The sequence below is a fragment of the Pagrus pagrus genome (assembly GCF_965226575.1).
Source record: "Pagrus pagrus genome assembly, chromosome: 9".
Taxonomy (NCBI): Eukaryota; Metazoa; Chordata; class Actinopteri; order Spariformes; family Sparidae; genus Pagrus; species Pagrus pagrus.
In genome coordinates this window covers 2,286,277-2,358,365 of record NC_140193.1, presented here as the reverse complement: position 1 = coordinate 2,358,365, position 72,089 = coordinate 2,286,277, and the positions used below count along the sequence as shown (strand labels likewise).

Below are 72,089 nucleotides of genomic sequence, written 5' to 3'. Positions count from 1 at the left end.
TGTTATTGTCTATCACAGTGATGGAAATCGGTCTTTGACGGGGCTCACAGCTCATTGGTCAGTGTTTTTTTCCCCTTCCTTTACAAGGCTAAGTTGCTGGTTTAATGCTCATCCAATGGGATTCTGGCATTGAAGGCAGACAAAGCTTAAGGTCACTTGTGATTCACTGTAAACACAGATTATGCATATTTTGCAACTCTACTCGTAGGCCAAAATATATAAGCAGGAAACACTTGAGAAAGATCCATCCATCCATCCCTCAGACCCGGGTCGTGATGGCAGCAGGCTGAGGAAAGGTATTCCCAACATCCCTCTCCATGGCAACACCTTCCAGCTCTTTCTGGGGGGATCCCAGAACGGATGAGATCAGGATGCACAACAGCATCGGCACGTCTCCACGGCTTTAAAATGAAATATTGGCATCGCCCCCGAAATGAACATTTCTGCCAAAATGACGACACTATAACTCTGCCCACGCAACGCGAATCATCGACTAAGTACTCTTCTTATTTTGCTCAGTAAATGTGTGATTTTGAATGTCTGCATTTGCCAGTTGATGACCATGACATGAGTCAGCATTATGATGTATTTTGGGGCAAAGTCACCAAACTTTTTAAGTGTTTTTTTTAATCAGAATTGACTCGATGAAGTGATTTTATACAGTTTTTATGTCTGCGTGACCATTAAAACTGAAGCTCCTGTTGGCCCGAAGTAACTGCTAGGGGGCGTAACCAAGATGGCTGCCAAGTGGCGAGATAAAAGGGTTAGGCTAACGCAAACTGACATTTGAATGATCTGCCCGCCATCTTTGAATATGGATATTCTCCTGATACATCCATTGTAAGCTTCTGGCAATCTGGTTTGTAATTTTTCAGTTTCTCTTCCAAATAAGTGTGTTTACAACCTGTCTGATCATCTGAACACTTTCATTGTAATGTCACATGTTCCCTGATACTATCAACCTGCTGAGTTCACTGTTGTCACCAACAAGAAAAAGACACAACTCACTAAATTAAGACCCAAATTGGAATAAACTGAATCTTCTTTAATAGTTTTTCTCTCCTCTCTTGTCGTGGCCTCTTCACTCCCACACACATCTTGCTCCTAAGACATTCTCCCACACAATACAGCAACGGGCTGTCATCACTTACACATACATGCACACCTATACACACTGCGAACAAAAGCTCCACTGTAGTGCAGTGTACACCGCGGCACAGAGAAATATGACTCCTGCCCCCTTTTCACAAAGAGCTCAGCAGACGATGCAAAACAAAAGGACACAAGAGGGTGTGTGTGTGTGTGTGTGTGTGTGTGTGTGTGTGTGGTGTAGGTCTGCACCACACACACACACACTGGGTGGGGACGCTCGTGCATGTGCGTACACACAGATCGGATGTGTAGGAGAGGCGAGTCCTGTGCTTCTGCGGATGATCAGTTTTCAGCCCTGAGGATTCTGGGAGTCGTAGGAGATAGTGTTATGGGAAAGCACCCATTGAGGAGGATAATAGCAGAGTGTGCTAATGTTATGAGTATTTATTGTGAGACTTAAGTCAATTGTAGTCAGTGAATGTCATCTGAGCTGAGGGAGAAGTGTTGAGAGTAATGACGCTGGCTGCCTAATTGACATGTGTGTCTGTGTCTCAGCACGCACACACACACAGACACGCACACACACACACACACACACACACACACACACACACACACACACACAGACACACACACAAAGGCATATTCACAGATGGGGAAATTTAAATGTAAAGGCCCACCGGGGGGGGGGGTGCATCACGCTCACGCTCACGTGCACACACAACTGATCAGAAAGCGTTTCTTGTGCGTGACAGACAGACGTGCACACGCTCACAGACTGCACTCAGCAAAATAAAAATCTCATTATGCTCATGAACCTGAAGGTATGAGAGCAGTCTCTCATCTCAACCCATGGCCCAGAATATTAAAAGGCTTTCTGCCTCCCTCCAACTCCCCGGCTCCCCTCTCTCTCTCCCCCTCTCTCTCTCCCTCTCTCCCTCTCCCTCTCTCTCTCTCTCTCTCTCTGCATACATATGACTGCATCTCTCCATTTCCACACTCGCTCGCCTTTGGGATCAAACGCACTCATGGTACCCCAGGGGCCCGGGCTGGAAATGAATTGCAATTACAGCCTCTTTCTCTCACAGACTCGTCTTATTTTTTTCTTCTGTTTAGTTCTGAAGTTATACAGAAAGCTGAGGGAGGATAGTGACCAGATCTATCTATCTGTCTATCTATCTATAAGAAGTGCAGAGTCAACTTCCTACAACACTGACATGGCTGACTTTCATGTCAGGAGCTGGAGGGGATGGAGGTGGTGTCACAGCTGACAAGCAAGAGACGGCTGTTCAGGACGGTGTTTCAACATTTGTAAGCGTGAAACTACTGAATATTTTTGAATAAGAAAAAGCCTTTGGGACAATTTCCAGCCGTTATACTGGCTACAAAATCAGATATTTGCAGAGACATCAGGACATTTTCCAGCCATGTTGGTGGCAACTAAACTGGGCGTGTTTCATGAGAGGTCGGGCCGTTATAGCAGACATTTTTGACAGGACTTCAGGATATTTTCCAGCTGTGATAGTGGCAACTAAACTGGATATGTTTGACAGGATGCCAGGACATTGTTGGTGGCAAGAAAAAAAAGGACATTGGAACATTTCCAGCCTTGATAGTGTCAATAAAACAGTATATATTTGATAAGATGTTGATGATGTCAGGACATTTTCCAGCCGTGTTAGTGACAACAGTGCCAGATAAGCCATAATTGAACATAAAGACACGTAAAGGTGCAGCATTAAGAAATGTAAAGTAACGTACGTTGCCAACATTAATCCTGGTGGTCGGCTTGAATGTCTCACAGACTAACGAACATAAAAAGATACAAAGAGAGACGTTCAGACAGATGATACAAATGAAATATCAAAAACTATCAGAAAGGATCGATGTGACTTTAAAGAGGCACTCCGCAGACTTTCTCTGTGCTGTGATATATTGCTGTGCTGTATAAACGTGTGTATACTATTGCCTCCAGTCAGCAATCATTAGAAGGAATTACAAGGTGAGCACCAACACCAACATAAATCAGTGCCATTCCCGAGGAAAACATCATATAACCTGCATCACTTTGAAGCTACTTACCGTGATGTCAGCTGAGAGGCAGATTTATGTCGGCTTTTAATGGATAGATACTTTTTTTTATTTCAGCACACTGAAGGGTAAAGTGGGTTTACCATCCACTACGCTTCTCCTGCTGTCAGCGTGCGTTTCATCACGTCTGTTTGTGACCTTCAAGCCTCTCCCTGCACACCGCAACTCACAGAACTGCTCTCGTGTTCGTATGTGTTGCTGAATGAATGAATGAAGGGATGAAGGGATGAGACTTTGCAGTTGTGAGTATGATATCAAGGCTGAGACAGGTTGGAGGGGTTGTTGGACTCAAGTTCGGTTGTGTACCAAGAAAATGTGTGCGAGGAGAGAGTTTGAGGGGGAGGGGGGGGCATATTGATCCTAAATGACGACAGTCAGGCTCTCTGATCTCAGCCGGACCCCTGCAACCCCCGTGGAGCAATCTGCAACCGTGGCAATTCCCCATGGCAACCAGAGAGAGAGTGTGTGTGTGTGTGTGTGTGTGTGTGTGTGCGTGGGTGGTTGGGTGGGGGGGGCATGTCTGCAGAGTTATCATTATACTCCTCCTTCTCCACCTTCAGCTGCTGCTCTGTTCTCTGGCCTCTGTTCTCCCTCGTCTCTGTTTCGTGTCCTTGAGAGACCTGCTTGCTGTGCGCTCGAGTGTGTTCCCGTACCTTTGTCTCTGTGAGGACACGTTCGAATGTTAGCCAGCCGAGGACTTTAGCGGGAGGTGAGGACGTTTTCGGCCGGGGGGCTGGGGAACGCACCGCAGAACGTCCTCTCAAGGATTATAAATATAACCACACGAGTGCGTTCTCACAGTCCTTCTCTCTCTGGATTTAAAGCGAGACTCTGCAGCTTTCTCAAAGGCAAAATAAACATGTCTCCTTCTTAGAAATAAAAAAGTCATAACAAATAATGAGAGGAGTAAAACACAGCCCTGCTCTACTTAATGAACTCATGGGATTTCTGGCTTGGTGTAGCCACTAGCTTATGGTGGCTAACGTTAGCTAACATTAGATTTTGAGGCTCTCTCTGCCAGTGTCACTGTAACATTACGTTTTTAAGCTTTCACAGAAACAGTTTATTTTTAAGCCAAAAGAAAAGAAGACGTAACTAACCAACCAGAACTAACCAGCAGCTCGTTCAGTTCAGTTTGTGTTCCCCGTTCCTTCAGGTCTCAGTCCAGATGTCTTTAAGCTGTTAAAACATACAGTATGCATGAGTAATTAAAGCACAATGAAAGTTAACGTTTGGAAAAAAATCCACAATTATGATTTATTTAGACTTTGACACTAAAAGCACGTTTAAATATAATTTGCTTCATCAGGACTGTAAATGTGTTTTCAGATAATTTGACTGAGTCTGTTTTCACTTCGTTATCTACTGACCTGGTGTTCATATAACAAGTTCATCACTGTTTCTCACTGCATCCTGTTATACATCATGTTTAAACTGGACTACCTCGACACAGCCTAACACCTAAACTCAATCACCAGAATAAATGCAGTCAATGTACGTTTTCCACAAACACTGGACGTGTTTCTTTATGTTTATGTCCTGATATCCAGTGGTCTCGGTACATGCAGCCCCGTTCTGTGTTGATTACTCTCTCAGGTGTTTCTGATCAGGTGATTAAGCCCGGCCCAATATTAAAGTGAGATTGGAGGAGAAGGTACTGGACGTTCTGGGTCTGACGGCGCCTCCTTTTCTTCATTTCGGCCAGGCCTCCCTTCTTAATATCTGTAAATGATTATCCTTTCCTTTGTCTGTTGCAGATCAGAAGATAGATGCAGACAATAACTGTGTGTTTTGTTGAGGCTGTGACAGTTTCACACTTACAAATATTAAATGGCAGTCTTGAACAGTGATCGCTGGCTTGGCAGCCTTCTCTCTCTCCTCACTGTTAACACCGCCACCATCCCCTCCACCTCCACACATGAAAGCCAGCTCATAATGTGCTTTGACACATATTGTAGAAATGTCAATATGTGACATGTACAAAGTTGAACTTATCCGTTTGGTTTGCAGAATTGTGAACCGCTGACATTTTATTCCCTCGACTCAGCCGCACGAATCACAAGCTTTGCTTCTGTTTTTTGGACAAACCAAAGACTTTAAAACCTCTTTCAGCTTCAGGAAGTCGTGACACCGCTTTCCTCTTTCCAACGCCACACGACCACAACAGCTAAACACCAAACTTTTCCAGGAAAGTCAGACTCTTGTGAGACCTTCTGGTTTACTGAGTTTGACATTTGTCAGTTGAGCGTTTATTATAAGAGCCAGGACGCAGCAAACCTTCATCAGACAACTAGTGATGATAAATGGGTGAAATCACGGATACTACAATAACAGGCTCAAGGGTTTTTCCCTTCTTCTCGTGCACTGATTCACTCGACTGAACAGCCAATGAGAGTGAGGGAAACACCGCAAAAAACTCGGGCCACAGAAGCTCACTGACGGCCCAAAGTTGGCCAGTGAAATATTTTCAGCAGCGGATTGATACACATGTTAAACCACATGGTAATGGTAGGAACATGTTGCCCAGGGCAACGGCGTGGCTCATGAATGTATGTTTATGATGAGGAGGTTATGAGGATGAAGACATTTGATACTCAGGAAACACAGAACACATATAAGTCGATAAAATCATTGTTTGTTTTGGTCTCGTCATGGAATCAGCTGAGAGTAAAAACAAATATAGAGTATTATCATCCTTATCCTGAGCGGATTACACGATTCTGTGCTGATTACATCAAAGGTAAAGAAAAAAGACAAAGCCGGTCCTCGTAAGTATAGTGCAGGAGCGTGGATGTTTGCTTGTTTGTGTGCACTGTGGTATAAAATATGAGGAAATGGGTCTTTTATGTAGCCGGGCTCTTAACGGTCCCACAAGGAGCCCTGTTAAGGAAGCATGAAACAATTGAGGAGCATTAAAAGGATGTTCTCTGATCCACAACACTGCTTTAAAATGATCCCTCTTTTATTTCCACTAGTCTTAAGAGTTGTTTAGTTACTGTAATTAGACACAGAATCATTTTAATGACGGACGAACAGTGAGACTCGTATATTACAGGTCACGTGTGAGAAAAGCGATACGATGAATGGAAAAAGAAGAGGAACTGATGCTCCACATTCACAGAGAGGAAACGGGAAAGACATGTCGGAGGCAGTAAAAGAGTTCAGAGACTGGACGACCTTGTCTGATGCACGCTGAGGGACGGAGATAGTGGCCATGTAAATTAGGTTAGATTAGATTAGATTCAATAATTGATCTGAAAGTTAAAACAGAGAGTCGTCGGCGGACAGGTTGAAACACCTGATACACGACTTTTTCAAGGACACAAAGAAAAACACGGATGAGCCAGAAGACAAAAGGAAGTGTGTAAAGTTCAGGGTTATAGAAAAGACTGCTCATCACCAGGATGACAGGAAAGAGACGTTTCTGTTATGACGACCACACACACATACAGGAGACACACACCAGATATATTTGGTTTTTATATTTTTTCTGTATTTCACACTTTTTCTTCTTCATACGCGCACAATGCTGACCCCACAGATGCCCTCCTGCCCCGCCTCAGGAGCAGCGCCTCGCTTTGTCAGCGTCTTAAACACACAACTCTCCACTAAGAGACACAACAAGCTCAGCAAACTGGAAGCAGTGGGAACAAGTAGCTCGGTTTTCAAAATAAAAGAATTTCAAAATAAAAGAATACTCCAGCAAACACTCATGAAGCTCGCTGATTCAAACACGTACGAAGCGTCTCGCCAACATGTTGCTCTCAAACTATTTCTTGGTGAACAACAGCTAGGTGCATTGACTTTGCATATAATAAGTCTGACTGTCACAGTGATTTTTCTTTTTCCAGGTTTGGTACTATTTCTGTCTGTGACCAAAATTAGAGCTTGTTTACCACAGTTGGTGGCTCGGTCTTCCACGTGAATGTGGACTCAACGTTTCCCAACAGAACGTGGCACTGGAACAAGATGATCTCGGTATTTAGATCCAGGCTCACCCTCCAAACAGAGACCATTTCAGAAGTGTTTGGTGGATGGGTACGCTGTTGCTCCAAGTCAATTAAAAGAACAAGATATATTGTGTTAATAATGACAGGTGAGGCGTCTGGCTCTTGAAAGGCAGCGTCCCAAAATGTTAGACTCTTTCTGTAACCTGAATGAACCGTCACATGTGACAAATGAGCATTTCTGCAGACAGATAGCCTATGATCACTTGTTGGTGCTCGTCAGGAGAAAGAGGGGATGGCAGTGGTGTGACAGCTAGGCGGCGAGTTGGGAGACCACTGTTCGAGAGGGTATTTCGACATTTGTAAGCGTGAAACCACTGGATGTTTTTAACAATATGTCGGGGCGTATTTCAGTCGTGTTTTTGATGAGATGTCGAGATAATCTGCAGGTAAAAATCAGATCTTTTTTAATTTAACATCAGGACCTTTTCTGGACGTGTTTGTGGCGACGTGATCTTTCCCTGAACTCTAACTGAGTGGTTTGTGAGCCTAAACCTAACCGGACTATAAGCACAACGTACACTACCAGCATTTATTCTGGCGGCTGGGTTGCCCTCCATGAATTCTTGTCTCTAAACTCTCTGGGATGCTCCTTCCTGTCTCCACACAAAGAAAGTCGCAGGACGTGGAGGATGAGAGCGGTGGAGGGGCTTCCTCTCAATGATATCCCACACACTGGTTCCAATCCAGCGCTCCGGCCTTTTATTTTATTTTTTTCCTTGTCTCTCCTCTCTGCAGTTGCCGGTCTTTCATCTCGGGGAGTCTGTCTTTTAGTTCACCACAAGACACCAGCTCTCTCCTCCTTCTCTCCCTCTCCCACTGTTTTCTTCTTTTTGACCAACACCCAGACACTCAGACACATGCACACCACCCACCTGCCCCTCTCCCCGGGCCTGTCTGCTGCTGCAGGGCTGCAAACGCTCTTCCACAGCCTTTTATTTATTTTTTAAGAGTCATAGATAACCAGAGAGGAGAGACTTGAAGAATGAACAACATCTTAATTTAACATCTGAAATATAAAATAAGAGAAAAAAGACAACGTAATGCTGACATGTCGGCAGTTAACAGAGGATGGTTGGACTTTTAGCAGCAGCAGAGTGACAGAGGGAGTTTGATATATTTCATTTCACGGGAAACACAATGTCACAGCTAAGACTGGACTTTACTTCATTTTGTTTCAAGGGTCAAAACAGATAGAAAATATCTACAAATATCAGCAAATCAGTGTCTAATCTATAGAGAATCTCTGACTCTTTAGCTGCTAAATGCTCCACTGTGTTCACCAGCTAATCTCTGACTGTCTTTCTGTCCTTTACTGCTGAGCAGGTAGTTAACGGCAGTAGATTTTATTCTGACAAAAAAAAAAAAACAGTTGTTAAAAACATAATGAGCTGAGACCCACTAAAGATCTTCAAAGCTGAGGGAGCTGCAGATTCACAACCAGAGACGCCAAACACATTGTTTACACGTTGTCGTTTTATTAGAAAACCATAAAAATATCAAATATAACTGTCTTTTATCTACTTCAGGTAAAATTCAAGGTAAAAAATTGTACATTAAGGGATTAAATGAAGCCAAGCGACGCTTTTAATGACATCATTTTAATTTCTGGTATAAACAACGAGGTTACCTGCGTGTTTCTGCCTTTAAGTCTACCCGCTGGTCAACCAGCAGAGAAAACATTGTTCATTTAAATTCATTCGGTCAACAGCCCACACATTCCCCACACAGCTCCACACACACACACACATAAACGCCTGAATGCAATAAAACACACAGACGGTAACATAAGTCGGTGCCTTTTGAGAACGTCCAAGGTAGTTTTCTTCCTCCGTCTCCCTCCTCCCTCCTCCCCCAACCTCTCTCTCTCTTTCTTTGTCTCACTTTCTTTGTCTTTCTTCAAGTCTCCCTCTCACAACACAGTCACACTGTTGTGTTTCTCTGAGAGGCTGCTCCATGGCAAAGTTCAAAGCGAGATCAGGGCAGTAGGCGGTAGCAGAACACCCCTAAGCACTATAGCTCTCCACCGCCACCACGCTCCATTTACTGCACACACACACACACACACACACACACACACACTTTGAACTTGACCCATCACGTGGACACTGCATTTATTTTGTCGAGCATTCATAAGTGTCTTAATCTAAATGTTCGCATGTGTATTTATTTTCTCGAGTGTGTCTGAATACTTCAACACATGTGTGGTTACAACATTTAAGCGTGTGTGTCTGTGCGTGTGTGTGCACATGTGCATCTTATTCCCTGTGTATGCTTTCAGTCAAGTGCATCGCTATATATCTGCAAGTAGACGTGTGTGTGTGTGTGTGTGTGTGTGTGTGTGTGTGTGTGTGTGTGTGTGTGTCTGTCGGTGTGCATGAGAGAGTGTTTATGCGAGACGTAATGCATCAGCGCATTTGTGGGCTTAAATAAGAGCTTTTACTGTGTGAGCCTGATGACAAATCCATTGAAAACAGGTGGGCACACTCGGTACTCTTAACCTGCTGTAAATGTGTTTTCAGGCTTTGCGACAAAATCTTGTGTGCAGAGACCCCGAAGTCCAGATCTCCACCCGATCCATCAGTCCGGACTGGATCCACTCAGGGAAAGTCAGATATGAACAAAACAAGGTCGAGGCTCAGAGAGGGATTACTCTTTGGGACGTATCTGCTTAAAGACTTCCAAAAATGTGTAATGTAGCCGGCCACATACAAGTAAACACTGGTGTGTGGGGATCAGGGCTCGTGTAGACGTTTTGTTACGTGTCACACAGTTTCAGTCCTGTTTAAGTGAAAGTTCGGTCGTGAGGGAAAAGCAACAGATTCTGTTTGTTGTGTTACATTTTGTCATATTCAATGTTTTCTATTTGACAATATGGGTCGAACGGGCCAGTTGCTACAATAAAATGTTTGCATTTAGGGTTTCTGCAAACCACGGGTACGTCAGAGTCAGAGAGCGCTGTTCGAAGCGCCGTTTGTTAATCTTCTCAGCCTCTTCTAAAGTTTAAAAAATGACTTCAGGTGTGAAGGAGCAAAAAAACAACATCTCTCACATTAAATCCTGCTTTGTCAGCATGGAGTCACTGCAGGGCGCCGAGCTGTTCTGAGTCCAACATGTCATTTGCAAAGACACATTTCTTAAAAACAAGCAAACAAACAACATAACATTTCATTTACACAGCAGTGATGATAGTTTACCCATGAGTCTCTGTGCAAATGTGAGCAAGCTAACCTGACGTACGTTTCATCATGACATATCAATCAACATACTGGCCAGTTATCTGTGTTATTATCCAGAGTGTATGGTCATACTAGGAGCCACAGCGGATTGTTTTGTAACTCATCAAGCAACCGTCCTCCTCAGAAACCACCGGTGAGGTTTAACGCGGCTGACATTAGCTATATGCTACAACTGCTGTCCACTTGTTCATGCAGTCACATTTACGTATGTGTAAGCTGGTCCCTGCTCCAGCTCTCCAAGCACCTACTGGAACATTCATGAGGAAGCTGAACAAGCAAACATCTTACAAACAGGAAGTCGTGGGTCAAAGGTCGAAGGTCCATCTCATCCAGATTCACCCGGTCGAGTTTATTTCAGTTGGGGACGCGTTTGTTTTCTCTTCAGTTTGAGTTTACAGTAAAAGTTCTTCTTCACGTTCTCACAGTCAACAAGACATTTTGAATAAAGAGATGTGCATCCATGTAGCTCTTCCTCCGTCACTTCCTCCATCTTCTCTGCCTTTTCTTTACATCCCGACCCCCCAAACACACACACACACACATCACACACATGCAGAATAGGCGGCTGGTTTCTCTGGTGGGACGTCTAGAAATAGCTCACCCTGTGGGCGATCTGTTCCAGTTCAGTGACTGATGGTAACCAGGGACTTTTTTTTCCTTTGCTTTCAACTTCAAAACTGTAATTAACACAGGCAATGCATCTTCTAATTTGACCTCGGGGGCACAGGAGTACAATTAACCCTCCTCCGAGCACCAAAATCCAATTTTTGATTTTCATTAGCGTTTCTCAAAATGAAGTACAACTTTTATTATTATTTCATACACTTACTTGTGAAAGAGAAATGTTTTCTAAGTAGCTATTTATAAAGTTTCACAACTTCTTACACGTTTTTTTGTTTTAAACTGACCGATAACAAATCAATGGCAGCACGTCGGCCCACATCAGAGTCAGATGGACGAGCAGCGATGACCTGCGCTCCATGACAGGAGAGAGCAGCACAGTCATCCCACTTCTGCACAAACTCTCAGCCTTTGCTGGAAAACTAAATGCCTTTTGGCTCTTTTCTACAGTTTATCAAGGCTCTCGTTAGAAATCACTGACACCCTCAGTATCAGTGAGTCTCTTCAGCTGCATTCAGGTACATTCAGCCTCGTCTGATCTTTGCTCATGTAGCTCGACCTTTAACTTTAACAAGACAAAGTGTCAACAGTCACTCTAGCAGCTAAATGCTAACATCAGCATGCTAACACAACACTCTCCGTCCTCATTAAGCATATTAGCAAGCTCACATTCGCCTATTTTTATTATTACTAAACAGAATGTAGACCTACCGTGACGTCGCCCACATTATTTTTCAAATTTGGCAATATCGCCGTCGCCGTCTTGGGTTCTTGGAGCCTGAAGTCAGAGAAATTGGAGCTCGATCCCGACAGTTTACTTATTCTTTAGTTTTATTTTTATTTAATTTACAAAATGAGCATAACGCTGTAGTGAAGAAGTGAAACTGGCGGGTGCAGGTTCATCAGGACACTCTTTACTGAGGTAATAAATCAGGTGCGATGTTGGGTCATTTTCTCATAAGCTTATATTAAAGAGACTTCTTTTATGAAACCATGGCCATTAGAAAAAGGTGCAGTTTTAAAGGCACTTCTGCGTTGGCTTCACTTTTCAGACTGAAACTTGTAGTGAAATGTTCACGTCAGCTCGCTTCTAACTTCACACAGAGGTTTATTTTAGGTTTTCAGTTCAGTCCGTCCAGCGTGAAACCAGCAGTGAAGGTTGACTCATCAGTTGAGGAGCCTAAATCTTACAGCCCATCGGGTAAAATACCAAGTTTTTAGGCGAGATCCTTTTCAAACTGATGGGAATGTGAATTGCTTTTTTGGTTTTTAGTCTTTAAGTTTTTGACAAACTTGGGGGGATCATGAACGTCATTAGGACTCATCCTCTGGAGGTGATGAATATCTCAACAAAACGTTATTAAGATCCATCCAATGGCTGTTGAAATATAAGACAACACAGCCGTACGTGGAGTCACGCCACTTGTGTTGCTAATAAACCCAACGTTTCTTTGTCCTTTTGCCCTGCTACTGTAGGAGGAACCCGTCCTCTCCTCCCGGCCCGGTTCTGTCCCCCAGTGTACGGAAGTAACTCCTGGCTCTTGTTAGCGGGTCTGGAGCCACTTTGTTTCGCTCGGTTTGGGACACGGCAGGCTTTTCATGCTCCGGGGGGGCTGTGGCAGATCGTCTTGCAGCGGCTGAGAGCGGTCCCGGCTCACAAAGGGCGCCTTTGTCTGCAGAGACCCTTATCTGTCCACCAGCATCAACTTACTCCTACGGCACAGAGCCACTCGTATAAACCCCCACTTTACACTTCAACCGCACACACACATAAACACAGGTAATGCATACAGATGGCGCACATACTCAGACAGTAAAACTGGAGTACCAGGGCACCGACACACACACACATGCATGTGATAGGAATTCCTGTATGTTATTTGTAGGTGTGTGTTACATGTGTGTTTACTCCTCTGTGGGTGTGTCTCTGCACACACACACACTCACACACAAGGTGCATATTATTAATAGAGATGTATAAATAAGCCGCCGCAGCTACGCAGGAGAACCCATTAAAAGTGGGAAAGCATATGGTCATACTGTGCAAACAATAAATCGTCTCCGAGGTTCATCTGCCTGCACACATTTACATACACCCACACACCCTTACCTCCTCAGATGCATACATATCATCTCCGAGCAATTAACATCTATACTGATGGCTGTGCTCAGGCATTATTCGCCTCCTTATTGTTATTCCTTGGCTTTGTTTGTCGGCATTGCACCAACGCAGCCTGGAGAAAGTTGTCTATTAATTTACTGACAGTTTAAATACCAATCTGCTCTGTTTTCATGTGAACAAACGCCATTTCTGATTCTCCTTCTCGCTCATTGATACGGCACAATAGAGACTCGAGACTCCGCTCGGTTAATAAAAAGCTTTTAGCCCTGCAAGGTTTGGAGTCACTCGAGGGAAAAGACAAAATCCTCACTGGCAACGGAAAAGATGTGTTATCTGCCTGTTTTAAACAAGTAGAAGGCTCATTTCTTTTTTATTATTATCTCTACTGAAACTGAACAAACAAACCAAACAACACAACTTGTGTGCCTGCGTGTTAATAACCTGGTCACTGTAAAAGTTTAGAAAGTCAGCAAGCAGATCACATTTCTTCCCACGCCTGACCTTTATTTGTAACCATTGCGTAATTATTTATACAAGATGCCTCCTGACTTTTTTATTTATTGTGTTTGTGGAAGTCTAAAGTATTTAGTCTTAATGAGGCTACTTGGTGGATTCAGCTAAAGTCTGAATTAAAATGTAAGTACTTCAGGTCGCACTGTCACCCCGGAGAGACCCGCAGGTAGATTATCGTGCATATGTGCCAATAAGAAAACCCCAAAACTTAATAAATCCTTGCCTTGTTTTACCATAAACTGCCTTTTGTGAGTGCGTCAAGAAAGTAAAGTCCACGTGAAAATCATTGCTAACCGATGCTTCACTCTTTAAAGTCGTGGAAGAGGAACTGGCTGGTGAGCAGGGTAGCCGACACCTTACTTCAGTCAAATATCCAAGGAATTAAGTTCATATTAGACAAACCACACCTCAGGATGTTCAGTAGTCCTGTGCCAACTTTGCCAAATCCTAACCAAACCTTTCCTCTTCCCCTAACGTCAAACCTGCAGTTACCGAGTCTTTTTGTCCTCTTCCAGAGCAGCTGAAGCAGCTTGTGAACATTTGAAGTTAATGTTGTGAAACAGCAGTCACAGAGCAACATGATCACTGAGTCATGTTTCTGATGACCTGATGAATGTGAGTCCAGCGTTTTCTCTCTTCTCGCTCTGTTTTTGGTCTCCACCGACTCCTTTAGCTGCTAAATGCTCCTCTGTGTTCACCAAGTGTTTCTCCATGACCAACTTCTTTCCCCTCACACATTTAATTACTGTTAGTATAGAAACATCGATGAGTGCAGCTTTAAATACAGAAATACTCGGTTACATTCAGTCACAGCTCCTGAAACAGTCGGTGATTGAAGTGGTTTCATCAACGATTACACAGAATCTGTTTTTAAACTTCGCTCCACGTCTCAGCTCTCCGTCGGCCCGGCGGCTAAATGTCATTTTTATTTATCATTAACAGCTGTTGTTTGGGATGTATTCACTGGAGGTGCTAGAAAATTGGAAAAACAAAATCTGCTTTCAGTGAAACAATGAAGATTGTGACGATTTACACAATTGATTTTGAGCTGAGACAAAATAAAGCTGCGGCGTATCGATCCCTCAGCTGTCTGCTTCGCTTCTCTGGAGTTTGACAGAGTTGTTCTGAAGAGGGAATAAAGAACAACTGTTTACCTATTGATCCAGTTTAATTCACTTTATTTTCCATGTAATGAATTTGTATGTGTGTCTGTGGACGCTGAGAAATCACCTTTCATTCAGTTTTCAACACTTCTTCGTGGTGACGGTTGTTCGGGGTGAAGTGACACGGACAGTAACTTCACACCTAACTGCCGAGAACGTTCTGCGCCTGAAGACGAACCCAATCCTTTTTTTTTTTTGAAGCAAGAATTAACCATCGGTGTCTTAATTGTTTTGCCTCGGCATGAGTCACCGTGCTGCCGAACAAATGGAGGCTTCGTTCGACTATCTCCGCTCTGTCATCTTTGACGTTGGCAGACAAAGAAATCTGTTTATCCCCCGTCAAAATGTGTGCTCTCTGCAAAACCAATTAAATGCCCATTTACTCAATTGCTCTGACAGCGTACGCCCACAGATAATGCACACACACACACACACACACACACACACACACACACACAGATGTATGTATGTACGCACACACTGGACACATTTTGCTTAAATACTTCGCAGCAGATGACGGTCATTTCCTGTCTCCAGTCACGTTGGGAAGGAATTTAATAATTTCTGCTTTGGAGGGGAAACCCAGTCTATAGCAAAGCGTCTGCTGCGCCTCTTTCTGACAACCACACTTGGTAGGAATTTCTCTAAAATTGAAATTACACAGAGATGAAGTATTTTACGCTCAAAATAAAAAGTAATAATAATTTGAAAACCATGTATCCGGCTCCCAACTCTCCCCTCAGATTCCTGTTGTTCTTGTGTGCGCGGTCACAGGTTGAATCCACCCGACAGAAGTATTGGCACATTTTTTCCCAACAACCCTTTTGGCCTCAGTGTTAACCCCGATATATACTGTCTGTATCCTTACCTGGCTCTCCACAAGGCTCCCAGGGACAATAAGGAGAAGAATAATCCTTGTAATTAACTTTAAGCTGAGAGGAGCTCCAGTGAAGAGGTCTCTGTGTGTCTGCACTGCGGAAACACGAGGCCTCGTCCTGATGAGTGTGAGGACATCTAGTTTCTGTCTCTGCAGACGTGTTGACCTTTAAGTTCTCACGTTAACGAGACAGCTCTTCATTATTATCACTGGATTTCATCTGGAATTAACCTCCCAACATGTACAAGAAGAAGGCACTGACGGTACATTGTTTTAATTGTTGCACGCTGCAATATTTGTGCATGCCAACACACAGATGTATGGTTAAAGCAGCTATGGTTGGTATTTTTATAAGAACAATGTATGAAATGACGTTCTCACCCCCAACGCGTCCAATACAGCAGCCTGGTCAGCTGTTGAGGATTAGGTGGCTGGATGGGTCGGAGCCAAGGCTTTGCGTCCCGTTTGTGACCAACAGTTGAGAGGGTTTTTTTGAGTTAATGTGCGTAACGGATGTAACTTACATTACATAAACAACGTACTACATGACGTGCTAGTGATTTAAACCCAAAGTACGACCTTTTCCTCAACCTAACCAAACAATGTTAGTTACAGTCCTGTAAATGTTTTTCAGCAAGCTTTATTTTGAAAGTCTAACTGGTGTTGTCATAGTTTGAAGCTGCTGTGTTTGACGAGTTGGGATTGAGAACGTGTTAGAAATCAAACCCTCCGGAGAATTATCAGCTTTACAGCGTTTTATACTGAGTTTCAGCTCCTTGTTCATCTCTCCTGTCTCACCTGCACCGACAGCCCAACAGCAGACAGACACAGTAGGACACAGTGCTGGTCTCCAACGAATATCCAACAAGTCTTGGACCTGCACTCAGTTCTGAAGTTGTTCTGTGTGCTGACTGTGTGAATATGGGACTGTTAGCTAACACATTAGCATTAGTCCTGACGGTGATATACTCATGTTGTGTTCTGGACTTGTTCTGCTTCACCCAGATAACACAAACATGAATGAATGCAGGTTAAACACAGAGACGGTCACGGTCCTGTCCACACCGTCCTCTAATGTCTGTGTTTTGTGGGTGTTGTCACTCTGCTCTCCCTCCACACCTGCCCTGCATCTCCTTCGCTCGCCCAGCCCTGTTCCCGGTGTTTTTTCCACTCATTCCCCTCACCGCTGTTTCTTCATCATCATCATCCTGAAATAAATTCACCCATTGATCTTCCTGCCTGCCACCTACTGCATTTGGGTTCACCTTCTCTGCTCCAGCGTGACGGAGACACGTCACTATAAAAGCATCACCTGTGGCCTGGTGCGTCTGGCAAAAGCTCTTCTGCACATTTCTAGCAGTTTTTAGGAGCTGAAACAGTCTCATCTCTTCGGTCTAAGGTCTCACCACTTCACCATTAATTACATTTGTTTGCTGTGTTGCACATACAGCCCTGCTCCACAGAGGCACCAGGCTGTTTTGGCCAGAAAACATGTTTTTTGAAGCGGCGAGACTCTGTTTGATCAGAGCCAAAGAGCATGCTGCTAATAATACTGTCATATTATTTACTTGCAGCGGCTACAGTCAATATTTTTGCATCAGTATGTGTAAACAATGTGACAAAGTGAAAGGGGTTTGCTCCTGGAGATGAACCTCCAGAGAATTAGCAGCTGAATCTGCAGCAAACCCCTCGGCAGGATTTCCAGCTCATGAAGGAGTGAAGATACACGATGAATGTTAAACAGCCGGTTATTATTCATCAGGAGAAGATGGAAAACAAAACAGAGATAAGAGACGAGTGAATATCGAGATCCATCAGATGGTCAGAGAGTCGTTTAGATATGCAACTCTTTTAATTTCACTTACTGAGTCACATGCGGGACTTTTACATGTAAAGTCATGTATTTACCATGTTCATCCAGACTTTAGTATGTTCATGAGCTTGTGGAAACAACATGGACGCTACAAGGACATTTTAACGTTTTAGTTTTAACAACACGTTGATAGCAGAAGTGATTTTCAGAAACTTGTTGCTGCAGCAGTTTATTCCCTAAAACCACCAGATGATTGATTTACCTGCTTGTTAACAGAGTTAATGCTGATAAAAAACTTCTCTGACTAATCTAGATCCCTCTACATCAGCTGCAACTAACAATACCTGAATTTATTAAAAATGTCTTACCATAAACAAATGTTTATGTTGAACCGCCATGTTTCTACTTGATGTCAAAGTCGATAAATCACGTGCCCAAATTTTTTGCTGATATTCTGAGTTGTTGATCCGACCTGAGGGGACGTTCACGTCATTTTTCAGATTATTCCGACGTCACATTAATGCGCGATTACACCACTGTTGGCAGTTTGCTGAAGGTTTTTAAGCTAACGTTAGCTTCTATGCTAAGTCACCGTTGTATCCTCCAGAGCGAAGCTGAAGACAGCTCGTCAGCTCCGGAGCCAAACAGCTGAGATCACATTCAAATCAAATGATAATTAACGAGGTCTGCATGTCATCAGCAGCATGTCAGAGAGCAGAAATGTGGACTCACTGCGTCTCATCTCTCTGAGTCCTGTTTCATCCTCCTCTCTCTCTCTCTCTCTCTGCTGCGTCACTCTCCCTCTATCTCTCTCGCCCGCTGGCCGGGCTTCTGAGAGTTGACGGAGACAGACCGGGTCTTTGACTGGGGCGGTGATGCTATCATCGCTAGCTGCACAGGCCCGGCTTTGTTTTCTTCCTGCTGACTCTCTCTCTCCTCTGTTTTTTTGCGCTGCGATCGCCTGCCAGGTTTCCCGTTGCTCGTGGAATTTCTGAAACGTGGAATAATGAGAGGTGTAAATCAAGACCGAGAAAAATCAGCAGCTTTCATAAATTCTCAGGGGGGAGCCGAGGAATAAAAAGGAGATTTACAAAAGAGGGGGTTTTTTTAAAGAGTGCAGCTGAATGCATGCTTACCTCACGTGTTCGGCACTTGTAGTTAGTGAGAGGAAGTTATGAAGAAGTCAAGAGCATTTATATCAGGGCCACAGTGGGAAACCTCATGTGAACTTTTGCCCTCTATTTATGCTGTCACTTCTAACAAAACCAAACCACATCCTTCTCACCGGAGACTCTCTCTTCAGCTATTTCTGTTTGAATCCGCTCAGATTCAAATGTCATCGTCTCCACGGGCCAAACAAACTGCACTAAAGAGAGTAAACACTCCGAGTCCGAGTAAACTGCCCCCCCAACACGGCTGTGTGCACACATCCTAAGTGGAGAGAAAAAATCATTTAGGTATGCAACAATGAGAGATGGAGAAACAGATGAAAAGCAGCGATAGTTTCCTCTGAAGACTCCGTCTCAGTAGGTCGAGAAAGATAAAGAGATTATGTGCAAGAAAAAACTGAATAAAAATAAGGAAGCAGGAATTTGCACAGTCAAATCTTCATCTGCTGGGAGGAACCATTATGTTTACCATCATCACTCTTCTGTATATTAACGCAACCAGATGGTGTAAACAAGCTGCTTTTACTATAGAGGCATGCAAACTGCAAATCTGCAGAAAAAAAATGGTGTAGGTTATTTTATTTTTCTTTTTTTTTTATCCTCAAACATCAAATACTGTTGAAACAAAGATGGGATGTTTTAGTGTTAATACCAAATCAAGCCCACATCTTTTTACCTGCACATTTCACCAGAACCACTGCAGGTCAGGAGCTGTCTTCATTTGTTTATTGTCACGTGCATTTTAATTTGATTAAGGCCTCATGTTCAAACATACCTGGACAACATGCAGCACAATAAATGTAACGTAACAAAGAAGTCGTGCGTTTAAAACCTGTTTCTGAAGCCACAAAGAAAAATATCCACTTTTACAATGTTTCAGAAATGTTATGTTGTGTTGTGCATTTTTACATCTGTTGGGTTCTCTGTCATATCATCATCATCGTCATCATATCATCACCATCATGACATCATCAGGGTCATTTTATCACGTTCTAAGCCACCCCCCATGATGAACCAACCAGAACCGACCCTGACATGTGAAACTGGTGGCGTGGCCCTTTAACGAGATGCAGTGAGAGTGCTCCACACATAAATCCTCTCCAGCTGCATACATTACTATCAAACAGAGATTTGAGCCTATAAGTAGCTGCTGTAACGTGAGTCATGAGTCCTGTAATGTAAAGATCCTCCTCTCTCGCTCTCTCTCCCTCCGTCCCGGTGTCTCTCTGCCACCTCCTCTTTGATGCATATTATCTGTATGTATGAGTGTACACAACCGGGTCACGTCCCACCTCCCAGAGAGCCCGCTCGGATCCGCATTTAAACTGGGTTACACTTCGGCTAATATCTGGGAATACTGTCACGATGAGGAACGATGGCACTTATTAGACCCCACATGCATCTATTAAAAGAAGAGAAGAGAAAGAGAAGCAGGAACACTTTGTTCTGGGATTTGCATGTCTGTGTTTTCGCCAGCTTGTTACAGTCAGCGTGTATATGTTGAGAAATTAGTCCAGGAATGTTCTCATTCTCCTGCGCGAGCATTAACATAATGCAGATGTTAATGCTGGACTGCATCACGGCTCACAGAATGATCGATATCCTCTCCGCTGGAACAAGATCTGAATGGGGAATTAAAAAAATCTCAGTGTTTAATGCCAAGATCAGCAAAAGATATCAGAGTAATCTTTTAAATCACTTCTTAAACACACACTTCTACATACACACACACACTAATCATATCAGAGATTTAACCTGCTTTAGTCTCGTTCCATGTGCGTGATTTATTTATTCTATAACTCTGCTTTTAAATCACGTCTGCTAAAATAAAATCCAGGTTCGGGGAGTGAAGACGTCTCACGTTCAGACTGATGACCCCGCCGTGTCCTTCAGCATGGAAGTGTCTCCATGACACACACGTACGAATGTTTGTATCGTTGCTGTCCAACATCACTGTCAGTTCATATCGCTGTTACATATATACGTCCCACCCTTAATAAAAAAGTGATCCAAAACCAAAAGTATGAGCGTCAGCAGATCGGTGCAGGCGCCATTTCCATTTCCAGTTTGTACACAGTTTAATGGGCCCGTTCCCACACAAGAACCGAGGAACGTGTTCAGGAACCCAGAAAGTCGACTGCAGTCCCATAGAAGTCCCTCTCTGATCGTCAAGGAACTATCAAAGCAGAAATTTTCTGCACATTCAAGCAGAAATAGACAACAAACAACCATCAGAGTGTCTCCACTTTGGAGACCGAGCATTGATGCACCGGTTGGTTTCTCACAAAGCTTTCTGGAAAGGCTTTTTTTGGAAGAGGACACTTTCAAAGAAATACTTGGCAGGTGATTGGACAAGTCCTTTTGTTGATTACTTTCGATCAGAGGCTAACTTCATCCAATCACATCAACAGTAGGAGAGAACTACAACCACTGGAGCCAGCTGATAAATCAAACTCTCACCGAAGTCAGTCGGGAGAAGAAAACATCTTTTCTGTTGAGAAAAAAACCTTCAGTGTTCCTTCTTCTTCTTCTTTCAATGAAACTTTCTGATAGCAGCGAACCTCTTGACGAGCCGCCAACCACGCCTTTAACTGCCAGCGGTACCTCGGAGGAAGCTGATTGGTTCAACCTCTGTGCGTTTCAATGAAAGTCTGGGCAGACGAGTCTGTCGAGGTCCCATGTTCCCACGAATCCAGCTGCCCTGCAAGGACATTTACATCCATTCATTGCATTAATTCAGACATCAGAGTCACTCCAGACACGTGACACTCTGCCTCAGGGCGGGGCTGTGAGGCCGAGGACCAGTGAGCTCCTGCAGGATGATTGACAGCTGACCCGTCCAATTCCAACAAGAGGAGAGTCGAAGTCGAGTCATTAGAGGAAAGGAGAGGTTCTGTAATCACGCTGGGCCGTCTGAGAGTCCAGACAGACCCGCTCTGCAGCTCTGTCTCACACACACACACATCTATTACACGTCCATCCGAGTGCGTGGTCTCTGTTGGAGAGTGTGTGTGTGTGTGTGTGTGTGTGTGTGTGTGTGTGTGTGTGTGTGTGTGTGTGTGTGTGATGAGAATGTGCCTGGGCTGCTGGTCAGGAGGAGAGAGACGATCAATGGTGGAGCTCAGTCAGCCATGGCCGCCGCCTGTCAGACACCGACCTCGCAGACACTCGACGGATAGACTGTGTGGTCGAACCTTCCCCACCTACTGATACACACACACACTCTCTCTCACACACACACACACACACACACACACACACGACACTAAAATGTTTTTTACAGCGTTAATTCGCGGCCGTGCTGCTCGGTCCTCATTAAACACCGGCTCGTCCTGCGTCTACATTTGTCATCTTAATTTTAACGTTTGTTCTCGAGTTGTTTGTTTTCTGGAATATCTTCATTATCCCCCCGGGGGGTATTTTAATCTCACCTGAGCCAATTTGTTATGTCTCTTGCCTTCTCTCTCCCCTCGCCTGGTGTATTTTTATCCTTTATTTTGTTGTCATTTCACTGACATCTGTTTTTTTTCCTTCACTGTGCAAATAAACTCAAATCTAGGCTAAACTCAAACTGACGTCGCTCTGCTGTGAGACACATTACAGTCAGATGCAACAGAGAGAGGAACAGATGTACAGTACTTCAGGTGGATGCCAAAAACACAGTCCGTGGGTCTAAACGCTAAGTGCACATCGTTTTATGAACATTAACCTATAGGAGCCCACACAGAGTGGATGTTGTGTAATCCAGTTCCTGTGCATATCTGCCCACGGAGTCCACGCAGGAGGAGAAGCTGTCACTGCTGCTGCTGAACCACACGGAGAGAAGATAAAACATGCAGGAGAGATATTCTGAGGACGGCGACTGTGGGAAGCCATCAGGATGTTGGATTATAGTTACAGAATAAAGGAAGAGGTATATTCATCGATATGCACATTAATATGAGTGTTAGCAGAGGAACGCACAGTCTGTACTCGTACCGTAGAAAAAGACTCAGCAGAAGTACTTCTTTACTCAAGTAAAAGTAATACAGGCTCTGAAATGTACTCAGAGTATCAAACTGAAGACTATTAAAGTTAAAGGTAGAGTCAGTAGGATTTGTCCCAGCTGTTCCTGAACGCACCACACAGATAGTTGATAGTTGAGTCTCATTCCCAGGACGTCAAATAGCCACATGTTGGGTTGGTAAAGCGTCCCGAGCAGCAACAAAGAGAGAAAATAAGAAACTCTCTGCAGATACGAGACACTAACACGCCTTTTCTCCCCACTGAGGAGGAGAAAGTTCAGATATTTGTGTTCAGGTGTAAAGAGGGAAAGTCAAAGAAATACTCAAGTAAAGTACAGACACCTGAAACATCTGCTCAGTGGCCACTTCTGAGTGTTAGCAGTATATTGAAGGGATGTGCGGATGTATCAGCGTCATCGGCACTGGTCGATGTTTGTTGTGTCACATCAGTTTTGTTCAGGCACATTTATGAGCTACTGGCTCATGACCTCACTGCCCTCAGCCTGTGAGGCGACACAATGAGAATGAAAAGCTAAATCTCTGTCATGTGATAGAAAGTTATATTAAAGTGTGCTTCATGAATTTGTATGATCAAATTTCTTCTCTCGAAGTTAATATAATGAAGGGCTGCATGACTTCAGTTAAACCTTTTCTCTTCTCCGACACAAAAGAGGGAGAAACAATTTAAAGAGCTTCTGCTCGGCACCAAACAGCCGAGAGAAAACACGGAGCGTAGTGGAGCATTTACAGCCCATTTACAGTTAAACTTCGTACGAGCTGAATTTTATGTTGGGAGACGAAAGACGGGCAAAACAGCTGCTAAGATATATCGCTGTAAGAGACGGTGTTTCAACATTTGTAAGTGTGAAACCACTGGATATCTGTGGCAACAAAACCAGGTATTTAAGCCAAAACATGATCTTTTCTGAACCTTAGGCAGGTGGTTTCTGAGCACAGATAAATGTAAAGTTGCAACATAAAGACGAGAGACTTTTATTCTGATGATTGGGTCGAACATTTAGCAACTAAAAAAGAGTTTTTGGAGGAGTTGGTAGAGACCAAACACGGAGCTAAAAGGGAGGGAATATTGAGCTTACATTCATCAAATGGACCGCAGTGCCACCAAGATGGTTCTGGTTTGGATCCAGTGCCTACTCTGGAACCAGTTCTTTGCATTTCAACAGCCAAAGAACTGGTTCTAGGCCAGGAAAACCCAGAACTAGTGTAGCATGTTCTGATTTATCAACGGGAGAATACACAAAAGATTTTCAATATGGACGCCAAGTTTGAAGCACAGTGGTCTGAATATCCGTCAAAGGTTTGCAGGTTGAACCAGCTCTGAACCGGCACCGGGTTCACTTTGGACCAAGCTGTTGGACATATTTTTATTGATGTCGCTGCTTTCCCAGATGTCAGAATGACTTCTGTGGGCTCAATAGTGATAATCTAAAGTTACTTAATAAACCAAAGTTGTGATGGACCACAGTTTCGTGGCAGGTGCCGTCACAGATGAATCCTCGATCTGCTTCCTCTCGCAGTCGATCAGAACTTGTGGTTGCCGCGGCGCTGCCCGGAGAGATTTTATTTTTAATCCCGGCACATTTGATGCCTAGAATCTGTGAGGTGCCACCTAATTAGAGACGACAACGACTTCTTTTTCTTCTGTAAGATCAACAGTGGAGAAGTGCCCAGATTCACGAGCCAGAGCTTAGAAACACAATTCAGATTCTGAGTTTGTTTACTGGAGAGTTCTGATAACCTGTCATCCCTCTATCATCTGTCTCCTTTTACCCATCAGCCCCTCATTTATCTGGCGTCCTCTCCCTCATTGGCTCGGATGCAAACTCTCACAGTTTTTTTTTCCTGGAAGACGACCGAATCCAACATTTGCAGCCGTCTGGGTGCGGTTATTTGGAGGAGTGTTGGAGTTCGATCAAACCCCCAACATCCTCGGTGTAAACGCGCCATAACTCTGCAGTCTGCCTCCAAATGATTCTCAGCGGAGCGGCGCCGCGTTTCATCTCATGGGTGACATCACAAATGAACTTTGGGTCCTGTGGACTGCAGCTCGGCGGAGGGAGAGTTGTTTATGCACTTAATAAAACAGACTGAGCTCAGCAGAGAAATGTTTGTGAGGCCAGTTTTAGTCGAGATTATTTTCCCTTTAATGCGGTGCAGTCGGGCTCTGGGGATCCTGACATATTACTCTGTGGAATTACATCCACTAAGACGGGCAACACGATGCTGCGGATGATATTTATAGTCAGCGTAAGGCTGTACCTTTCTTTTTAAATGCACATATTGGAGAATATACAGCCTGCAGCACTGCAGGACTGAGCTGTATGCAAAGTGATTCATACATAATGAATGCACGCAGCGAGATAAAGACGTGAACCTCTGTCTCCTCTCCGTCTTTGTCCTTTGCAGTCTTTTATGTCTCTGGTTGTAACGTTCTCTTGTAGCCTTTGTTTGTTACGCTTGTTGGATTTCTTTATTTCTGCGTCTCTGTCTGTCAGGGCTGGATTACCAACCATGAAAAGAAAAACTGCAGGGAGCACAAAGAAGCCAGCATTACTCAGTAGAAATGGGTTGTAAGTAATTTAATTAATTGCAAAATTTTGTTTAGGAATTTGAATGATCAAAGTGCAGAATCAAGACTGAGTCTATTTCTGTGTTATAACCTTGTTACCACGGGCTTTATTTAGAAAGGGTCGGTTATTTTTGTGCTAAAATACAACAACTTAACAACATAACTTCATTTGACTTCATCTCCAGACCATTAAAAATAAACTTGTTACTGAAGAAAATCACTTCAACTTGGAACTGGACTTGAAAGTCAGTAATACTGAATCACAGGAGTTGTTGCAGTCACTTGTTTTTCATCCTCTCTTTATTGTTCAGGGACGTCTGTGCGACCTCCGTTTCTTTTTTTATATACAGTGTGATTGTTAAACCACGAGTTGATGATAAAAGAAACATGGAGAAAGCTTTTATTTGATGATTATGTGATCATGGTTGTCTACACATCACAGTAAAGTCCTTTGAGGCCCGCTAGGTCACACCAATATTTAGCAATATTTGTGTCAAAATGTATTAATTTTAATGGAATTGCAGCTGAATTAGTGCAGATGTCGACTTCAACTTTGGTGAACTTAGATTGCAGAATTGCTTCTTTTCATCAACTAACTGCAGAGTTAGTGCCACCAACAATTTAGTTAGCAAGCTAGCATCCTGGGACAACAGTTGTGACGTACTGGTGCCAGCATGATATTTGGTGCTAGCATGTGAATGGCAGGGATGAGCGAGGACACCGTTACGCAATGTGCTGTTATTCTGTACAAACCATGGCGTTACTCAGAGCCGGCCCCGGGCTTTATAGGGCCCTGAGCTAAATGCACCACCCACCTCAGCGTTTGACGTTTGTCCATTGTACATCTAACACGACCGTTATCACAGCTCACTGGTAACAAATAAACCAGCAGACAAAGTATTTACTGTAAACAAGTTGACTGTTTTAATATGAAATGTGCAAAAGTGCAGAACAGTCAACTACAAATAAACTGTTTCTTACATAGAGATAATAAATGTAAGTAAAATGTAAAAATAAATAAATAACAATATGAAATTTATGGAAACTTAAATAATGACATAAAACAAACTGGGTGAAATGGAAATGAATAAACCAGCACAGTGGCACAGTGGTCAGTGCTGTTGCCCCACAACAAGAGGGACCTGGGTTCAAGGCCCGGCAGGGATGGATATGGACCCAACATGGTCAGTCTGTTAAAATAAACCATGTATGGCCCTTGGGGTCAATGCTAATGTATAATTGTCAAAGGCTGCCATCTTGGATTAAATTTCTTTATGAAAACACAACAAAATGATTTAAACGGCTGTAAACCTGGTTTTCCACTGCCTGAGGTTTGATTGGCACTCACTTGATGACATCATCTCGTCACACCCTCTTCTTCTAAAAAGGTTTAATGGCGCTCAGCCGGCAACAACAATTTAACTTATCAAAATATTTGCACTGGGATCAGATGATACTCGTGAAAAGTACAATGTCTGTAGCGGATACAAACTCGACCCGCTGACCCGTTTTGTCAGCATCACGTCTGAACCACTTTTTGAGAGTTCGTCTTAGAGTTTGTGAGCGTTAGCAGAGTGCGTCCGTGTCAGTCTCGTCTCATCAGTCTCAGTCGGGCTGGGACAGTAACGACCCTGTGGGATTTCTGTGAATCATCACCACCACCACCCTGCGACTCTGACATGGTACGTACACAACATGCAAAGGGTGGAAAGAGCCCAACCAGAATCACCATCTTAATTTTTTCTTCAATAACAAGGTATCCGTCCTCCGTCTCATCTCTCCTCTGATTTCCTTTCCAAATCCACCTCATCTCCCGCCCTCGCCGTCCGCCACGAGTCCTCTCATTATTCCACCATAATATCCAATCGTCTGTCGCCCCGTGTGTGATTAGCGCTGCATCCCAGCTCGTCGCCTGTGTGTGTGTGTGTGTGAGAGAGACACCTCATCATCAGCCAATCATACGGATCAGTGCCGATGATCCGGCTTGAAGCGTGAGGAAAGAAAAGCAAGCTATTGTTTTTTTGGACCCGCTCCTCCTTTTTCTCTATCCCCACCACAATGGACCAGACCTGTCACTGACGCTTTCACACTTTGAGCCAAAAGAGCTAATTCATCCATTTATATTTATGTATGCAAAACCTCCTTCCACTCTGCCATTAAAACAAAGCAAATGAAATTGAGTTGCTTTGTTAATTTGTCTCTTTCTCTGTCCCCGAAAACCCTCAGATAGATGTGGATCTCAACCTTTGTGCTGTTGTCATGCGCCACCGAACATTCGGAAATGACAAAGCCACCGCGAGCTGATAAGACTGACAAAAGAGATCCGTGATCTGAGCATCAGGGCCAGAACCGCTGCTGCAGCCAGAAACAGGTGAGCTGAGGGAAACATGGACGAGTGAGACTGAAGCTGGACACACAAATCTGCTCCTGAGGCAGCTGAGGCCTTCATGAGGGGCAATATATGACTTTTATTAACCGGCACTGGCAACTAAAAAGTTCACTAACTTGATTATAGTGAAACGAAATAAGTATGGAAGCCCTGAGGGGTCAAGGGAAGACATTGTTCGTTTTTTTTCTGCCGATCGATTTTCTGACCTGACCTAAATCTTTTCTCTCTGTGGGTATGACTTGAGAACTGGTGGGAAAAAAGTTTTGCCAGGTTAAAAAAAGTTCCTTTAATTTTTTTATTTGTATTTTTTATTTGTGAAAACATGAAAAAAAATGTTTTCTTCATGAGTGGGTGAAAAAAAAACGAGGGTAATTTTTTGAAGAATTTGTGAGGAATTTCTTTTTACATTTTTTTTACATCTTTTTTTTTCTTTCTCCTGAAAATTTTTTTTTAGTCAGAGAAAAAGAAATGTTGATCTCTGAAGTTATTTATTTCTTTATTTTTTAGTTGAAAATTTAAATGTTTATGTGAAACTGAGTGAAGATTTTTTTTTTAAGGGAGAATATATTTTTTATGAAAAAAAAAAATTTCCCTCCCAAAACAAAAATTTCTCTTGGAAATTTTTTTTACAATTTCTCCGAAGATTTTTTCATTTGTGAAACAAAGTAAAAAAATATTTATTTTTTTTAAGTAGAATTAGTAAAAAATTTCAGGAGAAGAAAACAAAAATCTCTCCTCAATTTTTTCCTCCCGAAAAGTAAGTGAAATATTTACATACATGTTTTTTTCATTTGTGAGGCCGAGTGAAATAAAATGTTTGAAAAAAGTGTTTTTTTTTCTTTCTTTCTTTTTGGAGGATTTTTTTTTTTTTTTCTTTTTGGAGGATTTTTTTTTTCTTTCACCTGAGAATCTTTGTTTTTACTCAGAGACAATATTTGATAATCTGTGAAACCAAGTTATTTTTTTTATTTTTTTTTGTATTAAAAATATGTGTTTATTTGAAACCAAGTGAAACTTTTTTTTTCATGAATTTATTTTTTTTTATTTTACCTCCCAAAAAGTTGTTTGACTCTGTTTCACAAATGAAAATAAAAAATGTGTGAAACCGGGTGAATTTCTTTTGTAGGATATATACTTTTTTTTTTTTTTAGGCAGAGTGAAAAAAAAAAGTTTGGGGGACTTTTTTTTTTTTCATGTGTGATTTTCTTTTTTTCTTTCACCTGAGAATCTTTGTTTTGACTGAGAGACAATATCTTTTCATCTGTGAAAATCAAGTACATTTTTTGGTAGAAAAAAGGTGAAACATTTCTGGGAGAATATTTTTTTTTATTCGATTAACAAAAAAGATTGTTTCTCTTATGAATTTTCTTTTATGCGTGTGATTTTTTTTTTCTTCTCCTGTTTTTTTCACGCGGTTTCACACATGGAAGAAAAGTTTCTCCTGAAAAAAACAATGTTTGACACAAAATATTTCAGTGAAAGCGAGTGGACCTGTGGCTCAGGGATAGAGCCAGTGTCTTGTTATCAGCAGGTCACTGGTTCAAATCCCCCGATGTCCTTTCTAAGTAAGTCACTTTGGACAAAAGTATCTGCTCAATGCCCTAAAATGTAAAAAAAAAATTACATGTTGAGCAAAAATTCCTCTCCCAATTGTTTTGAACATGTTTAAAAAATAATCATTGTCAAAATTTGTTTCCTCTTCTTGAAAAAACAATATTTTTCTCCTGAAATGTATTTGACTGTTTCACACATTCTTTGTTTTTTTTTAACAGAACTTTTTTCATGTTTTCACAGATGGAAAACAAATTGTCAGGATAATCTGTACACAAACTTTTCTTCCACCAGTTCTTCAGTCATAAACACAGAGAAATGATTTAGATCAGACTTAGAAAACCGATTACCAAAAAAAACCTCCGGACTTGTTGAGTTTTTCTGCACAACAAAGTTTGACATCATGACTTGTTTTTGAATTCATTTTTATTCTTTAATTAAATCTGCTCATCCTTTAAGTCTGTTTCAATCGAGTCTCTGATGATCTCCGTGGCGACAGATGAAACATCGTATCTGTGTGAAGTGTCGAGACTTTCACCTTCCAAAAACTAATTTAATCTACAGAAATGTCATCAATCAATCACGTCATGTTTGAGGATGACTGGAGCTCTTTAAAGTACATTATCTGTCAGGCCCTCTTCTTCTGCAGTTGTTTTACGGTGCTCGGTGAGATAAAGAGTCAGTTGGTCGGACTCCTTCTGCAGTTGATCTTATCTCATAATATTTGCATGACACGGTGAATGGAAACATGCCGTCATTTGCGTTTTCTTTTGCATGCTTACTGAAAATTTGGTTAGGAGCTGCACCACAGTCGGAGATAAACCTGATCCGTGAAAGTAAGAGTCTCACACCTCAGATCTAAACAAAGGTTCACGTGTTTGTTGAATGTATTTGATGCAGTTCAGATCACAACTGTACAAACACACAGCAACTATACAGGACATCCCTTCATCCTGATGTCACCACCGAGGTCACTTACAATGTTTACGGTTTCCAGTCAGGCGCCTGTCTGATGTTGGTGTGTGGTCAATTTACCGGTAGCCTGAATAGATTAATTGTGTTGCTACTATAACATTATGGTATCAGTACCAGCAGAACCAGGATTAGTCGATGAACGTCCTCAAAGGGTTTTCTTCTTTAAATCCATTTCAGACAACAGTTTTCCAGAACTTGCTGCAGTTGATCTAAAACTCTGAACCGTCCAAGAAAATGTTTTCACACCAGAAAAGAACCAAACCATCATTCAATTTCATTTGGACCCAGAACACCTCTTTTCAGTGGACCAACAGTCGGCCTGGACCACCAGGATATAATGTTAGCAGTTCATATTTCTGTAAAACAGAAACATCCAGGGTTGACATTTGTACCAAACGTGAAATATCACATTTACATTATATGACTATTTCATTTTCCTCTTGAGAAATGAAATGTTTTCCTCCCGAAAAAATTCTTGAAATTTTTTTCTTCACTCTTTAAAAATAACTGTTTTTCCCTTGAAAAGAAAAGAAAAAATTTCCTCTTGAAAATAATTTTTTCACACATGGAAGAAAAGTTTCTCCTGAAAAAAACAATGTTTGACTCAAAATATTTCTGTGAAAGCGAGTGGACCTGTGGCTCAGGGATAGAGCCAGCGTCCTGTTATCAGCAGGTCACTGGTTCAAATCCCCTGGTGTCCTTTATAAGTAAGTCACTTTAGACAAAAGCATCTGCTCAATGCCCTAAAATGTTAAAAAAAAATTACATATTGAGCAAAAATTCCTCTTCCCAATTGTTTTGAACATGTTTTTAAAAATTAATTTGTTTCCTCTTCTTGAAAAAAATTCTTTTTCCCTTGAAAAAACATTTTTTCCTCAGAAAATAATTTTTCTGTGAAAAAAAATTCCTCTGAAAAAAATGTTTTTTTTTTCCTCTTGAAAGTCGTTTCTTCCCGCTTGAAGAAATTTTTTTCCTGTGAACTTTTTTTTTTAAATTTCTGAGGATAACACGTTGAAAAAAAAATCTTTTTTTTCCTCTCGAAAATTGCTTCTTCCCTCTTGAAAAAAAAGTTTTATCCATCTTGAAAATTCGTGCTCCGTATAAATATGACCGAGAGGAACCAGAACATTTCCAGACCCAGTTTGTCTGTTTTTAATCTCACCATCTGTTGTTTTAAAGCTGTTTCTTTTTGCTTGTCACGTTCATGACAGCGCTCTGAGGAGTCAGTGAACCCAAACTGAAACAGTTTCAGGACGACACTCCCAATTAAACCACAGCTTGTCACTTCTACAGTTAAGATCGTACAGATCCAACAAACAAGTCTTAATTATTGAGCTGTGGGCGTGGCTGAGGGCGGGGACTATTTCATTGTGACATCACAACCTCCAGGAAGTCCTGACAGCTCGTTTAAAAGCACAGTTTCTGAATACTGTTACTCTCTACAATACGGGACCTTTAAACTTCTGACAGAACCAGACGGGCTGTCGATCTAATTTTTGACAAGAAAGAAAAATAGCGTATGATGAGCATCAGCTTCGGGCCCCTGGAGGCTTCTGGAGCCCCGAGGCAGCTGCTCGCCTCAGCGACAGTAATGTACTTTTGACATGAGATGTATGTTGGTACTCTGAATATTTCAAGGAACTGTCGAGTTTCTGCAAGTTGACTTTCATATTATTCTTTCCATGAATCGCTGCCTGAGAGGGAGCAGTAATCTCACATGCGTGATTTTCAGTTAATGGGCTCAAACATCAGGAATTTAACGGAGAATAATGGCGAGATTTAAGGGTAATGGCTTTAATGGATCCATTGTACCGTGCATGTGGCCATTTCATATGAGAGGAAGAGGAGGAAAATGTGAACGGTAACAGCAGAGTGTGTGTGTGTGTGTGTGTGTGTGTGTGTGTGTGTGTGTGTGTGATGGCATTATTTTAAGACTTCCTGTAAGCTGCTGCTTGGGCACTGGTGATTTTGAAATTGAATGTGACCACAGCACTGCAGTTTTGGAAAGGGGGAAAAAATTGGATTGCAGCGTAAAGTGTTTGAAATACCTCCTCAGCCCATCACCATTCACAAACTAATCCCCGTCACCTCGGAGAGAATCGTCTCACGGCGTGGAGGAAGAAGGAACGCTATTTAGCTTCCACCTCCCTGCTTCTCCCGGTCCTCCTCTCCCCCCTCGCTTCCCAAAGTGGATTGACCTTCTTACTCCAGTCGACGCCGCAGAGTCACTCCACGTTCTTTCATCCGCGGCTGAAAACTCATCTCTTCAAGAAGTACCTCATGCTTTCCTCACATAATCACATCCCTTCACCTCCTCTACTGCTGCTAATACGATCAAGACAAATCCCTCCCACCTCCTCGTGTCTTCTTTCCTTCTGGCATCAGAAATCATCTGTTGACGGTGACAGTTTATTATTAACAAGCCTGAGTTCATTCAAACTTCCTATGATGCCACTCTGATGTCTGAAAGGCAAAAGTTCCCATCACATGTTTCCGATGACGATTCAGATCGATCAGTAAAACCAGTAAAAGTAAAAAGACTTTCAGATGGTATGAAAAGTGTGTTTCTGCAAAACCACAGATGCAGTAAGTTAAAACTGAACATTTCTCTGTGTTGGCACAAAAGCCACGTGGTCAGGGTTTGGAAACATCATGGCTCGGATCAAAATACCTGTTTGATGCGACGGTTCAACTTCCCGTGACAAATAACTGGTTTTGGTCGCCATCTGTGGTCGTACCGACCCAAAAGATGTTTTTTTCATGAGGAAAAAAAAAAATTCAAATGAGAAATCTTTTTTTCAAGGAAATTCTTTCAAGCAGAAAAAATGTCTTTTGAAGAGGAAAAAAAAAAAATTTTTCAAGGGGGAAAAATGTTTATTGGAGCCGACTGTGTGCACAATACCAGAGCAGAGCCACAGGTGAGGGAGGCTCGCAGCAGTCGATGGAAACACATTTCTAAAAGATGTTGTTTTTTTTCAGAGGAAAAAAAATGTTTGGTTTTTTTCAGAGGAAAAAAATGTTTCTTCAAGGGAAAATTTTTTATTGTTTTTTGTCTCACAGCTCAGCCAATGGAAACAGGTGTTTGGAAAATAATGTCTTTTCAAGGCAAAAAAAAAAATTTTTAAGAGGAAAATGTTTTTTTAGTGGATAAAAAGTTTTTTCAGGGGAAAAAAACGTTTCTTCAGTGGAATTTTTTTTAGTTTTTTTTTCACAGCTCAGACGATGGTAATAGGTTTTTGGAAAACAAAAAGGGAATTTTTCACAGGAACTTTTTTTTCACAGGAAAAAAAAATCACAGAAAAAATGTTTTTTTAGGATTATCCTGGCAAAACTTTTTGTTTTCCACCAGTTCTGAAGTCATTAACACAGGAGAGTAAATAATACAGATCAGACATCATCTGAAAAAAATAATGTCTCACTTGTCCCTCCGGGCTTCTGTATCTTTGTCTATAAACGGTGTCAGCTAGAAAAATCTTAAATTGCTAAAATGTCAACTTTCCAGGAAGTCAGAGAACAGTCGCAGGATTCTGAGCTCATGAGATTCAAACGAGTTTCAAGTTCCTAAAATATTCAAGAGTTTTCTCAAAGAAGCAAAAGTGTCTCTGCAACACGAACATCAAAATCTCTAAAACAGCAGCAGCAGTGTGTGTGTGTGTGTGTATGTGTGTGTGTGTGTGTGTGTGTGTGTGTGCGTGTGTGTGTGTGTGTGTGTGTGTGTGTCACCGCTGGGATGGCAGCAGAGCTCAGTGAACTTCAAACAGTGCAGAGGCTCCTCGGGGGTCTATTAAGGTGGGACTGATACGTCCTAATGATGCTGATGTGACTCTGGTAACAAAGGTAGCTGAGCAGGAGCGTCCCATGACAACGGGATGACTGACAGCGCCCGGGTCGCCGTGGGCAGCGGGAGGGAGGCATCCCTGCACCGACGCACCCCTTGATTTGTTGTCAGTGAGCTTGATTGACATGTGATGGTGACACGGTCTCGGCTCGGCTCGGCTCAACGTCCCACAGTCGGCTGCCAGGTCCATGACAGCAGAGATCAGGGGTGGATATTATTTAATAAAAGTTCACTTCGCTCACATTAGGAGAAAAGATACTTCAGTTTCAGATATGTTTCTGTATGTGGTACCATGAGAATTGAACACTTCCCCAGCAGACTCGGCCCACAGAGCATCCAGACTTTGCTGTTTTTAATTGGCACTAGTTTCTTGTTAAGGAGTTGTTCAGTCTGAGGCTGCTCTGACTGTATAACTGGCAGCACTGCTCATTTGTTAAAAACGCCTGGAGCAGCCTTTGTTCACATTTACCAGACAAAGGTCCTTTGTGGCCGGTTGCGTCGTTAGTTGACAGTTCTTCCTCTGAGGTCGTGTGCACCGTGTTGAAGCTTGCAGGTAGAAAACTGGCAGCTGATTGGAATTATGGAAATATGTGAAATCAGCAAACTTGTTTGTTTCTGTTGTCATCTTCAGCCTGAACTCTCCGGCGTCTTTGATTTCTACATCTTAGACTAACTGCTAGTTTTGGGTCAACTCAGGCTGTCATTTTATTTAAGTGAAAATGTTGTTATTGAGATGTGAGAGCATCAAACATGTATTTCAGATGAATCAGACGAACACACATCATGAAAAAAGACAATTCAACTGTATGTACTGTAAGCTTCTGTGTTCGTACCCAGGAGTTATTGAGAACAAACATTTTGTTTCAGTCTATGTTGCTGATTTACTGTTGTTGGTTAGTCTGGCAGACCTGATGAACACACACATATTATTCAGAAGGTGTGTTTACATGTCAACATAACTGAAATTCCTTCATCAACAGTGGTGGTGACTCATCTCATTAAGATCTCTCACAATGAATGAAAATGTACATGAAGTCAGAAAAAAAACCACACAAATCAAAAGTCTGGATTTTAATACAGAGATGTCGTGTGTGTGAGGAGGAAAATGTGAAAGGTAACAGCAGTGTGTGTGTGTGTGTGTGTGTGTGTTAATGGTCGCTGTTGCCAGATGTGAAACCAGTGTGAGTCAGTGTGCGGTACATATTTGTCCGCTGCTGGTCGCTGGTCGGTTATCACACAGCTTCCTGTTGGAGCAAACAGAGGTTTCTTTATTTACTAACATCACAATGAAATCAGTGAGGAGATGTGGGAGTGCTCCTGAGTTTCACCCCGTCACACTCATGTGACATTCAGACTGCGTGACTCAATCACAGAAGAGATGATGGATGATGATTTTTTGAGCCGCGCCGTGCGAGAGACGGGAAACGTGGGAGACTGGAGGAGAAAATTAAAACTCGGGCTGGGAAGAGGTAAAGCCAGTTAAGGAGGCATGCTGGAGGGATTAAGCGATTTCAGAGCTCGTTTCTTTTGTTCCTCTTTTTCTCCACGTAACATTGTGAGCCTCAGACGCTAACACCTTCCATTCATCCACACAAAGACGAGGGGTGGAGCCGGCTGTGTGCTCAATACCACAGCAGAGCCACAGGTGAGGGAGGCTCACGGCTCATGTCTGAGCAGTGTGTGTGTGTGTGTGTGTGTGTGTGTGTGTGTGTGGTTGGACCGCTCTCTGATTAGCTGAAGGTGTTGGCTGTGTTTACATACACCTGTGGCATGTCACCAAGGTCACCACCCAAGAAGTTCATGAGCAACAGGTGTGGGTTTGTTTTGGTCCGGCCCTGAGTACAGAAACTGAAACTACAGTGTGTATTAGTATTAGTATTAGTATTAGTATGTAGTATCACTGGTGATATTCTAGATTCTTCTTATTGTCAGCAAATCCCAGAAAAAGACTGAAACCAGCACAGGGTGTATCTCCTCACACTGTGATGAACCAAAGAGCTCCACTGCTGTGAGAGAAACATATGTGGCTTCATGAACATGAACATGAACATGAACATGAACACGGGCCCTGTAGTAACACAAATATAGGAAAGCTGCAGATGTCAGACAAAAGACAAAAAACCCACACGTTTTTATTTCACAGATGAAAGACATTTTTCTTTTTGTTTTCACACAGGGAAAAAAATCTGTTTTTTTTCTTTTACTCAATTTCACATGAGGAAAAAAATTCCTTGGAAAAAAAAAAGTTTTCTCCTGAATTTTTTTTTTTTTCATTCAGTTTCACACATAGAATAAAGTCGTTTTCTCCAGAGAGAGAAAAATAATCACTTGTTCACACATGATAAATAAAAAATATTTTTGGTTTAGTTTTACTCGGTTTCACAGATGAAGGGGAAAAAAAATCTTCTATAAAGCAAATTTACTCCTGAAAGAAAAAAGTCATAAAATGTTTATCCTGAATTTTTCACTTGGTTTTGCACATTTTTTTTTTCACACATGAAAAACAGATTTTTTTTCTGTAAAACAAAATTTCTCCTGATTTCTTTTCCACTTGGCTTCAAACAGGGAAACAAATTGAACTTTTTTTTTACTTAAAAAAAAAAATCTCCTTGAAAAAAAATTTCCAAGGGAAACCTTTTTCAAAGAGCTTTTTTTTCACTTGGTTTCACATGAAATTTTTTTTTTTTAAAAATAAAATTTCTCCTGAAATTTTTGCATTCAGCTTCGAAGGGAAAACAAAATATATTTTTCTTTAACTTGGTTTCACAGATGAAGGGAAAAAAATTCTTCTGTAAAAAAAATTTTTTATCCTGACTTTTTTTTACCCACTTGGGTTTCACAAAAATTCCTGGACAAAGTTTTCACAAAAGTTTTCACAAAAGTTTTCTGATTTTGTCAGCCATTGGTCTTCTCCTACACACCTGTCGACCCTAAGGTGTGCAAAAGCTGCACTCTACAAAAGTTTTCTCCTGAAATGTTTTTTTCACTTGGTTTTTTACTAAATGTCACACGAAAAAAAAAATCTCCTGGGAAATAATTTTCTTGAGAAAATGTTTTCACTTACACATGAAAAACAAAAATTCTGATATATTTTTGTTTATAACAAAAACTGAATTTATTTTTTCACTGAATTTATTTTTTCACAACTGAATTTATTTTTTCACTTCACAAACATGAAAACAAAATTTTGCTGGAAAAAAAATTTCTCCTGGAAAAATTTTTTCTCCTGGAAAAAAAAAAATTCATTCGGTTTCACACAATTCCACTTTGGTTTCACAAAAATTCTCCTGGACAAAAAGTTTCTCTTTTTCACTTGGTTTCACACATTAAGAAAAAAATGGGGTTTTTTTACTCAATTTCACACGAGAAAAAAAAAATCTCTGCGTAAAAAAAAACAGATTTTTTTTTTATGTGAAGAGAATGAAATAAAACATTTTAGATTAAAAAAAATTCTCCTGAATTTTTTTTTTTTTTTTTTTTTTTTTAATTCTCCTGAATTTTTTTTTTTACAGGAACTTTCCACCAGTTCTCAAGTGATAAACACAGAAGAGAAAACAGATTTAGGAAATGGAAAAAAAAATAATCCCTCACTTGACCCATCCCTTCCATAGTTTGAGCACCAAGCATCAATGCTGTAAACAGAGTCCTCCTCTCCTCGTCCTGCTCTCTGTTAGCTCACACAGCTGAGGCAGTTATCGATAAATATTTATATATAACTGTTACGACAAATCGATAACCTACATGTTTTTTGAAGGAAATCACTTGTATTGACGAACCCACAGAAAATAAGTAGCGTTTTAGTGTCTTTTTGCAAATTATTCCAGTTTCAGGGCATCGTTACTATCGTTTATGTAAAATGTTTCCCTCAGTCACTTTAAAGGCTTCTCTTCTTCTTTTTTTGCCTCAGTTTGATTTAGTTTCTCTGGTTCTACCTGTTTAAACTGACTGACACATGAAACACAGTCACTTCTTCTGATAATTCCTCCTGGATGTGACGAATATCTCCCGTGTGAACGCGCCCATGAGAGGAATCCACATCCCAGGATGAGTCACGCAGCAGGAGTCCACAGTTTCTGTGTGGATTATCCTCCTTATGTAAGATGTTGATGCATCGTATCACTTATCTGTTTACTACCTCCACATATCGGTAATTAACTTACTCAGCAGAGCTCAGGAGTCCAGTGTTTCTCTCAGACTGCTGCAGAGGAGCATCAAACAGTGTTCATCCTGGAGTCCATGTTAGTATGCAAAGAGCGCAGCATTCTCCCATTTCTTCTTTTTTAATCCCTGAAAACAAGATCTGTCCGTCAGCACACAGAGGTCTGCACCCAGAGCTTCCTCCAGAGATTTCTGCTACTTCAACAACTCAAACCAAAGTCTCAGCAGTTGTCTTCCTTCCTACCAAAGACATAATCAACATTGACACAGGAGCCTCCTGGGTATTTAAGACACCAGCCCCTCTTATTCTGAACAGTGTTAAATTACAGACATATGTGGAGAGGTTAAGGGCCTTTAAAACCTGACTACTCCTCAGTGATAAACTCCTCAGCCTCCTCAAAAACGAAAAACCCATTAAACGCCCGCAACGCCTCGTCGCCTCTCAACAGCACTCCGCGGTCCAGGGCATGAAAGCGAGGGAGATAAAACGGAAACGCTAAATAGGAAAAAACATGAGAAAGTTTTCTCCCTCTCGCTCGTCTTCCTCATCAAAGTGCGTGAGCGAGATGCGAGGAGATGACGGACCACCGCGAGAGAGCGAGCGAGCGATGGGAGGCTCACAATTTGTTTTCTCTTTTTGTTTCCTGCTTTTCTTTTTCATCTCGGCGTCTCGGGCATTTTTTATTTTTTTCTCTTTCCTGATAAACAGTCGAGAGCTGAGCTCCAGCGCCATGAAGATATTTTCATTTTCAGCTGCAGCCTCATAAACAGAGAGGCTGTGAAGACAATGTGGTTAGAAATGATGAATATATAGCCAGTGGCTTTAATATCTTTAATGCTCGCCACGGATGTGGCAAAGAATAGAACGGTATTAGATAAAGAGAAAATAGAAGAAAAAGACGGTGAGCACTTTTCAACTCTGAGGTTTTTCGCTCCATTAGGAATTTTTAACTGCAGGTTTTAGCCATAATTCATCTCGGAGGACTAACAAGGCAGCTTCTTTCAGTTATGGCCTCGTAGCTTTGAGGTGCTGAATGTCAAATACTGAGGAGGCCAAACCAACAGGAAGACCTGCAATGCAGAAATCCACCGATGCACTGCAGATGTTAGAGGAAAGCATCAGCAGGCCGGAGTGAAGTGTTGGCACTGTACATTTCCTCTTTGTGCCATATCAACATTTCTACAATACGTGTCATGTCAGGTTTAGGTTACATGTATATGAGCTGATTTTCATGTCTGGACGAGGAGGAGTGGATAGTTGTGGCATGACAGCCGCCAAGCCACAGACCACTGTTCAAGACGGCGTTTCAACTTTTATAAAGGCGAGATTATAGGATAGTTTTTACTGCGACGTCGTAACATTTTCCAGCCGTGTAAGTGGCAACAAAACCAGATATATTTGACGAGACACCAGGACGACATGATGCCAAAAACGTGATTTCTTGCACCGTCACAACATGGTTAGCAGAGACGTCTTTTAGCTAAGCTAAGCTAAGCTAAGTGGCTGCTGGCTTTAGCATGTGAGTGGTGTCACTCTTCTCATCTTACTCTAAAAAAGCACATCTCTAAAAAGTATATTTTTGTATTTCTAGGCCAGCGTCTGCTTGAAACTTACTGACCTGTCAGACAGATGTGGAGGTTTCACACAATCACATTGAATCACTCAAACTGAGGACTGTTGTGTGGGACTGCATTGTACCGCCATGTGAGTCTGTATTTCGTTGGCTCCTTCTGACGGTTCTTGGACGGCACAAGGTTCAATTTCTTCATCCAAAAAAAAAAATCCATGGAAATCTCTCCCGTCCTTAATCATCCAACGCTGATTACAGCCACATTAGCAGCAAACAGAAGAGTATGTGGCCTGAAAGCCAAGTTAAAAACCAAGAGATACTGATTATGAAAACACATTCTCTGACAGCCTGATACCTCCAACCTCCTCACACGCGTTCAATATCAAATTCAGTGGTTCTGTCTTTTTTTCTAGCGAGCAAATACAGACCCAGTGACCTAGTGTTGATGCTAAAATAAAGCCAAGACTCTGACCGCCCTAATCTACTCTTGGCCAAGAATGCTGGCTAGCTGGACGCTTGGCTGTCACAGCTATAATCTTGCCTGTTGCTCGATATCCTGGCTTACACACTCTTTGGCTGAACAGAAAGTTACGGTGGCGAGCTGATGGGCTGTGAGAGCTGATTTGGTGGCTGGCTGACTGGCACTACTCGCGGTAGAGCTATAGTGGAGGAGATGTCTGGCCTGCGACGACTGCGTCTCTGCATGGCTGTGTTCTGGCAGCGTCTCCTCCTGACTCACTGGCAGAATGGCTGGTTATACAGGCTAGTTGCCTGGATATATTGGCCGACAAAACAACGAGACTGACTCACCGGCTTAGTGACAATTTGGCCCTGTGCTGGTTCTGTTTCAGAGAGCAGCCATCGTCCCACAGATAGGAAACAGGATCCCTTAATCACTGGCTCCATATTACATCAACAGAGAGTGGGCCACAGCAGACACAGCAGACACACCTCACCACTCGCTGTGGTGCAACGCTGCATTAATCCCCAGTGTTGAACAATACGTGGTCAAAAGTATGTGGACATGGCTGTCCACTTCCTCTGGTCTGAGGCTGGTTAACTGGTTCAGCTCCACATTCTTCATGGGGAGTTTTACTCAGCCTGGAGAACATGATGCATTTATGCATGTACAGACGTCAAACTGATCCTAACTCTACAGTTTTGGCACTGTTTGTCTTTTCTATCATAGACTTTACAGGAAATGGAGAATAACATGCAACATCTTAAAGTCTCAGGCTATCAGGACGTCCTTTACCTGCATCTCTAAGACCCCATCACACTGTCAGGGTCGGACTTTATCATGATATGAGACAGTTTATCGTCTATAAGTGTTGTCCTTTCCTGGATGTCAGGGCTACATTACAAGTGATATCATTTTCTGAAGCATTACTGATGTTTGTTGCCATCAGCTGCCGACTGAACAAGTGGAACGTGCCGAGTGCCTCAGCCTGTCGCTGTAGGATCCATGATTTCAACCATTTAGTGCAGCTTCTCCTTCTTGTTCACCTCCGCCTCATCGATTTCCTCAACTAGAAGTGACCATGTCAGCAAGAGTGGTGTGAAGCTTCTTTGTGAGAATAACCATGGTTTGTATTTCTGCAGTCCTGAGAGTCATTTCCTGTCACACTGGTGCAGAACGTACAGGCTCGTTGGCCGTCGGTTGTTGTCTTTACGGTGTGTTCAAGTGCAGCTTTTTGGCCGAGAAACAAATTGTGCTCAAAGGAGACCAGGACCGAGACTGTGGATCTCCCTACCTGTTGAAATCAGACAGGCGACATCATCAGCATCTCTTAAATCTCCCATCAAAACCTTCTTTTATAAGAAGCATTTATGAATTCTTCAATAACTTTTGGGTTTTATTGTTTCACTCTAACTCAACCTTGTTTCGTCCCGATGCTTTAGTTTCATTTGTGTTGTTTCTATCTGCTGTTGATTCTTTCTTTTGTAACCTTGTTGAGAAAAGTGCTATAAAAGTTTATCATCAAGCGATGCAGCAGTCACGCCTTGGTTCTGGTGTCTCAGGGGCCCTTTGGGATGAACCGGAGCCAAATCCATGTTGGACCTCGCTGATGACTCTTGTGGCTGAATGGGAGCAAAATCCCTGCAGCTGCTTCCAAAAGTCTGGTGGAGAGACTGAAACCAGAAGGCTGTTTTTCAGCAGAACATCAATGCTTTTTCATTTTGGAACGAGATGTTCAATTATTATAAACAGTGCGGCATCTGAAAACCATGTGTTACATTTCCTTTAACAGGGAAAATGAAAGATCTGGATTGTCGGTTTCTAATTTCAGTTCTGACGAGAATAAAATGTGATTTCAAATATTATTTATTTTTTCTGAAATGATATGAAATATCACGAATGGCCACATTGGGACTGAAAAGCGGAGGATCGTATGAAGTCTGTCAGCGGGAATTTATCTCCACGCCGAGATAAATCAGATCTAAAGCGAGTAAATGAAACTGTCACGTCGTCTCTCGTTCGCTGCCGACTTGTGTGAAACAATAAAAAGTTAAAAAAAAAAAACAGACATTATTTATTCATGCGGCTTGAAAGCCGAGCGACAAAGCAACACAGACAGACAGCGCGTCCATAGGAAAAACATTTTATTGAAAAACATTTTCAGTTTGTAACAGACTGGTGGAATGTGTGTCATTTATCCTCACTTTGAACTTTTTGTTTTAAATTTTTGAATGTTAAAACCATTTTTTTCACAGCCTGGCCATCTCATACTGCAAGGAAGGGCGGGGACGGGGATGGGGGGGACGGGGGGGGGGGACAGGGCTACAGCCACCCGGTAACCATGACGACATGACTAAAGAAAAAACCAGGGGTAGACGAACAAACAATGCAAATATATAATACTGTGTTACTTACAAACTGGACTGATATTAAAATCATAAACAGAAACAAAAGAACAAAAGAAAAAAAGAAACTAATTCAATAAATATTTATGGTACACACTTATGGCACAAATATGCAGCAGTCGGTTTGGCAACTCTTCTCTCATGTTTTTTTTTTTTTTTTAAAACCAAATTACCATGGAAACAGTGCAAAAGGGGAGGGAGTGGGGAGGACACGGGCTTTCCATCGAGCGCTAGCTAAAATACATAGCAAAAAATTCAAATTTTATACAAAACATCTTACTTTTTAAGAGTTTATAAAAAAATGTTTTTATTGGGTTCTGGTCAATATTTACATAAGCTATTTACCAAAAAAGTAGTATGCTCTGTTTGACTGAAGTGTATTTCCATTTTTTCTGTACTTTTTTTTTCCATTTACTTTCCTAAAAAGGTGAATAAGGCTATTGTAACAACCCAGGATCCATATACAATACAAACATTAATGTATTTACAGTTTCTTACCTACAGAAGTACGGTGCAAAATTACTGAGTCAAGTGACCAAGGGCTGACCATACGAGCAAGGCATTTTACAGTAGCCTGAGGTGCTTCTCCTAGCCCGCGTGCTAAGACTCTCACAGCATCGCTACGACGTTCCCACCGCAGGTCTGAGCCGAACCGGGTCAATGTTGGGAGAGAGTTAGTCGAGTGGCCGCTAAGAAAAGGACGTCAGATTCAAAGAAACTAAATAAGATTGTCAGATTCTGCCGCAGACAGACAGCAAACTAAACAGCCATTTCTTTGTTGTGTGTGTGTGTGTGTGTGTGTGTGTGTGTGTGTGTGTGTCTATTTTCATCTCTTTTTCTTAAATACCTGTTCAGGTGTGATATATATGCTTTTCTAATGGTTTCTCGTTTTTCACAGTTTACCTTTTGTACTACGGCACATAGTTAGAACAGAACAAGGTTCAAATAAAACTAATGCAGGAAATAAAAACTAACAGCAGGCTTGTGTGACGTACTTTTGCTAGTTTTTGTGTCATTTGTTTGTCGTTACATCTTTCAGTGGTTAAGAACACTTTCCATAGGTGGTGTTTTTTTTTTTCTCAGAATTGATTAAAAAAATAAATAAGAATTGCATATTTGCAGATTTTGTAGCCTCTTAGAGGCACAAACCTCAGATCAGACAAGGCTTGGCTTTTCGGTGAAATTTTGATGTTTCTTTATGATCGAATGACGATGTTAGTGATGGGCTGACACATGCTCGAGGGGGGGGGGGCGGCCGGCTTCAGTCGCGATTATGATCTCAAGCCAAAGATATTAATGAATGTGAAAGTCACTGAAATATAGACTTGCTCAACACGCGCACGCACACACACACACACACACACACACACGTACACACATGCACAGGGAACATGGAGGGTGTGTATGAGGACAATCAGGGGCACTGGGTGTTCATGAGAATTATCCTTTGGGAGATGCTACACTGAGTGAGTGTGGGAGACACAGCTACTCTGCCCTTGTGTACACCAATGTGAGCTATTTTGGGTCAGATAAGTCTCCCTCGCCATCGGGGGGCCAGGGGGGCCCAGGCTGCCCTCCCCGGGTCCTCCTTCCCAGGACCGAGAGCTCATGAAAGTACGGGACTCAGCGGGTCGAGAGATATCAAATAATCAAAAACCTAGATTGCATAATGTGCACTTATACCATAATATATTAACGTTACTTCTTCTTCTTCTTCTCCTCCATACCGCCTGACAACACCTGTGCTCTATGTGTCTATCATAAATAAATTCTGCTTTTTATGTTATTTTTTTTATTTTTCATCTTTGTAATGTCCTTTTTTTTTTAAATGTACATCTATTTCGTAAAAAAAAAAAAACCAACAAAAAAAAAAACCAAAGAAGTAAATGAAGAACTCACAATATGGAAATGCTAATGGAGATTTGAGAAACAGTGACAATGTAAGTAAGATGTCCCTGTGCTTCTTTAAAAAAAAAACAAGAATAGGAGAGCACCGGTCGCGGTGATTTTGGGCCCTCTGGGCACCCTTAATCATCATTGGACCCCTAGGGGTAAACATTACAGTACCTAGAGCTGCAGCCAGCTATGCTAACCTCAACTACATCTCGGGCCTCTTCTTCACCTGATGCGAAAAGCGGCAGTAAGGCGAACTGGATTTCTTATTGCCCCCCCCGACACCTGCCTGTGTGAAAAGCCCAGGTTCTGGAGAAGTTGAGGCGAGCCCTCGTTACTAAATTCTGACGGGATACAGCTGCTCTCCCATCTCTAGCTATCACTGTGTCTCTCTCTGACCGCTGTGAAGAGTGGAGGTACCAAAGACTGGGGTTAAAAGTGCTGCTCTATGAATATGAAAGTCCTCCACTCTTCCCAGGAGCCACCTGGGCAGACCTGACACCGGCCCCAGAGTGAGGGCACGAAAATTTAACAGAAAACAACGAAACAATCCTCACTCCTTCTTTTCACGCTCTCGCCACTCCGAGCCACCGTAGGGTCACTTGTGTTTTAAACGTCACATCAGGATATGACATGTCACTAAAAAGGAAAAGAAAGAAATAAAAAACTCTGTCTGCATTTGAACTACATCAGATATGAAAACAAAAGATCAGTTAATGTTGACAAAAAACTTCAAGTAACATCTGAGAGATTCGAGAAAAAAAAAACAGATCTGAGAATGAGGAGAGAAAACGGTGCGGTCCACACTGGAACCCAAACAGTTCACATTGACCGGTGAGGAGACAGTGTGTCTGTGCGCGTGGGTGAATGTGTGTACATGTGATGGTGAGGATGTGGGTGGCAGGGTGAATGAGGTGATCTCCGTGAGTCAGTCAGGAAAGTCCCGGAGAGGATCGCTGTGAGAGATCGCTCTCCCGTTTCCTCGTCCGGCTGGTAAATCCACAGAGTCTCTCCGGCCTGTGAGCATCGAGGGAGAGGGCAGCCATTTTGTGAGTTCATGGTCAGCCCCATATTCTCCCTTTACCTCTCCTCCTCACTCGCTTTTTTTTTTTTGTGTGTGTGTCTCTTTCCCTCTCTTTTCCCGAGCAGTAGTCTCTCTTAAGGTGAGGCCAAAAAGATTCCTTCCCCTTCCTGTCGTGCCAGGAAAACCTTCAAACCGGTACATCCGTCTGTCCGTCCGATCCGTGACAAAAGAAAAAAAAACACACTGTGCATCCGTCTAAACTTTCTGATCCCGCAAAACACTCAGTTCCTGTTAAAATGCTGGGCCGCAGTGCACGAAAGAAAACAGGGAGCGACGTCGTGGGGGAAAGAAGAGATCGTCCTCTCTGTTTCCCCCCCGGAGCCCCAGAGAGCAGCAGCAGCAGTGGCAGCAGCAGCCTTTCTCTCCGGCCCCTCCACCCAAACCCGTCCGCCACCGACCCGGGACCAAACCAGAGCCACAAGGTATCAGCAAAACTTCGATAAAGAAAAAAAATAGTGACAAAACATCAGAGGAGAGGAGGAGGAGGAGGAGGAGGAGTCAACAGAGTGAGAGAGACAGAGAGAGAAAGAGCGAGAGTGTTCGCGGGCATGCCAGCGGCGCCAGGCGAAGCCAAAAAACCCGCTCTGCCCGGGGAGTGGTCCAGTTCGTCTCCTGCGTGTAAAAGTTCCCCCTCAGACTTTGTAATAGATGTTGGCCGGGCTCTGAGGCGGCATCTCCTGAACTATGTAGACCGGGTGGCCGTAGTCGCCGCTGACCTTCTCGTAGTGCGGGCAGAAGACGCTGTCAGCAGTCCTGAGCGGGATGATGATGTCGCTGGGCTCTGAGCCGTTATTGTTCCCGCCGCCTCCGCTCCGTTTGGGCGTGGCCAAGGTGCTTAGAGACAGCGTGGCGGCGTGCTGCGGCGAGTGCTTGCGGTGCCGCCGCCTGTACTTGAGCAGCAGCAGGACCAGCATGATGATGATGATGATGAAGATGACGCTGCCCGAAGCGATGCCCACGAAGATGGCCACCTCGGAGCCGATGACGCTGGAGGACTTGCCGCCGTTGTCGTTCTCGCTGCTTTCTCTGGGTGATAAACCTGAGGACAGACGGAGAGCAGACGTGAGCAGGAGACAAAAACAAGATTTTTTTGTTTGCATCTAAAACGTCCTTGCTGAAGGTTGTTATTGTTTGTTTGTTTGTTTGTTGGTTCGTCAGCAGAAATACACTAAATACTGAACAGATTTCGTCGGACAGACGGATCCTGGATCCTGACTTTCTTCAACATTTCTGTTTTTTGCCATTTTTGTAAATGACTCAGCAAATAATGGATGTTAACAGACAACAAAAAAACAGGACTGTTGGGCGTTGGCGGAGGTATGCGCTCTACTGAGTGCAGTTCTAGTTATACATGTGAAAACTTGTCTCTTCTATCATCTTAAAATAAATACAGTCTGAGCTCACAAAGTGAAGGTTTTGCTCTAAAAAACGTTCAGACACTGTTTCCTCGAAGGCTTCGTGGTGTTGCAGTTCATTATATTGTAAGAATAAAATAAAATTAAGCTTGAGGGAGAAGATCGTATCTGGACGAGTCGCTGTGTGAAGTCAGCGTGATTTTGGAAGTAGCAGGTTTGGAAAGTTACAGAAATGTAATTGTGTAAATGTCGGGGGTCTCAGATCCAAAAAAATCACCTCAGCTGAGACATGACAAAGGAAAGACGGCAGCGTTATGAGCTGTGTCTTTCTCTGCCTCAGTCTTTGGTTCACAGTCTTTTCATCGTGTCACAGTGAAGGTGCAGCCGACGGACCAGCAGCGGCAGCAGCTGCCTATAGGAGCCTTTTGTATAAAGGTCACATTCGATCGGTGGCTATTCAAATTCAGCCGGTGAAGACTGCAACCTTGAAACTAGGGCACGGCGCAGCCTGATAGCAGATACAATGGCTCGGGGAAGATACAGGCGGACGGCACTTAGACAAATTGCATTTAGAAAGACATAAAAAGTAACTTCATTTTCTCACTAACGGCCCCGGAGGGAAGATATTATAAAAGAAATATTTGATGTCATCATGAGACATCAATTATGAAAGCCAAGCTGTGCTCTGTCTCCCAGCGATGGACATCCTGGTTCAGGTCCAACACACACGAGGGGCCGGTGCCTTGTTGTTGTTTCTCGGCGGTACCGGATCGGGTCCCTGAGCAGGCGGATTACTGTGTCTCCCTGTCTGCTGCTGCTGCTGCTGCTGCTCTCCTGAGGGCCTAAAAGTGCTTTTTGCGGTGGTAGGGGGGAGTGGATATGGGATGGCAGGCAGCCCAAAGCAAGGACCCTTCTGTTGTTTTACAAGGGGATTATGCTGCCTCAGACGCTCTGCCCATAGCACTCTGACGCCCATATGCTCCTGCTAGCGGGCCGGGATGGAGGGATGAGACATAAAAAAAAAAAGTGGAGAGAGAGCAAGATGCTGATGTCGGCAGAGAGCGGTGCCAGCGTGGATTTAACGGGGCGGGATGGGAGGATTTGGGAGTGAAAACAGAAAGTGTCAGGTGAGGCCACGCCCTCGCTGAACCGGGCCGCAGAGCGAAGGACCGGCGGACTGTTAATATAGGTCAGCTTGTTTTGGTTTTTTTGTTCTCGGGGCCCTTCCTGTTTCTTTTATCTGAGCACGAGCTCGCTGCGGAAATTGCCGGACTGATTTTTTCTTCTTGGGAGATTTTTAACTGCAATATAATAGCAGGGAGATAAGAGCGGTCTGCACGTAGCCGCCGCTCGGCTGTCTGAGTTGTGATTCGGCGCAGAAACAAGTGTGTGTCTGTACCGAGAGGCAGACAGCGATCAGATCATTTTCCTGAAAATGTCACTTAAGCGGCGGGTTCGGGCTGGACCGCGGCCAGCGTGGAGATACCTTATAAGTCCTTGAGAGGCCGGAGATGCCTATCAGTTTTATGGGCAACATTCAATTACTGGCTGATGAATCGCTGACCTTTTCTTTCCTTCACTTTCAAACACACACACCTTGTAACCACACACACACACACACACACACACTTAGCGCTATCTACTCTTAGCTGCTTGAACAATCACGGGGCCCAAAAACTCCAAATTGTTTCCATAAATCCTCCCCTCTATTACCACTTTCTCAGGATTTAAAGCTGCACGCAGGTGAACTCACCTGGTTTCTCCAGGACATCGTTGTGGTTGAAGTTGTCCTTACCGTCTGAGTGCTTGGGGGAGTAGGGAACTCTGGTGGGGTTGTCTTTGGGTGAAATAGGGTCAGAGGGATCTGGAAGGAAAGCAGATGCAGAGGAATTAAGTTCAGTTCAGATTTTTATTCAAGCCAGTTCAGGTGTTTATCTTCAGAACTTCTTCTAGCTCTCGTTTGAGGGGAGACACTTCAGGTAAACACAACTTTTAACTGATACATGTCCCATTGAAACCTCCCAAACTGATCACTTACATTAAGAAGATTATTTTGTTGCGTGCAAAAGAAGCATCATCCAGTTAAAAGTGCACTTATTCTCATATATTTCCAGAACAGGGGTCTAAACATCGGATGATGTTCAACATTAAAAGGTTTTTACAGAAGGAATATTTTCGATTATCTTTTTATCGCTCCATAATTTAAAAATACTGTCAACAGCTATCAAAATATATATTTTCGTCATGTTTTTGGTAATAAATGTCTCAAAATCAGGCTGTGAATGACAAATACACAAAACTCTCTACAAAAACCTCCAGAATAAAGATGTAAGTGCTGCTGAAGTGGAGACGACTTAATGATTAAATGTCCAGAACGTAAATCTGAACTAAACATCTTAATATGTATTTTGGACTTTTGGACGTGTTGTGGAAGCAAAACAGCCCAAAAATCTCTCAGTGCATGAAAAATGTAGCGTCTCCTTCTGATATCATCGATTCTTTCAAACAATCTTCAAAAAGAAAACATTTCCTGCATGTTTCCTCAAACACCACACAAACAAGTGTCTTACAGGAAATCCTTCAGCACTCAGCAGATTCATCATGCATCCAAACTGTCCTTCACTTCCTCAACTAGATCCACACTAAATCAAAATGTGTCTCATGTTCCTGTTTTCACTGTGAGAATCAGCTGAAGACAGTTTCTGCTTCTGTAATGAGTCCATTTGGGTCTAAATGAAGCTAAACTGTCTGTCAGTCTCTGTTGTTTCACAGCCGTCACGCTGAACGCTGAAGTAATTCAGCGAGCATCTGTTGTGATAATCGCTCGCTCAGGTTGAACCGCGCACCGTCACCCTCAGCCGCACCTAAACTCCACTTTATCGAATAAATCCACTGATTTGTAAGCAACTCGGGCTGATTTTCAGTAACTATTAAGCGGCGGAAACAATCTCCAGCACCTGTTTCCTTTTTCTTCTCCAGAGTGCAGCGGCTTCGATTAAACTCCCCCGACCTTCAGCGATTCTCTATAGCTCTGAAGCCGCTGCTGACGAGAGGGTCAACCCCGGGAAATTACCACTCTGGGTGGCAGCCGGGCAACTGATTTATGAATAATTATTGCTGTAATTAAGAGCAGGGCTGTCTGCTGTGTGTGTGTGTGTGTGTCAGAGTGTTATAACTCCTGAGCATTGTGTGTTCGTGTGCACCTTGTCCACCTCGCATGTGTAGAAAGCCTCTAAATGAGAGAGTGTGTAGCAGCAGATGCTTCCAATGCTTGTGTGCGTGCAAGCATACACAATCTTGTGTATGTGTGTGTCTGTGTGTGTTGCTGCGCATTAGGGCTTCCGCTAGATTACATCTCCTGCCCCCTCGCAGCCCCAGGTGTCATGGAGACGATGGAGCTGTGTGCCGCGCAGCCTCCTCTGACCTTATTAGGACATTTTCAGACTCTCAAAACAGTTTTACAGAGTGTAGCGGCGCTGCACCGCGGCCGCCCGCTCGTGCCTGCGGGCGCTCGCGGCCGTAATTCAATAATACAATACTCACTTTGTCCCACTTTCATGATTATCTTCATGGACTTGGTCTTGCACACTCCCCCCTCCTGGTTGTCGATGCCCTCCATGGTGCCGTTAGATGTAGCTACAAGAGAGAGAGAGAGAGAGGAACAAGGTTAGGATCAGCTGGAAAATTGCGTTGTCATATTCGCCTCGAGCGGATCCGAACAACAGCCAGTTCCCAAAGACAACAGCGGCGCTGAAAGCCTTTTTCCGCTGAGGGAAGGATGTGAGTCATCCCCCCCTTTAATAAAATCACAATTCACCCGTTCATCACCTCCGTCGCTCCCGAATATTTCACATCCCCAAAGTCAATTAGCTTGAGTAATTGTGACTGTAATATCTCTAACTGTGCTGATGGGCCTCATGAAGGAGGCAGTTAAGGGAGGCGAGGACAGACAGAGAGAGGGAAGCGACGATGGCTGCGATGACAGCGGCCATCTTGGCAACGCCGCGGGGGGAAAAAAAATGGCTGGCTTATCGTGCATTAAGCGCTAACGACACTCCGGAGAGCGGTAGCCAGTTATTAAAGAAACACACTTTTGGATTTTTAAAAGCCTTAAAAAAAAATGCTTCAGATCTAAAAGCCAAACTTGCTGACAACATGAAACAGAAAAGGAGGAATCGGGGGTGTCGACAGGAGGGGATGGAAATAGGGCACTTCTCCGGGAGAGGCAGCGAAATTAACAGTGGGAGGTGATAAAAAACCTCAACGGCCCCCGAAGATGAAAAGAGCTTAAAGGATCTGAAAACAACATCTGAGCACACGAGACAACAGGAGCGAAGCCGCCGAACGCCGTGTTTAAGGGACAGCAGCAGATGTTCTGGAGGGGCGGCGCCGCACGGCCCACATGTGAACAGAACGGGCCCTGTGAGCAGAAACTGCACTCTGATAGGAAGAAATGTGTGCAGATGTGGCCCACACACACACACACACACACACACACACACACAGCTCAATCAGCTGGATGCTTTCAAGCCCATTAGCCGCTGCTCCGCCTCTCTCCTCCGCTGCCCCCGGAGGCCGCGGGCCAGAACTGCAGCTAGCGTGGATCATGAGTGGGACAGGGCAGGAGGGGGGAGGAGGAGGTGTGTGGGGGTAGTCGGGCTTGTGGTCTATCAGGTCAGTAACACAGAGGCTAACGAGCTGCCAGGGCTTAGCGGCTTGGCTTCCCGCCAGCGCGCAGTGGCCCGCATTCACTACGACTGCCTCCCCCCTCCTCCTCCTCCTCCCCTCTGCTTCCTCTCCTCCTCTCTCCCCCCCTCATCATCCTCAGTTTCCTCCTCTCTTCTTCCTTAAACCCCTTCACCCCCTCGCTCGCTCGCTCGCTCGCTCGCCGCCCCTCCCCGCCGCCTCGCCACCTCCTCCCCGCTGCAGCACAAGCTTTTTCCATCAACTGCGAGGGAATTGAAAGGCAGGTGCTTCAGCCAGATTCAGATTGAAATAGCTTTGAAAAATTAAGCCCTGCATAGTCTGCCACTTTCTCCTCCTCCTCCTCCTCCTCCTCCTCCTCCTCCTCACAGTCCCCCTTTTTCCTTTTTTTTTTTTCTCCCCCCTCTTCCTTTTCCGCCCTCCCAGCTACCAATCATTTTGATCCGAATCCCCTTGCTTCAATAAGACGGTGATGGGAGCGGACACAAAGAGCATGTTAACAAGGACTCCCTCCCTCCACCTCGCCTCCTCTCCCTCTCTCTCTCTCCCTCTCTCTCGCCCCCTGTCTCCTCCTCGAGCTGACCTATGGCTTTCCAGCGAGGACCGAAAAGCACATTACAGACAAAGCTCCTTAAAGGCTTGTGCTCCTGCACCGAAGTGTGTGTGTGTGTGTGTGTGTGTGTGTGTGTGTGTGTGTGTGTGTGTGTGTGTGTGTTCATAAACCTGTTCACACACATGAATCGTACGATCGTGCAGGATTTCATTAACGCTCTTAACAATGTTTACTTCGTGGAGTAATTGGCACCACGATGGTGAGTTTGTGCACGTCGAGGTGCGTTCGTGTTGGAGACGCTCGTGGCCCCGCGGGGTCAGAGTTCACCGGGTGTGAAGGGCGCTGATCCGTACCGAAGGTTTATTTAGGTCTCGTCTGCCACATACTTCGCCCTCCTTCCTCCCTCTTCCCCTCCTTCTTCCCTTCGCCCTATTAAATCATTTAACACATCGACACCCGTCCAAAAAAAAACAGAAGCATCCTCGTTGTCAAGCCTCCAACAAACAGCTCCTTTATCAAAAAAAAAAACTTGGCTGCGACATTTCCTCGACATTTAAAAGGAAATCGGAGTTTATAAAAAGATCCTTTTTAATCTGGAGGCATTTTAAACTTTAAATTCTTCTTCCCCTTTAAATGCGGGAGTAAAACACACACACTCACTATGCCAAGGCTGCAGTCCAGGCAAGCCTGACTTGGATTTAAACAGAATGTGATTGTTGAATCGGCTGAGGCTGGCTGAATGACTTGGCCCCGCTCGGCCCCGGCCAGACGAGGCCCAGGCTGGACTGCCTGACAGACTAGCTGGCTAAAGTTAACCAGCTAATCCTTAATGCTTGGGGGGGTGGTGAGATAGACCTGGTTCCTACAAGACCCTCACAAATGGATTTAGTCACCAAGCACCGCTTGGCATTACAGCACACAGATAAGACAGGAAGGAGAGGATGGAGGAGGAAAAGGAGAAAAAACTAGAGAGGAAGATTAACCACTGCTTCAGTTCGTGTGTGACCTTCTGCAGAGAGAGACAAGAAGGGAAAAGGACACGAAAAAAAGAAAAGCTACGTCTGATTTTTCCTTCAACATTCATTCGCTCTATCTCGACGGCGAATTACAGTCTTATTTTCTCGCTGGTGGTTTGAGGACGGAGGGCTGGGACAGAAACGGGCCGGGCCTCGTAACGCAAAAACAGGCTCAGCAACAGGGGAAAAAAGGCCATCAGGAAAAATCACTCACCGGCTGTGACAAAGTACCGCTCGAGACCAAAGTGACAGCTTGAGTGGGCCCGTTAAAAATGTCCCAGCGCACACACACACACACACACACACACACACACACACACACCTTCCAACACGCACACGTCACATGTACGCTCGAACAAATGGCGTATCAAAGACGTGTCCTCACTCTGAGTGTCTGTGTGTTTCACAGCCACCTGTAAAAATTAGCACTAGCACGCAACGAGCATGCGCCGCTCCAACCCGCTACACCCCCCCACCCCCCGCCCCGCCTCGTAAACACACCCCCAGTCGCCCCCAGCCCCTCCACCTCTAACTTAATTTACCCTCCTTAACTCAATTTAACCTCCTTAACTTAATTTTCTCCTGTTTATCAAATCAGGCGAGTGGAAAATCACCCTGTGTTTAACGAGACAGTCAATTGTGAGCTGCAATCCAGATAAACACTGAGCTCTTATCTCCACTTCCTGCTTCTTCTCCTAATGTAAAAAACCTGCAATACTCCGGATGCCTGCGCTAACACGCAGAGCTGGTTTAAGATGTCCTAGTGTAGATAACGTAACATTCGTGTGGTGTTCGCTGATAAAAGCATCTTGCAACTTCTGATGAACTCATATCTCTTATCCTGTTTTCTTCCTGCAACCAGCAAATAGCAAGAAAAGATCCAGAAGTACAAATATCTGTGCTAGCATGTAGAGCTAGTTTTAGATTAGCATGTGGTCATTGAGCTAAGGTATCATTCAAGCAGTGTTAACGGTAGCATTCTTGAAATTTGTATTTTTTTAATTTCCTGCTTTGTCCTAATGAATCCAACAAATAGCAAGAAAACATCCAACAGTAGAGATACCTGTGCTAGCACATGGAGTTCAGCTAACGTAACGTAGTTCTTGTAGTTTTGATGAAGCTTCTCGTGAGCTGTGAGATGTTTCACTTCTGATTGTCTCACATTTAAGATGTGATCATTTGTACAAATTACTTCTCAGAGTCACAGAAGTGAAGTGTCTGTGGTCGAGCATGAAAAGTCTTGCTAAGCTCTAAAAACTCCTCTTTGAAAGCTGCTTCGTTACGTTTGCCAAAAAAAATCTGCGGGTATAATTAATACACAATGAAACACAATGAAGGGCCGCTCATAAATAGTGGAACAGAGCATGGCAGCGACCGAAGGGGCAACTCAGGAAGACGCATAGGACGGGACGGAAACTATACAGAGAGAAATGAGGGACTGAACGGATGGATGTGTCCCAGAAAAGACAGTAGAAGAAGAAGACAAAAGCAGCTATGAGCGAAACGCTGAGCGTAATTGCCGTCCGTCTGGTTGCTGTGGAGCGTGAAGCCATCAGCGCAGCGGAGAGGTTACAGGCTGGTTAATACCCGTCAGCACCGGCCGCCCTAATCGCCCGTGACAGGTGGCGCCTTTGCGTTTCGGGTGACCCCTCAGAATCAAGGCCGGGTCACCACCACGTACCCACTCCTCATCAAAAAACCCATTAATTAAATCCACTTAAATTAAAGTTTCATGATTAACACTCAATTACAGCAGCAGTGATAAGTGCTTTAATTATCATTTTTGGTGCAAAAACGCTCAGTTTGACTGAGAGGAGGTGCAGAAAATCCACTGGTTTTACAATTTCCCACGCAGACACACAGCTGCATTCACTATTATTACTAATCCTGACGGGCGTTTTCATTTTAATGTGATAATAATGAGGCCACCGACGATCCATCAGCATGAACCTGGACATGTAAGAGTGAGTGCAGAGCGACAACACGACGAGATTTTGCAGAAAACTTGTTTTTCTTTAGTTTTTACAGAACATAATGCAGAAATCAATGTTTGGGCTGATTTATAGTTGTTGTATTCCCAGTGATGTTTTCTGTTTCTTTCATTTTGGACAATAAACTCTATGACTTCATTGAGTTTATTGCAAAAAATTCAAATGCTGCATATTCTGCAGAATCGTTACCATCTTGTTTTTATGCCCTAAAATTGGTTTTAGCCTCCAGAAATCCCTGATCTGTGGAGCTTCATAAGGAGCGGATGGTTCAATCAAACACCTGAAAGCACATTTTAAATTCACATCACATTAGACGAGGAGTTTTCCACGTCGGCGCCACACGACAATCACCGGAGCAGAAGATAACGGGACTGTTTTCTGTTGTGACTGAAGCAGAAAGGTGATTAAAGTCTTGATGAAATTTCCTCGTGCTCGTCTGCTGCGACTGTAAATTCAGTCGTGTCCTTCTTCTGCCCTCTTTAGCTCATCTCTCTCTCTCTGTGCCCTCATTCCTCTTTAGCCTCTCTCCACCCTCCTCCTCCTCCTCCTCCTCCTCTCTTTAGCTCCTCTTTCCTTTTACCTCGCCCTCCCCTCGTTAGCTCTCTTTCGCTTTCGTCACTCGCTCTGCCCCCTTTCCCTCCTCATTCATCTCTCTCTCCCTCTTTAGCTCATGTAATCATCTAGCTCACTTGGTTTCTCGGCTGCAGGCCATGCTGCCGCAAACAATCACATCAGACTCATCTGCTTGCAACTGGAGCAGCATTGTGCGCGGCCACTTTGACACACACACACACACACACACACACGTGCACGGATACGCGGAAAAAAATCTGCAGATATATAAAGCAGCCTCTTCTACACATGCAAAGCTTTACACACATATCCTTTTTTTTTCCAGTGGTGCAGAGGGAACAGATCTGACCGGCCCGTACAGGACGAGGCCCGACGTCACAGTGGCTTCAATCTATAGAGGTGGTTTCAGAGTCGGGAGGGGGCGTCGAGCAGAAACCCATCTAATCTAGGTCTAGCCTTGGCACAATACTCAACACAAGGCAGTGCTAATCCAATTGGTTGAGATCCGTAGCATTGATGTGGGGGCCTTGGCAATTGTGAGAAGAAATGGAGGATTAAACGCTGGTTAATTAATTACGTATCGAGTGCTCACTCCAAAAGACTAATGAAATCCTCACGGTGAACTTTCTGAGGCGGTGTCACACTCCGACGGATCTTGGACAGCGCTGCTGGAGGGGAAGGAGAGGAGAGGCGGGGGGCGGACACACTCACACACACACACACAAGCGAACACACACACACACACACACTCGAACAAGATGGAGATGCTTTCAGGTTTAAGGGCACGGCGAGCCCCGAGTGTAAATGCAACCTATCCATTAATTCCCATACAGCTACGCCTACGAGCGAGGCTCCTCACGTCGGCTCGCTGCAACACTGCGAGGTATAAAACATCCACGTCTCCACCCACGCACACCTCTGCACATTCCTCTCAGTGTGTCTCTCTTGTTTTGGTGTTTGTTTGTGCTCCCCTCTCGGTGTTTACCCATGCCAGGTCTGGAGCTTCTCCAAGCGGCCGATTGGAAATAAAAAAAGAAGAGAACGACACTAAGTACACAACACGGCGCCACAATGCAACTGCAGTGGGCTGTTAAAGCTGCAGAACTCGGGGGCCGGAGCTAGCCAAGAAGAGGCAATTAACAGCAAAACGAGACACACTCCGGTGGAGAAACAGCTCCCTCTCTCCCCTCTTTAGGCTACACATTAGCATTTTCTGTAGCTGGGAAAGGGAGGCGGGGTGGCGGCAGCCGAGAGGAGGACGAGGAGGAGGAGGAGGAGGAGGAGGAGGAGGAGGAGGGTGATGGTGGAAAAAGGAATTTGCAAGAACTGCAAAATTGGATTTTCCAACCTCTCTTTTTTAAAGTTAGGGACTGAACTTTCCCACCACTCTTGTCGACTCTGCAGGCTGATGAAGAGCGCGAGGACGGGGGAGCGCGAATATTCTGGTCTGCTCAGGTCGAGATGAAGAGGAATATATATCAGATGTTGTATGTGTGCACAGAGAAGCTGCACGTTTGCATGATCAGCGTGTTTTCCTTCACACACATGCATCTTCCTGACTCTTTTCTTATCCCTTCATTAACCTGAACTTAACGCGGTCTTCTCCTCTGATTCTGCTCCACCACATTCATCTGCAGGAGCACAGGGAGAAGCGGGGGGGAAAGTAAACACCAGCATCGGCTCATCAATAATTAACTGCAGCGTTTGGGTGGAGGAGGCGAGGGGAGGCTGATGGTGTCTGCGTCTCTTCAGCCAGAAGCCTTTGTAGTGTTCACACAAACCACATCTGATGGTGTGTTGGTTCAGGTGTATTGTGGGTAAGTCTACACGTTATTTGCCTACAAACTGTAGTGTCCTCGTGTGAGTCATTGTTTTAACCTGCAACATATTTCAACCTGCGAGTCCACGGAGGACCTGTTCGACTGTAACTCAGCACGACGTGCCCCGCCATGCAAATATCCTGCAGCTATGACACATTAGTGACAGAGCAGCCACCGGTGCCTGTTCGGAGGTTTAAACCAACTTAAGCAGGACTGAATGAACATATTGTGCCGGTGAACCTGTTTTTTTTTTTTCCTGAAACAGCTGCTTGACAGATCTCTCTGCAGGACGTCGGAGTGCTGCAGAGCTCAGAGGTAAATTTTAATTCGCTGGAGTCGTCGCCGACTGCAGGCGGTTCAATGTGGGATTTAAACACAGAACAGCACGTCGTTACCTCGAATATTTGCTTTTTGCAAACATTCGACTTCCTCCACCATCTTCGAGCGTTTGGATGAGAAGCTGTGTTTCCAGCCCGTCTCCTTTCTTCCCCTTCTCTTCGACTCAGTCAGAAATATGGCCCTCCACTGCTGTGACAGCTCACAGATGGCGGTGGCAGAGCCTCACAGATGGTCCTATCTGCAGCGCACCCCCCATCAGCGCCACACAGATGGTTCAGTCCACCTCCCATGTTTCAAACCAGGGGGCCGTCACTAAACCCCATCAGAACTTCCTCCCAGGATGGCGTTGGTACATCACAGGCAATCAGCAAAGCGGAGTGGCCACACCTGCACCGCGAGGCTGGGTGCTGAGTCATTCCTGAGCTGTGAACAGTACACGGCCTCAGACGAGGACGGCTTCATACGCTTTAATAGAAGTAGCTTGTCCTGGTGTCGGATGAACGGGTTTCAGAGGTCTTTAAACATCAGAACCGCTCCGAGCAAACTTTTTTCTACAACTTCGAACGGTTCGACTTCAAGCTCCTCATCGTCTCATTTCTGGCTGCAGGCTTCATTTATACAAGAAGCAGATCCCACAGGGGAAAAACTCCTTTGAATGGACTTTTAGCACAACTTCAAACGGACCTAAAATGTTTACTCATGTGCGTCTTTCTGTAGGATCCCCGGGGAGAAGTCCACATTTAGATGCGTGCCTCGATCTGTGATGTTCAAGGAACGCTCAGAGTTATTTGACAACGAAGCGCCGTCGACTTTACCCTCGACTGAGATGTTCATATGTTTGTCACAGCTAACTTCAATGTCAGGAGGTGGAGGTGATGGTGGAGTTACAGGTGAAAAGGATGCCAAGCCAGTGACTGCAGATCAGGACTGTGTTCAACAACTGTAGGCAAGAAACTACTGGATAGAAACTCGACTTCTTCTGGGTCTGTGGCAAAATCAAACAGATATTTTCGGTGGGAAGCTGAGCCATCTGCAGCCGTGTTTGTGGCGACCAAAACTGTTTTTTTTAATCCATAACCTGATATTTTCCAAACCCTGACCAACTGGTTGTGTTTCATACCTAAATCTAACTGGTGCTCGGGTTGCAGAACATCCATCTGTAACATCTAGTGAAGGTGTACGAACCGAACAAAATGGAGTCTAATCTCAGAGGAGCAATCCATCGTCTCCGTTCAGGCAGTTTCTGAATAAGAAAAATTCACGACCACACAATAAACCTCACCCAGAAATCTGAGTTATGTCACCACCAGCTGCTTTCTCAAACCTCGCCGAACTGTTTACAGCTGTTTAAAACCGTGCAATGCTTAATTTACGATCCCATCGGCGAGCGCCGTGTACTTACAGATGATGTAGTAGTCTCTCCCCCTGAAGAACTCCAGGCCCCACAGATTCGGGCTGAACTCCTGAAACTTGAGGGTGAACTTGACGTCCTGGTCGGGCTTGACACAGTTGAGGAGCGGCGTGTCGGCCTTGGTGATGGTGCAGCTCTCCAGCTGCTCCCTGGGCACCATGTACACCTTGTAATACTCCACGCCATCGGACACCCCGCCGTCCACGCGGGGGCACACAATGTCCAACTTATCCCCGATCTGGGGGTACAATACCACGCCTTGGCCGGGCACGAATCTGGAGGAAGGAGACACAGGAGAGAGGAAGAAGAGATGGATATTAGTCAGCTGCAGAAAAACTGATGAGGAGTCATTCATTATGCATTTCAGACTGAGTGTTTGCCATCGAGCCTCTTCGTATCTCCCCCAAAAAAAGGGAGAAGTCAGTTAATTATTGATGTGGTAATTACTGATTGTGTCCATTAATTTTAGATGATGGAGGATAATGGCGGATTGTGTGTGTGTGTGTGTGTGTTGGGTACAAAGTGACCCCCATATCTGAAGATGAAATCACAGAGCTTTTTTCTTCAGCATCGTCGCAGCGACGGGAAGGAAAGAATAATTAACCGGATAAACGAGGAGAAGGCGGCGCACTTTTCCCCGGATGCGATGGGGAAACGACAGCCCGGCGACGGCATACATAACAGAGAAAATTTAAAAAATGTTTAAAAAACAATGAAAACCTCGCTTGGTGGAGCAAAATCACAACAACAGGAGAAACATTAGAGACGCTCACACATCCACAGAGCAGCCTGCAGCAGTTTGACTGGGAGTGAAGCTGAATCCCCCTAAAATCCTCCCAAAAGTAAAATAATGTTGCCATTTAGTCTCCAAGTACTGAGAGGCCCTGCAGCAGTACTGTGACTGCACACACACACACACACACACACACACACACTCGCAGTAGGCGCTGCAGTTGGAGGTGAAACCTTGTATTTATCTGCTAAATGAATTTGCCCCACGCCTGAATACAATTTGAAATGTTAACCGTTGAGGCCCAGGAGGCTTTTTCATGGCACGCTGTGAAAGTAAGTAAATAAGACGGGAACGCATCGACAGACTAATGAAGATCTAGTGGGACCGATTAGCTTCAACATGTTGATCGTGTGTGAAGGATGAAAGAAATATGTCTCTTCAGACGTGAACTGGAGCGGAAACAAGAAGCCGATCGAGCGATTAGTCGACTAACAGACAATAGTAAAAATACCAAATATCACCTGGTTCCACCTGTCAGCTGTGAGGATCTGCTGCTTTTCTTTTAACTAAATATTTTTTTGGACAGCTGGTCAAACAAAACGAAAAAGACATTTGATGACATCATCTTGGACTTTCAGTATTTTTCACCACTGTTTTCACCTCATTTTACAGTCCAGGGCAGCAACTAATGATCATTTTTCTCAATTAATAGATTAGTCGGTCTATAAAACATGTTGTGTCTTGTTTGTTCACCTGTACACAAATATAGAAATGAATAAATCTGGAGATTTAGTGCCGTTATGAGTTAAAGTTACCATGCAAGAGCTAACTAATGATTATTTTCATTGGCGATTAATCTGTTGATCAATTTCTCGAATAATAAGTTGCTTAATCAATAAAATGTCCTCGAATGTCTCGTTTTGTCCACAACCCAGAAAATATTCAGTTTCCTGTGTGTAATGTACAAGCTGACATCAGAGACCTCTGACTTCCTGAAATAACTAATTGATTATAAAGATAGTCGTCGATTAATCGATTAATAATCGCAGCTTTATCACAAACCAAACAATTAACTGAGTAAACTTTCAAGCTGCCTGTTTTGTCTGACCGAGAGTCCAAAAAGACATTAACAGATTCATAAATGAGAGAAAAGCAGGAAACTGATTTACAGTTTTTCTTGATTAACAGCCAAAATGATCAAAACTGTCGGTGAACTTCAGTTAGTCGACTGATCACTAGTCTCCTCCTCTGTCTCCTCTGATCCTGCATCACTTGTCAGTGTCATAAACACAAATGTCTTCAGGTCCGGTGTCTCCACGTGACCTCTGACCTCTCCTCCTGGAGGACAGTACAGACGAGCCTGTGATCGTCTCGTTACCAAAGCACTGAGACTGAAACACCACACACACTCTGCTGAGCTGAACTCCAGCGTCAAGCTTTGACTGTGGGTTTTTTTTTTTTCCTGACTACAAAGACAGCCACCGCAGGGCGGCAGGGGAGCCTTCACACAGGGGACCGGTGGCAAGGCACAGTCGATTCATAATTAACAAAGAGCTCTAAATGAAATAGCGGTGGGGAAAGAAATTCAACGCATAATCAGTTTTATATATATAAACATGGAGGCTGGCAGCTCTCACAGAAAGAGAAACCCTCCCTCGTCTTCTGCGTCTTCTTCTTCTTCTTCTTCTTCTCTGTCACTCACACTTCGTCTCTCAAACGTACAGACACATACATTATTTCTTCTTCCCTCTCCAGCAGCGTGCATCATCATCTCCTTTGCTTCCGGCACTGAGCACGTGCATAAGCGAGCATACTGATGCACACGCACACACACACACACACACACAAACACACACACATGCACACGCGGTGGCGACTAACTAGGCCGAGCGAGTATTTCTTTCTGCCCCCTGGAGACACACTCAGCGGTGGTACAGTGTGTCCAGTGACGGACACGCGGAGACGGAGACAGGAAAGGCGGATGTATGTCTATGCATTGCAGCGCCATCTGGCCTCATCTTATCGTGCATGAGTGTGTGTGCACGTATGTGTGTGTGTGTGTGTGTGTGTGTGTGGAGGGGGGGGATGAGAGGGGGGAAGTAGAGCAGGGAGATCGAGCGAGCGAGAGAGAGAGAGAGAGGAAGGGTCCATAGAAAAGGCCGGGGGGGGGGGGGGCCTCTCTACACAAACACTGTGTATGCATTAACCTTCAGTGTGTGTGTGTGTGTGTGTGTGTGTGTGTGTGTGTGTGTGAGCATGGTTGGAAGCATCCATTCATGCGTGCAAATAGGCATGTGTGTTTATACAGGAGTGAAAGCATGCATGCGCTTATTTTAAATCTGCGTATGTGTGCATACACATCATTGTGTGTGTGTGTGTGTGTGTGTGTGTGTGTGTGTGTGTGTGTGTGTGTGTGGTGGTCATTATTTATCTAAAGAGGAATCTAAGTCTGACGACACAGCAGCTGATCCGTCCTGCAGACTCGACTCCTCGGCTCTGAATCAGAGTCGACGACTGTAACGGTGATCCTCCAGGTGTGAAGCTAACGTCAGGACAGGTTTAGCCTGGTTAGCATAAAAGACATGAGTCATGAGGAAACAGCCAGTCAGGAGTTTAAAAAATCTGCCTGAACCTGAAAAAACGTCGTGTTGCATCTTGTTTGTTACTCAACAACGATCACAAACGTATAAATGAATCGATCCGAGGCGGCTACGAGCTGAACTTCACACGCTAAAGCTAACGATTACTGCCAATGTCAAGGAATATTTTCTCGATTAATCGATCAGTCGTTTGTAAGAAACAAGCTCCGTGTGGCCTGAGAGACGTTTGTGTTCACAGTTTAAACTCTTCATGTGTGGTCGGCTGCAGGTTTCTGAGGGAAAAGAGCACAAAAGGATAAAAAGGAACCAACTAGTCCCAAAACAATTAGTCGATTATCAGAAATGAATCGATCATTTATTAATAATTGAAGTTATTTATCGAGCAGAAACGTCTTTTTGAACGAGCACTTTGAAGATAAAGAGCCACAGAAGCAGCTGATCGGACTCTGCAGCTGCTGCTTCTGATTATTTTCAGTCGATTGTCTATAAAATGTCAGAAAATGTTGAAAAATGTCGGTCAGTGTTTCCCAAAGCTCCGACGTGACGTCCTCAAATGTCTCGTTTTGTCCACGACACAAAGATTATTCAGTTTAGAGAAAATATCCACATTCAACAAACTGACAATGAGAACTTGACTCTTTTTGACTGATTCAGCTCCAACAGCTGTTTCTACATTTCTACTTGTGTTCAGGTTAAACAAATACGAAACAACGTGGATTAACAGCTTAAGTGTCGGCCTGCAGCACTTCACTGCTGCCTGTCTGTTAGAGCGAACACACCCTGAATATAGCTGCAAATTTGACTCGCACACACGAGACGGATATCAATTATTCTCTTCTCTTCTTTGAACAGAAAGCTCATTAAACATTTCCACGTGTCTAAATAGCTCCTGTCATATCCTCACGTGTGACAGACGAAGAAATCCTGCTGCACACATGTTTGAACATCGATGACGAACTCAATCAGCACTTTATCCTGACAAAGCTATCAAACAGGGCGTCACAGCTCCAGCCCTGCTAGCATGAATGCTATCAGTGCAGGGAGTGGGCAGCTAGCAGGAGATATGAAGAGATAACATCACACACACACACACACACACACACACACACACACACACACACACACACACACACTGATGACTGTCATAATGCTGCTTCCTGTTCTTCCACACACAGATCTGCCTCAGCCAGGGGCAAACAACAGGACGAACACACACCGTCCTCTCTGAGACACTCCGGTGTGTTAACCAGCTGATTTACAGCAAAGTGCGACATAATGAACGTGTTTAATACTGACAAAGAAGAAGAAACGTGTGTTTTTAGAGATCAGCTGCCAACGAGGCTGATTGGAGGCCGAATACGAGCTGCTGTGGATTAAAAACACAATAGAAGGAGACGAAGACGGAGAAGACAAGCTGGACGCTCATTCATTCATTCATTCATCCCTCCGGAGCGACAGACAGCGGACACCCGGCCATTACAACAGAACACCAGGTACAGGAGGTCACCAGGCCCGGCCCGGAGAGCCCGAAGAGCCCGAGGAGCCCGAGGAGCCCCCGACTCAGCTGCTGCACAGATAGAGGGATGAATGAAGGAGGGAGGGGCGGAAAACAAATACGAGCTCGCCCCCGCCATCTCATGATTGTAAATGAATTTGACCCCCGGCCCTCCACAGGGGCCCCCCACCCTGCTCTAAGGCACACTTGGCCCTTCACCCCCCTCCTGCTTCACAGCAAACTGAAAACCCTCCTCTTCAGACACACTATAAATATTCCTGAGAGCGTTTTCTCACGTGTGGAGCAATGAAGGCTGTTAAACCAAGACGTGACCGACTGTGGAGGAATGAAGAAGAAGACGATCTGTGAATCATCGACTGTTTCATCATCGATTAATCGGTTTCTGTGAGAAACAAAACAAACTTCTCTGATTCCAGCTGGTTAATGTGAATATATTCTGTTTTGAGACCAAACAACTAATCGATTAAATGAGAAAATAACCGTGAAGATCCTTCATGGTGAACTCTAACTGCTCCTGAAGTTACAGGAATATAAAATATGTAACATATAAACTGACAAAGGTCGTAAAGATAACTCACGGCTGACGACACAAATGTGAGAAATCATAAAGAAAACGACGTCTCACTTCTTCTGACGCGGTCCAGGTTTTTAAAAACTAACATTAACATTAAAAAAATAATGATTTTGTTTGAGAAAGCACTTAAAGTGAAATATCTGCTGTACGTACTCGACCTGACGTGAATCAGCAGCTGCAGCTGTGAGTAATTATCTGAAGCACGCTGAGTTTTCTCTTCACGTCCACGTAAAGGAAACAGCAGACGTGCCGAACACACGAGAAGTTAAAGATAAAAACAATCATGTGACTTTATGACTGAGGAAACTCCAGCAGTGTGAAGAGCTGAGCAGGAACGCTTCAAGACTTCATGTCAGGTTCATTGTTGCATCGATTAATCGATTAATTGAAGTTTAATAAACGATTAATCGAAAACATTTGCTGGTTTCAGCTTCTCGAATGTGAGGATTTGTTGTTTTGCTCTCGTTTATATGATTTTAAATTGAGTATTTTTTTGTTTTTGGACATTTAAAGGTGCACTTTGTAGTTTTGGGATAAAGATTTTGGAGATGATTGTTTTCATGACTGTTTTATTCAGTTAAGGAAATAAATACGTATTTTTTACTTTAACAATTAACATTAACTCTCTGAGGTTGAATTTCCTTTACAGAACTACATAACGCTCCTTTAACTTTGATGCAGACTCGACAATGAATCAGCTGCCTGAGGAAATAATGAGACTCGGCGTCAGCTGCGGCTCGACTCTTCTGTTGTCGACAGTTTTCTGTCATGTCACGCAACATTTGTCCTTCCTCACAATGAGGCCGACACTCGTCCACGAGAGGAGGAGGTGATGAGAGACAGACAGACGGACGGCAGCGCTCCTCTTCTCCCTCCTCTCATCGCTGTTTGTTCCTCTACAACCCCTCCACAACAAACTAGACCCAAAAACCGGGCCGAGCCTCGGACCACTCATCTGTGACATTTGCTGTGAAGGTGAGGACAGACGCAGGTGTCTGGACTCCTCACGAGCTCCTCGTCTGTCTGAAGTTAGATTACAGAATAAAAGCTTTTATAAGACGGAGAAGTTTTTCATAATTGTATGTTGAAATCAGACGGCCGCAATTTTCGAAAGCTCTCGCTGCTTTTCTTGGAAAAATAATTCTGCCTGTGATTGCTCTTCAGCGCTCGTCTCTGCTGTTTGATGACGAAAAATAGCAGTTTTTATCTGTTTTTAGTGAAATGTGAAGCTGCGAGAAGATTTCCTACGAAGAGAGAAAGTGAAATGAAGTGTTTCTTCCACGTACGTGACGAACTCCGCTGGTTCAGGCGGACATGTGGGCGAGACAGCTGCTTCTCTACTTTGTCTTCTCAACACTGTCTTCACCTTTAGGTTTGGTGTCTCTTTTAGTGTGTGTGTGTGTGTGTGTGTGTGTGTGTGTGTGTGTGTGTGTGGGGAGGAGAAAGGAAACGTTTGGGGCAAAAGGAGCAAAAGGAAAAAGGGAGGAGGAGGTGCAGACCTACTTCCTGAGAGGTTATGACCGCCGCATCTGTCGCCAGTAAAACAACAGCTCACATGTGTCTGAAGCCTCCTGCCTTCTCTCTGTGTTTTCCCTGCATCCTCCCGTCAGTGCACGTCTCCCTCTCACCCCTTCATTCCTCTCTCTCTATCTAAAACCGCTGGATTGTTGGATTTGTGAGTGACAAAACACGAGCCGCGGTGGCCGCCCCGGCCTCGGCCCTAATCCTCCCCTGCGTCCTCCTTCCTGTGGCCCTGAAGTTATGAGAAAACAAAGTGGAGCGAGAGGAGGCCGAATATTTACTGCAGATCGAGAGCAACTGTTTGACTCTGAATCCCAGCTGCAATGTGAGGATTCATTAAAGGCGGCAGACAAAGAGGCCAAGCCGTGGCACGGTGAGGGTTAAGCCGGCCGCGATTCTTCGCGGCGACCCCGGCTTTCGCCCTCTGTCGGCCGAGGGGACAGAGGTCTCCACGTCCGCCGTCACCCAATCCCCCCTCAGCCTCGCTCTGCTTGAGTCTGCTCTCCGAGCCCTCGGCCCTACCTTTCATCCAGTAATCCAGGCCTATGGGATCTGAGCGGGCCTAGACATAATTACCCTCGTTGCCCCTTGGGGCCCCGACTCTTTCTTCTTCTCTCCCTCTCTGTCTCACTTTTTTCCTCCCATTCTTTTCCCTCCTTGTTCCCTTTTTATTCCACAATCTTAAATCATCAACTTTTCTAATCATTAAAGAAAAAACGGCCACGTCAACCCTCCATCACCCCGCCGGTGTGAGCTCGCTGTCGAACACGGCGGCGTTTCACTTTCTCTCCTTCCACTTTTCCCCCTCTCCTCTCTCGCCCTCGCCGCCAGTCGATGTAGCTAAATTAAAACAACTGATCTTTTTCTCTCTGAGCTCCAGAGGAGAGGAAAAAAAGGGCAAAATTAGAGGCTCCGCGGGGGTTTTTGGAAGGAGGGACGGGTCGGAGGAAGAGGGAGGGCATCGTTACGACATTCAGCACAAGGCCTCGTCAGTCATTCATGATGGACCTGCATCTCTAAGCCCTCCTCCTCCTCCTCCTCCTCCTCTTCTCTCTCTAACCCCCCCCTGCATTCACAAAAGGACCCACAGAGGTGCCCCCGTCACTGCCCGGTCACAAAGGGTCTTTGGGCTTCTATGTAATCTCTTAATGAACTGCATTGGAGGAGAGGGAGCGCTCCTTTTACATAAACCATGTAAAGCAGGCCTCGCTTTTGTTTCTCCCTCCCAACTACAAAATGGATTACCAGAAGAAGGAGGTGTGTGTGATGTGTGTGTGTGATGTGTGTGTGTGTGTGTGTGTGTGTGTGTGGTGGTGGGGTCACACTCTTGTTTTTTTTTTTCTTCTTCGGTGGTTTCGTGCATAAGGGCAGTAAAGTAGTAGAGCGCAAACAACAATGAGGTTTAATCGACACAGCCGTGATCTTTGTGGAGGGATTTCTTCTGATAGGTGCACACACACACACACACACACACACACTCAGCATAGAGCGAGCGACAGAGAGAGAGAGAGAGAGAGAGAGGCTAGCTGTTTCTTTATGCTCTCCCCCGGCCTACACACACACAAAGGCATTAGACTGGCCCGCAGCCTTCACATTTCTAACATTCATCCTTCCCTTGAATAGTCAAAGAGGAGGACTAACACAAACTCAAAGCGAGACGCAGAGGCAGGGACAACTCGGGCTGTGGAGCATATTGCTGACCTGCTGAATAAAGATATTCACGCTTTGGGCTCCTCTGTAACCGAGGAGGAATAACTGACACACTGGCATGAGGACTTCCAACAAGCTGTGAAAAGGCGGATAATAAAAAGTTTATTCAGCCGACGCTCACAGGGAAGTTATTTATCAGGACGGGAGCTGTGTGGAAAAAAACCTCAGTGGCACATTTTCCATCCTGAAGCTCCTAAAGTTTGGACATTTCAACCAATTAATCGATTAAAGACAGATTTGAGTTGTTTCCAGCCGCAGAACTTGAACCACAGACCCACAGTGATTGTCCTGCTCACAATGAGGGTGTTTGCCTAAAGAGAAAAGAGGCTCCACTCACACAATGATATCACTCCGTGGCCTTTTACCTCTGAACTCTTCAACCCAGACAGGAGGTAAAGAATGCGCACATGCACCCGCTAATTCTGCGGAATGCCCGCCGCATCCGTGGCAGCCTGCGGCCTGTGCTCGCTGCGAGGCTGGACGCACTTTATCCCTTGTTTTTTTTTTTCTTTAAATCAAAAGTGACGCGCCAAGTGAAATGACACACTAATTTAAGAGGGCTGCAGCTCCAAAATGGAGGTTCTGGCTCTGTGAGGACAGGACAGAGCAAAATAACTTGTTGGGTGAGCCCTTTATAGAAGAGGAAGCTTTTCCCAGAACACAGGCTGCAGTATGCTCAGTGACGGGGCTTATATTTGCTTTGTCCTTCAAAATAAAACCTCCTCTGCAGCATCACATTCAGGCAAATCGTCGCTGCTGAAAACATTCTGGGGTGTTTCTGTCGTCAAATGGCACCATATACGCACTGACCTACACATAACGACTCACTGCATCGCAGCTCAGAACCATCTGGGCTGCAACGCATGCATACAAAGTGCTACCTCGACCGATTTTAAGCTTTAAAAACACTGTTTCGCTGCCGATCCATCGTCAAAATGGGTACAAACATACATTAATGCGTCATTAGGAGCATCGAGACGCGGCGGGACACAGATGGCCGCGGCAGTCAGGAGGCTGGAAGGCCGAGGCTGCTGCGTACAGACCATCACGGCTCTCTGTCCCGCAGACAACGCAGCAAAATCCTGTCTGAAACAGACGAACAAGGCCCGAGAGCGCGCACGGTTACGCACAACACAAGTCTCAGCACCCCACCACGCAACAACAGGCACCTGTTAGACCGTCAGAGCGTCTCCATTGTGTGTGTTTGACTGTGGAAAAACAGGAGACAAGAGAGGGACGGAGGGGCTTTCTGGCTGAGCTGGAGCCAAAAGCTGAATTATTGAGCGAGTTGGAGTTTGGCCGTGACGAAAGCGCCACAAAGAGGGGCGCCCCCCGCCGGGCTGAGACCAGGGGTGTAGAGGAGGAGAAAGACACCTTTTTATTTGCAGAAAAAAGAGTTTAACCGCCTTTCTTGGCCTGTTGGAATATTTAGGAGGCACATGGGAGGTTGGAGGCGATATCAGCTGCGTGGATGAGACGCAAACAGGCCTGTTTCCTCATAATCACCCAACTGTGGTCAAAGATAACTCACTATCTTCTATAAAACATACACACAACTGTAGAGACATGATGAAATTCAGAATTCAGAATTCAATTTGACATCCAGGCTTCTGTCAGACGCAGTGCACGGGTGCAGAGCAGCGGGGTGGAGGCGCACGACGGTTTTATTCTAAGTTTTCATCTCCTCCAACACGTTTTCCAGCAAAATCCGCCCTAAAAAATTCCTCTCATTGTTCACTTCATTATTTAATTCTCTGCACACAAAGTGTTGGGAGCCGCGGCAGAGCAGCAGAGGGCCCCGGCGGAGCGTCCCGGCAGCTCCACGCAGCCCTCCGCCTCGTCGTGTTGAGAACAACGAGGCTTCATTATTTTTCATCACGGAGGGTAAAAATATCATCCAATATTTGATCCCGTGGAAACACATCTGCAAGGCCCCGCGTAATGAGCTCGATGCAGCTTCAAAGCTCTGCTATTTTTACCGGATCGGACCTGTTACAGTCTGATATGAATCACAACAGTCCAAGTTATTACTGAGCGAGGAGGCGAAGCGTAAAGTTACCGACAAAATGACACCCAGAATGAGCCACATGTCTGACTGACTCCACATTAATGTGCGCGCAAACAACAAATAACAGATGCAACATATGAAGTGTTGAGCTGTGTGTGTGCGTGTGTGTGTGTGTGTTGAGTGGCACCATAACGCACGGGCGGCCGAGCGGGGCCTCGCTGTCCACTGCGCGTAAATATTCCCCAACGGCGACAAGAAGACAAACAGCAAATTAATCAGCTGGGCAGTGAAGACACGAGCAGAGCGACACACGGCTCTTTTAAATTCTGACATTTTGGATGATGTCTTTATCTTTTAGCACCAATAAAACACCAAACTCTGTTCAAAAAATGTGCGAGTTAAGCTGCAGAGCGGGTGGAGATCCATTAGGATTTATTTTTATTATTAATCGTTAAGGGGAAACTCGGCGCACACATGACCCGCTAATCTGCGTTTATTTTCACAATATCTGACTTTAGAGACGCGGGTCCTGCAGATCAGCACTGTGTGATGTCTGCGGGAATAAAAAGCGAGGATAAAATTCAAATTTTTAAATCACGCGACTCTGAAAGCTCTTTGTTCCTGTAAATGTGTGCTGAAATGAAGAGCTGTTTCAGGAAAACTACACAATGATGACTGGTTTTATTTTACGCGTTTAAGCCACGAGCGGCGAGCGAGTCAACCTTAAATTGCCTGATTTTTCAACGGAGTCTGGCATGAAATCGTCTCCCCGCACGGGAGAGCGTATAGGGCGCTACGGGGGCCGATAATCAGCGCGGCTTGTGCTCCACTTACTTGGTATTTGTTGTGTTCCAGTAGATGGACTCCAGGATGAGCGCCCGGCACAAGTCCACTTTGAAGGCAATAAACAAAACTCCGAAATAATATCTCCACATCGAGTCCCCCATGGTGAGCCTGCGCGCCTCCGGGTGGGTGCACAATCCTTCTCAAAATCGCCAAATGTGTCCACAAAAAACAAATCAGACGACAAGCGCTCCAGGAAGGGCTGACGGCGGCAATCTCTTCAGCTTATATCCCGATCCAGAGGGGATGCGCACGGACAACAAACCCAAGATCAGACGTAGAGGAGCATCTCCTGCTCCAAAAACCAAAGGCGCACGGCAGCAGTTCATTCAGCGGGCAGTGCGTTTATATTCTCCCCTTCAGAGCGCTGTAATACATCCCTCAGAGAGAAAAAAAGAAAGTGGTGTTGTCCGCTGTGGACCGGGCGGCAGATGGAAATCAATACAAATATAAATCCTCTGCGTTATAGTCCAGCAGTGCAGCCAAGATCCAGAAGAGCAGCAGCAGCACAGAGGCGGACAGAGATGGCTGGCTGGTGGAATGGTTGAGATTATTCCCCTTTTCAGCTGGAGCTGCTGCTGCTGCTGGTGGTGGAGGTGCTGGTGGAGGTGGTGGTGGTGGTGGTGAGCAACAAACTGTGGGTGACAGCAGCAGAAAAATGAGAAGGGCGAAGCAATGAGGTCGGATGGTCAAAATTAAGAAAATGATCAAATATGAGAATGAAAGAAATCAAAGGAGCTGGAATGGAAGTTCTCATACTAGAGGTCCCCAGAAAACAACGCGCTGCGGCTCCTGCACAGATCCGTCCCAAACGCCCGCAGAGTACGCAGGGGTGATGCCTCAGCGCTGCTCCGAAACCTGGATGGAGAGTAACTGCAAGGGAGCGCGACTGGGAATATTTGGTGGAGCTGGTTTTAGCGAGGCCCCGCCCCCCGCTGCCGCTGATTGGTCCCCACGGCGGGGAAGTCAATAGGAGCTGTGCTGTCAGTCAAGGGGAAAGGCAACTGGTTCAGCTCGGTGACTAGTGGAGAGCAGGAATGGGGAGGAATCACAGCCGAATGTACTTCTGACAAACAAGGCAGGTGGAGGAATAAAAGCCGAACCCGAGGAGATGTCATTAATGTCTAATTATGACGTAATAAGATCACATCACGCACATATAGCACACAAATAATAAAAGGTGCAGCACTCCCCCTG

The 72,089-nt window shown here is 44.3% G+C and overlaps 1 protein-coding gene across 1 annotated transcript; it reads right to left on the bottom strand.

Annotated features, from left to right (window-relative positions):
• Nucleotides 1-42,370: 42,370 nt before the first annotated feature.
• On the bottom strand, nt 42,371-71,780 carry efnb2a (ephrin-B2a). The gene is made up of 6 exons (XM_084361787.1): nt 71,652-71,780; nt 70,884-71,527; nt 59,379-59,662; nt 50,524-50,616; nt 48,734-48,844; nt 42,371-46,664 (listed from the first exon to the last, which is right to left on the bottom strand). The coding sequence occupies exons 2-6, from the start codon at nt 70,994-70,996 to the stop codon at nt 46,258-46,260; spliced, it is 1,008 nt and encodes a 335-aa protein (XP_084217913.1). The 5' UTR covers nt 70,997-71,527; nt 71,652-71,780; the 3' UTR covers nt 42,371-46,257.
• Nucleotides 71,781-72,089: the final 309 nt, after the last annotated feature.

Coding starts and splice junctions, on each gene's coding strand:
- efnb2a (XM_084361787.1), bottom strand. CDS start 70,996: ATGGGGGACTCGATGTGGAGATATTATTTCGGAGTTTTGTTTATTGCC. Junction 59,663..70,883: donor TGGAACACAACAAATACCAA/GTAAGTGGAGCA, acceptor TCCTTCCTCCAG/ATTCGTGCCCGGCCAAGGCG. Junction 50,617..59,378: donor GAGAGACTACTACATCATCT/GTAAGTACACGG, acceptor TCTCTCTTGTAG/CTACATCTAACGGCACCATG.